Raw genomic sequence first — 72,089 nt, 5'->3', positions numbered from 1 at the left:
GGAACTCAATGTAGTCAAAATACCGTTCAAACTTCTTCTTCTCTGTTAACTTGTGACGTTTCAATTCAAACTAATAAATATCTTTTTATTGCAATTCCATTTTCACTGTTGTTTTATTTAAAGTTTAATCTAACGATATTCTTTAAGTGAAATTAATTGGTGTTTTCATGCAAAAACATTTAGAAACAAATTTGGTATTTTCCCATGCAAACTTTGTTGAACGCTTAAGCAAATTCGGATTTACATTTGGTCATTGCGGTAATTCGAATAATCGGGTTTAGATTCCAAATTTGATTAAGGTTTCCAGTCTTAGACCGAATGGTATAGATTGATTACAGTTCAATTCCTTTAGATTGAATTAATTGATAATTTATTATATCTTTCTAAACAAATCAAAGTTATAAGTTGTGTTTTCGCTTAGTGTAAATAAGCATTGGAATTAACTTTAATCTAAACATAATTTCTATAAATTGTAATCTTAACTATGACCAAAATTAGAATTAGAAACCATTTAAACCATTAACGATTTTCTATGAACCTCGAGAAAACGAATTTAATCAAAACAATAATTTTTAATCAAATTATCAGACGTTCTCTGTGGGACCGATATCTTTTTATTACTACAAGTAAACCCGTACACTTGCAGAATTCGCCCAATATTAAACTTTAATATAAATGTTAATTGCATTTTTTTGGGGCAAATAGAATCTAAAATCAAAATTATTCACTCAAAACGAAGCTCAATGAATAATAAGAAACAATAAGTAGTATATATTGAGGGGAATTTTTTACAGTACTCCGGAGTAATACTCTCAACCAATGAAAATCGTTTTAAATACCACTACATGGACATGATTGGTGGAAAGAAAAAATATTTATACATGTGTTGTGAATGCATTGATCGGGAGTATTACTCCAGGAGTATTCTAAAATTTTCCTATTGACGGAGTTTGGAGTTTGGGGTATCCAGTGTTATATTTTCCGATTTTTCAATCTTTTCTTTTAAAAAATGCAACAATTTTAGGTTTGACCATGTAATTATAAATTTATCTAAGGATGTCACACTATTCTATATAAATATAACTAGACCAAGGGAACAGTACCCTCAAATGTAACCGTTGGAGGAGCCAACGTGGAGTAGTAAAAAAGGTTTAAAAGGTCAAATATTATTCTTACCCACATCTCACGCCAAGATTACTGAAATTACATGTGCCGACCTAGGGCCCAAGGCTGGAGGTGGTCCAAAAAAAAATTAGCCTTATATATATACGATTTTTTTAATATAAATAGTGATAAAATCATATAGGAGGACCTGTTTCTTTTTAAAAGTCCATTGATAAAAAAAATAAATTTAAAGCCCTATTTTGTTATGTATAATTTTTTTTATCATTAAATGGGCCCTTATTGCTTATTTTGCCTAGGGCCCCTAAATTGTCAGGACCGGCCCTGACTGTTACTGACCTCCTAATCAATGACTATCACATGGTCATTTACTGTACATTTAAGGCATATGACCTAGATGTCCTATAAATACAAAATACTTAGTACTCAAAAGGTATTATATTCATTCTACTTGCTCACCTTAGTTTACATACTCCTCAATATCATTTCTCATCACTGACTTAGGCATCAAAGGGGGGTTGCCGATTCTTGACCTCTCTTTGACCACTTTTCTATCTTATATCAGGCACCAAGTGGACCCAACAAGCTCAGCTCAGAATTTCTCACATCAAACTAGTGTGGTGAGCATGGAACTGAACAGATTTATGCCATGATCCAGTTAAATGGGTTCATGATCCAGTTAAATAGCTTCATAATTTTATAAAACCCATACTGATCATGTCGGTGCTAGAAAAGAAAATACAAGCTTGTTTAGACTCCCTGGATATTGAACAACGAAGTTTCATGGATGGAATCACAAAGAAGTTCATCTGCAATATGGACTCGGTTTAAGAGTCAATGAACATCCTCAGGCTGAGCATGAATCACAAATGGAGGTTGTCGGGGAAGAGTTAAAAAAGGCAAAGGAAGCCAACAAACATGCGGATAAACGTGATTCGTTGCTTATTCTACCGAACATCACATCGTCCACACCTTCCTCCAGAAGAGAGACCTGTCTACAGGCTCTCACCATGATGCAAGCCGAAGGCAGTCTAGAGATAAGCACTCTATTTCATACCACTGAAGGAATCATCACACTCGAACATCACCTAGACATCACCATCATTTGAATGAGTTTAGATCTCCCAAGCAGAAGAAGACCATTCGCCAAAGCTCATCTGAATCTCATTTTCAGAACTAGGAGGTGAATTGAATCAACACTTAGGGACCAAGACCTAATGATCGACAACATCCCAAATCAAACTAAAAGGTGGAAGAGGATAAAGCCCCTCTCCTTAAGGAAAAAAAATGTATAATCACATGCAGAAAAACTTCGAAATGCCATGGTGGAAGTAAGGATCAATTTTATGATATCCGAGATAATAAATGTTATCAAACCACTCAGTGCAAAAATTATGGAAAAACCTATGCCTCGAGGATTCAAATATCCAACATTAAAGGATTATAATGGGATGACAGATCCCACCTTACACGTCAAGAACTTCGCGGAGCTCTAGAAATAACCACTACTAGAGACATACGTATATGTAGACTCTTTCCCACAACACTCAATGAGTCCACATTTTATTAGTATGATCAGCTCCTCCCTAAATATATACATACATTCAATCAAATGACAAATGAGTTTTTTGAAGATTTCATCATGTCCATCCATGAAAGCAAGACCATGCACGATCTGAACTACCTAGAATATGAGCCTTATGAAACTCTTTGGGAATGGGTAGAAATATTCCAAAAGACTGCTATTCAAATTGTCAACTAAACATAGACAGGGTCGTAGAAGCCATGGCTTTCAATTATCGGATCAAGGACCTGTCCAAAGACCTTACAACTAAACAACCTAAAACCTTCCCAAATTTAATGCAATAGGCCAGAGACTTTGTAAAATGGGATGGACACAGGGTAAATCACTTACTAAAAGATAGACTGAGGCTCATGAATGCTCCTAAAGAATCTAAAAGTGATAGAAGTAGAGATTGATGAAGACTGCAAGAGCAAGCAGACCGAAGCTTTGCACCCTTGAACGCTTTTGAAAAAAAATCCTCTAGTAGGTCAAAAATAATAGGCACCACATCTAATATCCAACTAAGTTGAAGTCATCCACACGTCACCACAATCGAACATATTGTGAGTTCCACAAAAGCGAGAGTCACGATATAGAGAATATCATACAAGCTTAACAAAATAGCAGAACATTGTAAACTTGATAAGTTCCTAAAAAAATATGAGAAAGAACTAAACCAACTTGACAGACGCTTGACTGAATGTACGTCTAGTTAATGGAGTCATTATATCATTGTTGGCGGTACACAAGAGGATCAATCAGTGAAGTGAAAGAGAAGTTCCAAAGATAGGGAGAGCTTATTCGAATCCATATCGGATTTCACCTTCGGAACCTTGAAAAACCTCACCAAAAATTCTCATGACGATGCTTTGGTAATAGAAATATTGACCAAGGACTTAAAATTTGTCGAGTATTTATTGTTATAGGAAGTTCGATGAACATCATTACCTAGAAAGCCTTTGAAGCCCTCCACATCGACGTCGAACGTTTGGTACCTACATTGTCCCCACTAGTTGGCATCATCGGAGCACCCAGTGCCTCTACTCAGCAACATACAAATAGGGGTCGCAATTGGAGATGGCACCACAAAATCACATACAAAGGCATACTTCCTCGTGGTTGATATTATTCTTCCCTATAATGTTATAGAAGGCAAACCGTTACTGTCAGAATCCGCTAGAGCCATTTCTATTCACCATTTAGTATGGAAAATCCCTACAAAGAGGGGGGGGGGATTGACAAGACCATTTTAGTCTTATTACTTTCTATCTTATTCTATGTAATTTGGAAATATTTAGTGTTCAATTGATATTTTTATCTCATATTTTGTTTTGAGAGAAAGTTTAGATGTTTGGTGAAAAATCTGGAAATTAGTGGCCTTTTGGAGCATTTTGGAGTATTTGCAAATCAGAGATCAGTTTCAGTTAAGGCGTGGGCACGTCCTATCTCAGCTGTAATTGAGAAACAACATCCAACTTCAGTTAAGGCGTGGGCACGTGGCTGGACGAATTTGGAAGAGAAAAGAAGATATTTTCAGATTTGATTTTCGGATATTATCTTATTTGGTTGTATTTTAGTTTAGTTAGGATTTGAATATTTTCTATTATCTCTAATGTGATCATTAATTAGAGATTTAATTTCTTTCTATCTCTTAGGGATATTTTAGTCTTTCTTCTTAGGGTTTTCCCCCTATAAATAGAGGCTTTATATTCCCTAGAGAGGGGAACTAGGTTTTACGGATTTTCATTTGTATTGTTGAATTGTCTTCATTATGAGTAGCTAAGTTTCATTTTCTGATTCAAGCGGGATTTCATCAGGTTGAAAGTTGTGAGGTTTCATGTATTAAATTCTTCAAGTATTAATTCAAGTTCTGATTTTATTCTTCATTTCTTTTTATGATTATTGAACCATATTCGATCTTCTATTGCTAAGTGTTTATTCTTGATCCGTAATTGTCTTGAATGAATTACAACAAGTAGCAAAAATCGATCTTGAGTAATTAAGTTTTTGCTTAAGATTGATTGGGAAGCAAATTCAGTCAATTGCTATTGTTTGTCGACGTTCCTCTCAATAGGAATTGATTTTTTTTTTGGGGTATCAATAGGAATTGATTTGATAAACTTTCTTAATCCTAATGCGATTATTGAGAAATTAGATATGCTTCATTCCCTTTTCTTAATAACTAGGTTGATTTAGATGCTTCATTTAAATTAATAAATTAAGAGAAAGTGAAATAGTGAATTAGCTAATCCTTATACTCTTTAATCAAATATTTGAATTTGAATTTGTTTATTATTTAAACCAAGGATCAACGAACACCCAATGAACCTAATCTCTTGAATCAGGTTTTTCTCATATTGAATTCCAATTTACTTTACTTGTTTAATTTGATTTAATCATCCATCAAAATCAAAACCCCATTTTTTATTTTTATTTGCTCATTTGAATTAAGAGGTTAATTGTTCTCTTGGGATTCGACCTGGTCTTACTATTAGTATAAATCAAATTGTAGTCCAATAGAGAAATCAGTAAAACTTTATATATCTATTTTGTCGGGCTTTGACAAACCCATCAAAATTTGGCGCCGTTGCTGGGGACAATTTAGTTTCTTGATTCATTTTTCTTTGTTTTTTTATACTTTTTATGACCCGCACCTCCCGTGGAAGTGAACGAATATTTATTTCTGAAATAGAAAAAGAAGTACGGAGGTTAAGAAAAGAAAAAAAACAAAGGAGTGTTTGTTCATCGTCTTTAGAAAATTTTGAAGAAATCAGAGAAAATTTTGTTTTTCAAAGTGAGGAAGAGACGATGGATGGAAATAGAACATTAAGGGACTATGCAGCACCCAATTTAAATCGCCAATCATTTTGCATTGAGTTCCCAAATCCAGAGGTACCTTTTGAACTTAAATCTGGATTAATTCACTTACTCCCTTCTTTTAATGGTCTTACAGGTGAAGATCCTCATAAACATTTGAAGGAATTTCATATCATTTGTTCCGGTTTGAAACCCGAACGAGTAACCGAAGAGCAAGTTAAACTACGAGCCTTTCCTTTTTCTTTAAAAGATAAGGCTAAGGATTGATTGTATTATGTTCCATCAGGATCTATCACGACATGGACATAAATGCAAAGGTTATTTCTTGAGAAATTCTTTCCATCTTCACGTGCAGCAAATATTAGAAAGGAGATATGCGGGATTATACAAGCTTTTGGAAACCTTATATGAATATTAGTAATTCTAACATTGAAAATAAGTTTACTGAATTAGTTTCTTTGGTTCGTCAAATTGCTGCAGACAAAGTGCAACCTGAAAAGGTATGTGGAGTATGTTCAAGTGTGGGACATCATACTGATGAGTGCCCATCATTACAAGAAGATTTCCAACAAGCAAATGCTATTGGAGGATTTCCAGGACAACCACAACACAAGTATGACCCTTATTCCAACACTTACAATTCAGGATGGAGGGATCATCCAAATTTTAATTATGGAAATCAAGGAGGATAGCCAAGGTTTCAAAACCAGTCATATAATCGACCACCTCAAGTGCAAGGACCATCTAAACCTTCAACTTCTAACTCAGGTATGCCTTTAGAAGACATTGTTAAAAGCCTTGCTGAAAGTACTTTGAAATTTCAACAGAAAATGGAGGCAGAAATTTAGAATTTGGGAAGTTAAATGACTTAATTAGCTACCTTAGTTCATAAATTGGAGGCACAAAATTCTGGAAAATTAACTTCCCAAACTATGGAGAACCCAAAGGAAAATTCTTCTGCAATCACATTGTGAAGTGGGAAGGAAGTTCAATCAATTCCACCTCCAAACAGAGAAGAAAAACAAGAGGAACCGACAATTGTACCCAAGGATGATCCTAAGGTAAATTCTACTCCTATTCTATTAATTCCATCTAAATTGGCCCCTTTTCCTTCAAGGTTAGCAAAATCAAAAAAGGAAGAATGTGAGAAAGAAGTCTTGGAAACCTTTCGAAGGGTAGAGGTAAACATTCCACTACTTGATGCTATCAAGCAAATTCCAAAGTATGCTAAATTTTTGAAGGAATTATGCACAAATAAGAGAAAATTGAAAATTGATGAAAGAGTAAGGGTGGGGGAAAATGTTTCAGCTGTGATTAAAAAGACTCTACCTAAAGGTAAGGACCCAGACATGTTTACAATGCCTTGTGTTATTGGAAATAAACAAATTGAACATGCCATGCTAGATTTAGGAGCATCAATAAATGTAATGCCTTATTCTATTTATAATGCTCTAAATTTGGGACCTTTGAAAGAAACTAGGGTAGTGAGTCAATTAGCTGGTCGTTCTAACTCTTATCTGGAAGGAGTTGTGGAAGATGTTTTGGTGCAGGTGAATGAATTGATTTTTTCGGTGGATTTCTATATTTTGAAAATGGAGAATGATGCATCTAGAAATTCAGCACCTTTGCTACTTGGAAGGCCATTTATAAAAACAACAAGAACAAAGATTGATGTTCATGAGGGTACTCTCTCCGTAGAATTTGACGGAGAGATTGCAAAATTTAATATTTTTTTATTCCATGAAGCACCCAGAAAATTCAGATACTGTTTATCATGTTGATGTAATTGACTCACTTGTGCATGAGAATTTTCAAGAAAAAAATAGTCTATGTGAGTTGGAAAAAGGTGAACAAGCAAGTGATAATTCATTGAAGGAGATGCAAAAAGGTATAGAAAAATCTGATATTGAAATACCTAATACTTACAAGAAAATGCTACCTTCAATTTTATAGGCTCCAAGGCTTGAATTGAAGGTTTTACCACATCATTTAAAGTATGTCTTTTTGGGAGAAGAGGAGACACTTCCGATGATAATTGCAAAAGGTTTAAGCACGGAGCAAGAAGAAAGTTTGATCAAAGTTCTTCAAGAGAATAAAAAGGAAATTGGGTGGACTTTAGCCGACATTAAAGGCATTAGCCCATCTGTTCGCATGCATCGAATTTTCTTAGAAGAAGATACAAAAGCAGTGAGGGAGCCACAAAGAAAACTCAATTCGATATTGAAAGAGGTAGTGATAAAAAAGGTCATCAAGCTTTTGGATGAATGGATAACCTATGCCATCTCAGATAGGAAATGGGTGAGCCCCGTTCATGTTGGGCCAAAGAAAACGGGAATCAAAGTGGTAAGAAATCAAAATAATGAGTTGGTGCCTACAAGAGTGCAAAACGGATGGAGAATGTGTATTGATTTTCAAAGGCTAAATGCGGCTACTAGAAAGGACCATTTTCCTCTTCATTTTACTGCACAAATGTTGGAAAGGTTGGCTGGAAACTTATTCTTTCGTTTTCTTGATGGTTTTTCAGGTTATTACCAAATCGTTATTGCTAAAGAAGACCAAGAGAAGACGACGTTTACATGCCTATTTGGAACATTTGCCTATCGAAGGATGCCATTTGGACTTTGCAATGCTCCTGGAACATTTCAACATTGTATGATGAGTATATTTTCTTAATATATTAAAAAAATGCATCGAGGTATTCATGGATGATTTTACCGTTTATGGTGATTCTTTTGATAGTTGTTTAAACCATTTGACTAAAATACTGAAACGATGCATTGAATCTAATTTAGTGCTTAATTATGAGAAATGTCATTTTATGGTCAATCAAGGAATTGTTTTGGGGCATGTGATTTCGTCTAAGGGAATTGAAGTTGACAAAGCTAAAATTGATTTAATTGTTAGCTTACCTTTTCCTACAAATGTTAGGGAAGTACGTTCTTTCCTTAGATATACAGGCTTTTATCGAAGGTTTATAAAAGACTTTTCGAAGATAGCTCAACCTTTGTCTAACTTGATGAAGCAAGACGTAAAGTTCGAGTTTGGAGAAGAGTGCAAAGAAGCCTTTGATAAGTTGAAGTCATTGCTAACAATTGCTCCCATCATTCAACCACCAAAGTGGGATGAACCATTCGAAATCATGTGTGATGCAAGCAACTATGCAGTCGGAGCTGTTTTGGGCCAACGAATTGATGAGAAGAACCATGTCATCTATTATTCCTCAAGGACTTTGAACGATGCACAACGAAATTACTCTACAACAGAAAAGGAGCTTCTGGCTATTGTTTTTGCTTTAGATAAATTTAGATCATATGTGTTGGGTTCTAAAGTAATTGTGTTTTCTGATCATGCAGCATTGAAATATCTTTTGGCAAAGAAGGAGTCTAAACCAAGGTTGATAAGATGGATTCTCCTACTTCAGGAGTTCGATTTGGAGATTAAGGATCGAAAGGGATATGAAAATTCAATAGCTGATCATTTGAGTAGAATTATCCAAGAAGAAGAACCTCTCCCTCTCTCCGAGCACTTTCCTAATGAACAATTGTTCGAAGTGCAAGGTTTGCTTCCATGGTATGCTGATATAGTTAATTATTTGGTTATTAGACAGTTTCCAACTGATATGAGTCGTTCTAGGAAAGAAAAAATTAAAAGAGAGGCAAGATATTATGTGTGGGATGAACCATATTTGTGGAAATTTTGTTCGGATCAAGTAATTAGACGTTGTGTACCTGAAAATGAACATGCATCAATTTTAAATTTTTATCATTATCTTGCATGTGGTGGTCATTTTGGACCCAAAAGAATAGCTAGGAAAGTTTTGGATTGTGGTTTGTATTGGGAAACATTGTTTAGAGATGCATACATGTTTTGCAAAAGTTGTGAACGATGCCAAATGATCGGAAATATTTCTAATCGTAATGAAATGCCTCAAACACCTATACTTGTTTGTGATATTTTTGATGTATGGGGCGTCGATTTCATGGGTCCTTTTCCGTCATCTTGTGGGTATGTTTATATACTTTTAGCTGTTGATTATGTATCAAAATGGGTGGAAGCTAAAGCCACCAAAACTGACGATTCTAAAGCTGTTATAGGTTTTATCAAGTCTAACATTTTCATTAGATTTGGAGTTCCGAAAGCCATCATAAGTGATCAAGGGAGTCACTTTTGCAATCGCTCAGTTGAGGTCTTGTTGAAAAAGTACGGGGTAAATCACAGAACATCCACTGCCTATCATCCCCAAACAAATGGGCAAGTTGAAGTATCAAATCGAGAGGTCAAATCTATCTTAGAGAAAACTGTCAATCAGGGACGAAAAGATTGGAGTTTACGCCTTGAAGATGCACTTTGGGCTTACAGGACCGCATACAAAACGCCAATAGGGATGTCTCCCTACAGGTTAGTGTTCGGGAAACCTTGCCATTTACCAGTGGAAATTGAGCACAAAGCATTCTGGGCAATACAGAGATGTAACTTAGATATGGAGCTAGCCGGTTTAAATCGAAAATTGCAAATGCAAGAACTTGAGGAGCTACGTTTGGAAGCTTATGAGAATTCGAGAATTTATAAGGAGAAGACGAAGTTGTTTCATGATAGTATGATCTTGAGAAAACAATTTCAAATTGGACAAAAAGTTCTATTTTATAGTTCTCGATTGAAACTCATGCCCAGTAAGTTACGTTCTCGTTGGATTGGTCCTTTTGTTGTGATTAACATTTTTCCTTATGGTACAATTGAGATCAAGAGCCTCGAGACGAATAAAGTTTTCAAAGTAAATGGACATCGCTTGAAGGTGTTCCATAAAGGGTTCAAAGAGGAACGAGAGTCGGAGATGAGTGTGGGAATCCCACATTATGAGAAAAATTAAAAAAAAGGAGTTCGTCGAGCATAGCGACGTTAAATAATTGCGCTATTGGGAGGCAACCAATTAAATAACCTTTTTTTTAGTAGTGTTAATTTTTAGTTTAAATTTCAGGAGCTAATTTCATTTAAGCCGTGACCACGTGTCAAATTATAACCTTTTGGTCAAAATAGAAGCAGGAACCAATTTTCTTTAAACTGTGCCCACGATTAATGAAAAAATGGTTACTGACTTTATTGTATTTGTACGTTGACAATTGACGTGCCCACGACTTAAGCAAAATTAGTCTCTGTCTTTTTTTTCCACTACCATTTTTTTATATTATTTTGTTTATTTAAGTTACTAGTTTTTTTTATTAGTTTTTTTTAATTTATAATTATAAAAAACGTTGAAAAATAAATAAATAATAAATAAAGAAAAAGGAAAAAAATAAATAAATAAATCGTGATGGTGTGTGCTAGTTTGGATCTTTTGTATCCAAATTATAAAATACCATTATAGTTACCTTTTTACCTTTTTTTTATTACTTGTATATTAATAATAATAAAACAAAAAGACTTGAAGAGATCAGTACCTTACCCAAAATTCAAACTAACCTAAATTGCTTCTCTTTCTTCGACTTCTTGTGCAGCAGCAACATCGACGAACAGCAGCGGCGACTAACAGGTTTTTTTTTGCCGTTCTCGTTTCATCCCCGATCACCAGAGTATAAGGGTTTAGCTGTCGTTTTTTTCTCCTCTCTTCCCCTCTGTACCCTCCTTACAATCATGGGAAGGAAGCGTGCCGCTAGAACAACGAAAGTCGATGTTCCGTTCGTCTCTTCACCATAAAAATCAGCAACGCCGGAGGACCCATCTGAGGACGTGATCGAAGCAGTCCCTTCTTCCAGTCACAAGCAGAAAACCAAAGGAAAGATTCTAAAATTCCTCCTACTAGCAGATCCAAAATGCAAAAAGGTAAGGCTATTCTCCCCCTTCGGAAAAAGCTCTTAAAGGTAACCTTTCTTTCTCAACTCAGGCTAGAAGAAATCGATATGCGCTTTGATTTAACATAAAACTGTACTTCCTTGCAAGTATGTCGATTATGCTACCCTTCAATATTTTAGCTTGGTTGAGTCTTTTGAAGAATTGATTGCTGATAGTTGTTGGAAAATTTACTTATCATTTAATTGTCCTGTTTATATTGAGTTAACAATAGAATTTTACACTACATTTCAGTTTGACAAACCTGCTAATTTTGATTTGGATAGTCCTAGGGTTATTCAATTTAGATTATTGGGACATGAATTTAAATATTCAGTTACTGAATTCAATTTAGCCTTGGATTTCATTGACAAAGCATTTGCTAAAACTGAAATTTATAAGCAGTCAGTTGTTGATTTTGGAAATTTTTCACCTGTTAATGCTTGGAAAGAATTGTCTTCGGATAAGAGTTTCTATAGGGCAAGTACAAACAATGATTCTTACTTTATTGAACCTGTGTGGAGATATGTTCATCGCTTGTTAGCGTTTAATTTTTCAGGTCGTAAAGATAGTTCAAGCTTATGTTCTAAAACTGAACTGTATTTTATTTGGTGTATGGTAAAAGGTATTAAGGTTAATTTGGGATGTTGGCTAGGTAACCAATTTCAGTCGGCTGTAACTAATTCTCGCAATTTAATCCTTGGTTCAATTATCACTCACTTGGCCGTCAATTTAAAGTTGTTGAGTCGTGAGAAAAATGATTTGCATATAGCTTGTGATATGGAAACTCTTGATGTTGCTTGTCTGTATAGGATGGGTTTAGTTTCTTCTGCACAGGAACCTTCTGTTTTCTTCCCATCTGGGAATTATGGGGAACCCAATAAAATTGCCAAGCGGAAGCGAATAGATGAAAGTGACAATGTTTTTGAGGATGGCGAGCCTTCTTCATCTTCGAGTTCGGATATTCAGATATTATTGACTCAAAATCAAGAACTGAAGGATGAACAAGAAACTAACTCACATTGTGGAAGGGCTTTGTAATTTTTTGGGCTTCGCTCCACCTCCTCCACCAACTCTTTGATCTGTTATCGGCATCGGCTCAGTTAAGGGACGTTTTCTATATCTCTATCTTTATCTTTCTGATCCGTTTGCTTGTGCATACATTGGGGACAATGTAGATTTTAAGTGTTGGGAGGGAAATTAGTGACTGTAACCAAACATCTACATCAATTGCCTAAATGTTTCAAAAAAAAAAAGTCAAAACAAGATTTGGAACTCCATTTCTCTTTTATACAACTGTCTTGGATTGAATTTTAACGTGATATGCATTCTTCAAATCTAAGTTTTGATGAATGATGAAGGCAAGTATCAAAGTAGTTTTTCTTCAAAAATTTGGGCATTTTTGCTAATTTTAACATTGGAATTGGATGAAAAAGTGCAAGATTTAACTCTATTTAACATATGTGAGCTTTTGAGCCTTTTGAGCAATTCATCACTTATTGCTCCATATTTCTTGTTGAGTGTTTAATCAAACATAACTTGTTCATTCTAGAATTTGCTCTTTAATGCATTTCAAGTCCATATAGATGATTGTGTGCTTTTAAAATGATTTGGGCATTTAGGTATAGCCAATTTTGAATTCTTAAATAGCCTACCCTACTCTTGTCCATTAGTTAGCCCTTTTGAGCCTCAAGCCTTTTTCTTTCATTAACACACCTCATTTCATCCCTTTCCCTTTCACTTTTATCCTTCTAAATTACCCAATTTTTCAAAAATTAGTAAGTCGAATCCTTTTTCTGCAATTATCAATATTTTCTGTCCTACTAGCCAAACTATTAGCGTAGGTGGGGTGAACTTTTCACCACCCCTTTCTTTTAATGTTATGTAAAAAAAAACAAAAAAAATAAATAAATAAACAAAGTTCATCCTACAAGAACTTGTTTCATTTTACTCTTCCTATATGAAGTGTCAAACATTCAAACGTCATTCCAATGTCCTCATTATGCTTGAACACCTGTTATCAGTAGCTTATTTCTTAAAGCTATCTCCTTATTTTAGTTGTGTCTTGTTATCTTAAAAAAAATAAAGGGATTGAACTATCATTTTCTTCAATTGCAGACTCACATTATTTACTTTGGCTTACTATCCTTATTTTCGCCCAAAATTTCCTTTCTTTTCACACCCTTACCTAAGCCCCATTACAACCTTGAACAAAGACCCGTTGATTGATTGCATGCTTTCATTCTAAGTGGTGGCGATTTGATCTTTGAGCAAACTTATAGTAATGATATGTTTATGTTTTGATTCAAGTGCTTATTGATTACCCTAAACACTTTGAGTGAATAGAGTGAATTCCCCTTATGAAAGAGTTAAATTGTGTGTTTTGATTCCAAGGAAAGTGTTGAAAGAAGTTAAATGCTAGTTTTCTCTATTAAAACTTAATGCTTAGATTACTTGCCTAGGAGTCATTCTTCTTAATGGAAATTCTTGATGCATACTCACTAGTGAGACCGTGTAGATAGTTCTTAATTGAGTTTTAGATGTTTTATATGCTTAAGGGCAAACATAGTTTAAGTGTGGGGAAGTTTGACAAGACCATTTTAGTCTTGGTACTTTCTATCTTATTCTATGTAATTTGGAAATATTTGGTGTTCAATTGATGTTTTTATCTCATATTTTGTTTTGAGAGAAAGTTTAGATGTTTGGTGAAAAATCTGGAAATTAGTGGCCTTTTGAAGCATTTTGGAGCATTTACAAATCAGAGACCAGTTTCAGTTAAGGTGTGGGCACATCATGTCTCAGCTGTAATTGAGAAACAACAGCCAACTTCAGTTAAGGCGTGGGCATGTGGCTGGACGAATTTGGAAGAGGTGGTGGAGGAGGTAGAGCGAAACCCAAAAAATTACAAAGTCCTTCCACAATGTGAGTTAGTTTCCTAACTTCATCTTTCAGTTCTTGATTTTGAGACAATAATTTCTGAATATCCGAACTCGACGATGAAGAAGGCTCACCATCCTCAAAAACATTATCACTTTCATCTATTCGCTTCCGCTTGGCGATTTTCTTGGGTTCCCCATAATCCCCAGATGGGATGAAAACAGAAGGTTCCTGCGCAGAATAAACTAAACCCATCCTATATAGACAAGCAACATCAAGAGGTTCCATATCACAAGCTATATGCAAATCATTTTTCTCAAGACTGAACAACTTTAAATTAACGGCCAAGTGAGTGATAATTGAACCAAGGATGAAATTGCGAGAATTAGTTACAGCCGACTGAAATTGGTTAGCTAGCCAACATCCCAAATTAACCTTAATACCTTTTACCATACACCAAATAAAATACAGTTCAGTTTTAGAACGTAAACTTGAACTATCCTTGCAACCTGAAAAATTAAACGCTAACAAGCGATGAACATATCTCCACACAGGTTCAATAAAGTAAGAATCCTTATTTTTACTTGCCATATACAAACTCTTATCTGAAGACAATTCTTTCCAAACATTAACAGGTGAAAATTTTCCAAAATCAACAACTGACTGCTTATAAATTTCAGTTTTAGCAAACGCTTTATCAATGAAACCCAAGGCTAAATTGAATTCAGTAACTGAATATTTAAATTCTTGTCCCAATAATCTAAATTGGATAACCCTAGGACTATCCAAATCAAAATTATCAGGTTTGTCAAACTGAAATGTAGTGTAAAATTCTCTTGTCAATTCAATATAAGCAGGACAATTAATCGACAAGTAAATTTTCCAACAACTATCAGCAACCAATTCTTCAAAAGACTCAACCAAGCTAAGATATTGAAGGGAAGCATAATCGACATACTTGCAAGGAAGTACAGTTTTATGTTGGATCAAAGCATATCGATTTCTCCTAGCCCGGGTTGAGAAAGAAAGGTTACCTTTAAGAGCTTTTTCCGAAAGGGGGAGAATAGCCTTACCTTTTGCATTTTGGATCTGCTCGTTGGAGGAATTTTAGAATCTTTTGCTTTGGTTTTCTGCTTGAGACTGGAAGAAGATTCTGCTCCGATAAAGACATTGAGGGAGAAAATCGCGACTTTCGATTGGTGTCCAATAGACATTATGGGCATTTCTCCCAACGTCATGGTGAATTCTTCAAATGTTGACCCTGAAGCTACTCCATTCAAGCAAAGGAAACGGAACCACGGGGCTAAGAGGCAAAAGGTAATACAAGCAAAAGTTAAGAAACTGAAAGATTGTAGTCACATCGAGGAAGTTTACTACCCTAAGTGAATGGCCAATGTAGTTTTGGCGAAGAAGGCCAACATGAAGTGGAGATTATAGTGTCGCCTTCTCTCCATTCTAATGACACACTTTTGGCCACTAATCTTCTCTCATTCTGTTCTTTCTGCAGTGATTACAAATTTGATGTCTCCTCTAAACAAGAGTAACTAAATCTACTTGGAGGGGGAAGAATAAACCATCTATTTATCTATACTCACACTTTTTGTGTCCTTTTTTTTTTGTGAACTTCATACATTTCATTAAATTTTCATTACGTTTGGTTTGCATCAATTATCATAATTATTTCATTTGTACCTTTTTCGAGATCCACAAGCGGCAACGATTTATTTTAACTACTTGAGACCAGTGCAACATACGATCTACATGTTTTCAATAGGATCAATTCATATACGTCTTTCAAAAAGGTTTTAAATGATGAAGTTTTGATTGTAATTGTTTTTCCGCAGCTTTGGATATCATGGTTATTTTGTTTTAGATGTTAGGCCCTGTTCTTTATTACTTAATTTCAGTAACAATCAGTTCAGTTCAGTTCAGTTCAGTAGTAATCAGTTCAGTTCAGTTCAGTATTCAGTTTCAGTATTCAATAATTTATCATTATTTATTATAATTATTATATATTATTATTATTTATATATAATTTATTATTATTATCATTATTTATTTATAATTTCAGCAATTTATTATAATTATTATAATTTATTATATATTAATTTATCTATTTTCATTATAATTATATTTATATATAATTTTTTTTTTTTTGGTAGAAATATTTATATATATATATTTATATATAATTTATGCTTTGTCATTATATATATTATCATTATTTATTATAATTATAATTATTTGGTGCAACTTATTTGCAAATTTTGCGAAAAGTAAATAAATATTATATTAATACGTTTACATTACAATGCTCTAAAAAATTAACTGGCTCAACTACCTTAATATCTCAAATAGTGCAATTTTATCCCTAATATTAGAAGCCAATAACAATTTTACCCTTAACATTGATAAATTGAGTCAAGATTTTGTATTCATATGAAAATTCATATTTAGACGTTAGGAGTAAAATAACCCCGGACCCAAAACGTTAAAGGTATTTTTGTACCTTAATACTTAATTGTAATAAAAAGTTAAGAGTGTGTATTCATATAAAAATTTGTATTTAATTTCATAGGCTTTAAATTATATATAAATTTGTGTTTGTATGTAATTTATATTTTTAATTTAAATTAGACTCATTTTTATTTAATGTCATAGGATTTTATCGAGCCTAGATTTTATTTGATATTTAATTTAGTTTAATCTTTAATAATATGTTTATTTATTATTGATATTATTTTTTTTGGTAGAATTATTATTATTATTATTATTATTATTATAAGCTTATTAATGTCCAATATTATCATTAAATTATTTTAAAGTCTAATATCATCATTATTGTTACGTTCGATTAAATTCGGTTAAGTTCGGTATCATTCAGTTAAGTTCAGTAGCATTCAGATAAATTCAGTTCAGTTCAGTATTCAATTCAGTTCAGTTCAGTTCAGTAGCATTCAGTTCAGTTCAGTTCAGTTCTTTTCAGTAATAAAGAACAGAGCCTTATTCTGTATGAACTTTATTTAATTTTTTGATATGCTTTCTTCCGTTTATAGATTTTATATTGGTATTTACTTGAATTTGTGTGAGGTTTTATTTATTGTTACGTTATTGCTCTAATTTTTTTTTTTAATTAAATGGAATAAGTTAAGAACAAACTCAATAAATTAATAGAAATCAATCAATTTTTTTGAAAGACTGGTGATGAATTCAGTCTAAAATTATTATTGTACTTCTTCTGCAAGAGTTAGGATACAGATAATAATTTAAGATTAAAGAAAATTGAAATAATTTATATATATATAAAAAGAGATTTAAGATATATATATATATATATATATATATATATATGCATTTGCAAACAGTTTCTTACATATGGTTTTTGTGATTGGTTAAATATTATAAACACATGAAAAGCTCTGATAATAATGCATGAAATGAACTGAAATTTCAGTTTTAATTATTACAAGTTGCTATATTTTAAATCTAAATTTTCCCAGAGACAACAGTTGTCTTTCAGTCTCAACTATTGCTAGCTATCTTATGAAGCAAACTTATCTAATTAAGTATTTGTTTGGTTTTCTACTAACTTATTATTATTATTTTATTCTAAATAATATATTGAAAAATATCTGTTTACTGAGAAATTCTAGTATAGTCCCGGTCTATTGGTCGATAAATTCTACTATGGTCCCGGTCCATTGGAGCTTACCAATAGAAATATGATAATTGTGCACTTTTTTTTCTTTACACCAATGTAGGTGTAACATATTTCTTTTTCTTTTTTATTTGGTTGGGTCTATTACACCCGGTCTATCGTAGAAGTTCTCATTAGAAATAGCTAACAACAACAGCGGAATTGAATAGATTCTAATTATGGATTTAATTTTTTTTTTGGAAAATTGAATTTGAGTAATTAATTAGAAATATTTTTTTGTCTTTTATCTAAAATTTCTATACATATAAATCATTTAATGAAATTTTTCTGAGAGTAAATTTTTAAATGATAAATTAAATTGGGTACAGGTTTAAAAAATTAGTTGATGATGGTGATGATGCATCCAATGTTACAGGATTATATAATTGAGTATTATATGTATGTATAAATAGCAACTTGTTAGGGAACTTTTTTTCCTTTATTTTCTGTTATCCATTATCCTATGTTTATTCATAATTTATGTCTTAGTCTTTATATTTGCTTCTACAAGTAGGTGATTTTATTTCATGCATATGCATAACTATAATTTTATATACTATCAAATAAAATGTAGGCATCAACTTGTAAACCAATAAATGATATAATTTTCTCTAGCTAAATTAGAAAGATGAGTAATCTCAAATAGATAAAAATTCAAGCTCTTAAAAGAGACTATTAGTTTAGAGCATCTCCAACAACCTCTTAAGTTGACTCTTAAGTTAAAATTTGAGGAGTGAGAATGAAAAATCAGCTCTAACAGTCTCTTAGTGGCTTCTCAAATCACTAAGAGCATCTACATCCTCTTTATTAATAAAGAGCCTCTCTCCAACTCTTAGTGTCTCTTAATTCATTTTTTATTAATAATTTATTATTAAGCAGACTCTCTCCTCTTACTAATGGTAAATATAACAATAATTAATAATTTTAATGATAAAATAATAAATAAAGAGTGAATATAAGGAGTATTGTTGGAGATGATATGTCTTAGTAACTCTTAAATCACTAAAAGTTAATTATTTATATTATTAGATACTCTTAATTTATCAAAAGTTGATTTGATTACAAAGATAAAAAGTATATATACCCCTTTCTAAAAGAAACAAAATTTCTAAAAAGCCTTGTTAGGGCTACAAACAAGCATAGATAACATGGATGGTATGGGAAGGATGAAAAATAAGAGTAGTGGTGTAAATATAAAGAGTGGCATAATGGTAAAAGTAGGGTGGCAAAACAGTAAATAGTTGATAGCAGTTCTTGTCTCCTTTAATTTGAACTTGGTGGAGAAGGCAGCATAAGGAGACTCAAACGTCGTGCCATATGACTCGCACAACGTGCGAGTCCTTTGCTGGATCTTCAAGTCCTTTGTTCTTCATTTGGCACGACGAGCTGTAGAGCACATCGATTGGCACTCCGTGTGGCATCTGGCTCGGCGTGCCACACTGGTTCTTCTCCCTTCATCTTCTTGGTTCATTGGGTGGCACGTCGTGTGGCTTGTGGCTCGACGTGCCACACAGATTCTGCTCCATCCATGGTTTTAGCTCTCGTGGTGGCACGACACGTCACCTCAGTTCTTCCCATATGGCTTGTGAATTTCGCTTTATCCCTCTTTTGGGGTAACCCATTACTCTTTACTACCAATACGGATCTCGTGAAGGTGTCCTCATCACAATTTTTGCACAATATTAAATATATGTATTTTGTTTTATCAATCTATGCAAAATATTAGTATCTCAAACATATATTATTTAAGGAAAAGCATCAATTTGAAAATAAATGGATGTGCCTTTATTTTTTATAAAAAAAACCATGTTTTATACTATTAATAAAATAATTATTAATAAGAGATTTGACGACACCCCATCTAGTAAACATGACACATTATTTAATCAACATGCCACAATATCAAATCAATATGGTACGTCAACAAATACTAGTAAAGTTAACAAGTTAATGTGTCACGTTATCAAAATCAAACGTACCATGTCATTGAATACTAACAATATTACTAAAATTCCTTCATTTTACTAACTAGGTAAACACATGTTCTCTTTTACAAATTGATAGGACTATAAAGTTTCATTTATACTTTTCCTTAATATTTATTTAGGAGAAGGGCCGGTCATGGATAGAGTTATAATATCCATTTGGGTCTGACTCAAGTTTCTATTTTAAGTTTTTAACTACAATTTTTTTTTTATTATTAAGGGCCTTTATCTCTTATTTTAACTAGGGTTTATAAAATGTAAGGACCGGCCCTGTTTAGAAGTAGTTTTAAAGATCTTCTTAGCGAGAAATAATTTTGGATTAAGAGTCAATTTTATCCTTGGAACTCAATTTGCAGAGCTAATTTGTTGCTAAATGAAATTTAGATATCAGTTTATAACTATTTAATTAATTTGACATTTGTAGTCAAATTAGCCTAACATTATATGTGTTAGCCCCTTAAGGGGTTTAATAAAAAAAAAAATTAGCAGCTTAAATCTATATTTGCCAAATGTATTATTATTCATGCGTAACTAATATGAATCAGGTTGAATTATGTAGTAATTAGGTTTTTCATAAAAAAAAATGTAGTAATTAGGTTAGACGTAATTAGGGTCAAATACATGAATATCATAATTAAATATAAAATTACAAGTCATATCACCAAACTTAATTTTTAATATGCCATTATTTTCTATATATTATGATTTTAAACCATAATTTAAAAATTCTAGACTGCAATTCATAAACCCTAGAAAATATATTCTAGATTCCTAATCTATAAATTTTAATCCATAAAATATATTAAAAGTACTAGTTTGAAATAATCTAAAATTATAACTTGATATAATTGTAAATAGTTTTTAAACATGAATTTCTGTGTAAACTTGCCTAATTAGTAACTGTTTCAGACCAAGTCCAAAGGTCCAATTCACTTTTCAAAGCCAGTTCCAATTTAGAAGCCCACTAATAAAGAAAAAGCCCATAGCAAAAACTGCCTCACCACCTATGTCAAAGAGTAAGATAGTATTTTCACACTGGTGTAAACTTATAAATAAGTAATATTTATTTTAGATAGTATCACTTTCTTTACTCCGTTTAAGCACTAACGTTAGTATCAGAGTGTATCAAAAGGTCCATGTTGATATAAGTCAATAAACAACTAGAGAAGTCAAGTCGAAACTTGGAGTTCTAACATTTGGTGTGATGAACGTGTGTTAAGATATCAATTCCTTGCTACATAAAATACATCAAATGGACCATATGGTCGCTACGGTACTCTTGAACTCAAAGATTCATAAAGACATTGAACATGTTAAAGTCGAATGTCAAAGATAGAGTCCTCACTATGAAATATATTCTAAAATCTAATTTATAAATTTCAATCTTTACAATTTATTAAAAGTGTTGATTTTACTAGTTTGATATAATTCAAAATCTTTTAATATAATTTTAGATAGTTTTTTAAGAGTGAATTTACACGTAAATTTCCATTTACTTATCACAAATGAAAATTCATTTTCAAAGCAAATACATAGGAAGCTTCATGGTGATTTAAATATTTATATATATGTATAGACAAATGATACAATTTATCTTGCCCGATATCATGAACAGAATTATCTATATATATAAAATTGAATCATGTGAACAGTGTCAATTTTAATATTTCTCCAATTTCTTCCAATTTTATCTTTCAAAATTGTTCCTTTTCTGCCCTTACTATCCGTTCTCCATTTCACCCATCTACTTAGGAGCAAAACGGCGCCCGTTTGAAACTTCTTTAATTACTCTCTTGCTCTTCTCCCATTCCATGCGTCTTTCTCCCCTGCTGAGAATCCAGCTTTTTCTTAATCTCTTATGTACGGTTTCTGATTAAGGATTTGCATATGTGAAAAGTGAAATAATCCCACATGACTATTAATTGAATTTGGCTGAGTTTTCTTTCTTCTTCTTTTTTGGAATTCCAGAATCTGGAATTTTAATATTTTTCTAGATTTCAAAATTTCTAGAATTTTGATATTTTCTGAAATTCTACTAATTTTTGGAATTTCAAATTTCTGTTATTCCAGTATTTTCTAAAATTCCAAATTTTGAAATTTCAGTATTTCAGTATTTTGGAATTTTAGAATCTGAAATTTCAGTATTATAAAAGTAAAAAACTAATAGAAGATTATATTGAAAAAATGGCACATATAACTAGACCTGTCCATGGGCCGGGCCAGTCGGATTTTTAAGTAAAAATGCTCAGCCCAAGCCCAGTCCAGCCCACAATTAATTTAGACGGGTTCGGGCTCGGGCTGGGCTCGGGCTTAAAAATCAAATCCCGAGCCCAACCCATATAAGCCCACCTAAATATATATATATAATTGTTAATTATAAAAAAATAAATATTATACTTAAAAATAAATATTTAATATATAAATATATATTTATTAATTAATATTAATAAGCGGGCCGGGCTGGGCCGGTCCGTGTTATTTTTATTAATCCTAAGCCCGCCCAAAAAATAGGCGGGCTTTGGCGGGCCTGGACCGGACTGGACCGATGAACAATTTTTATTGTCCAAGCCTGATCCAAGAGACACGGGCCTGGGCGGGCCGGGCGGGTACCCGGGCCCGTGGACAGGTCTACATATAACACATTATTTAATGACAATTTCTGTAACAATATTTTAACACATTCAATCTTCTGCAAATGGTGAATCAGCTAGATGGTTATTGTGAGTTAAATGTATAAATTCAAACTCTTGGATTATCATGGAACCGACTCATTTCTTCTTCTTCGAAATCAACTCAATTCTCTTTTGGGAGTAAAATAATTCTTATTATTCTAGTTAATTATATATATATATATATATATATATATATATATATATAAACTTTAGGGAAAATTACACAGAAATTCATCTTTGAAAAACTATTTACAACTATATCAAATGATAATTTTGGATTATATCAAACTAGTAAAATCAATACTTTTAATATACTTTAATGATTGTAATTTATAAATTAGAAGTCTAGAATATATTCTCTAGGGTTTATGATTTATGAATTGGAGTCTAGAATTTTTAAATTATAGTGTAAAATCATAATATATAGAGAATAATGACATATTAAGAATTAAGTTTGGTGATATGACTTAGTTGTAATTTTGTACTTAATTATGATATTCATGTATTTGACCCTAAACTTTAGATGTTTATATACACTTTAAGCTAAGAAAAATCATGGATGTGGTAGAGAGTAGTATTCATAAGTACAAAAAGGAGATAGTTCTAGAATACAAAAATCATATCAACGGTGAGAAGCTTTATTGTGGATCGGGACTAGTACTAGTCTTTCCATTCAGATGATACCACGTCAACAACAGTTAGAATGATATGACATTATCTGAGCGAACAGAATCAATACTAATTCCCCAACGTAAAATAAATTCATCATGAGTTTAGATATCAATATACAAAACCATTTAGTAAATCAATGTAAAAATATTATCCTAATACCTCTAATCTTTTTAATTTTACTAATTAAATATTTAATATTTCAATTTGAAATATTGAATTACAACAAGACATTATAGTGAAACAAACATCAAATATATTTACAAAATAAAACGCCATGTAATATATTAAACGGATTGTGCTTAATTAACCGAATTTGATCATATAATAGCCATTACAATACTATGTAGATATTGTGTGTTTTTTTTTTAATCTAACATTTTGGATCTAATTGATGTAAAATACATTACATTTATTAGACATTTACCTTACTAATAAGTTTTAATCACGCTTTCTTCATTTAGCGTATGAGACTCGTTTCATTCCTACCTTTCACATCCATGTATTTTCAGCATTAGCTAGATTCTTAATTGAAATACATAAGAAGATTACTCCAAGGCATTTTTGTTTGCTTCCAAGAGAGAGATACAAATAAACAACTTAAGCTCATTCAAGAAACAACAAGATCAAACAAAACCCATCAATTTCAATGACTTCTTCCATTGACATCAAAGCAACCTCATCTTCATCTTCAAGCTTTCAATGGAAACATGATGTTTTCATAAGTTTTAGAGGAGAAGATACCCGCAAAAACTTCACAGACCATCTCTATGCTGCTTTGAAACAGAAAGGTATAATTGCATTCAGGGATGAACAAACTCTTGCTAGAGGAGAATTCATATCTCCACAACTTTTGGAAGCCATTGAAGAATCAAGATTTTCAATTGTTGTTATTTCAAGAAACTATGGTTCTTCATCTTGGTGTTTAGATGAACTTGTTAAGATTCTTGATTGTATGAACACTGTTGGAGTTCATGTTTTTCCTGTGTTCTATCATGTTGATCCTTCTGATTTGAGGAAATTGAAAGGGAATTTTCAGAGTGATTTTGCTAAACATGAGGAAATTTATGGAGTGGATTCAGACAAGGTGAAGAATTGGAAGGTTGCTTTGAAACAAGTTTCCAATTTATCTGGATGGGATTTACAGGATAGGTAATTAATTTGATTTCATCTTTAGTTTCTTCTAATATTCTCTTAAAAAAGTTTGAATCTTGATTCTTATTTGAATGAAAATATTATCTTACTATCAGGATATAGCTCACTAGACCTAGCAATTATCGTGTTCGAGTCATGTTCATATCGTGTCATGTTCGGGTTCGTGTTAAAAAGAGTAAACTCAAACCCAACCCAACCCAAAAACTTTCCTCTCATAATCACGTTAACCCGTTTGGGTTAGTGTCGATTTTGTGTCGTGTTTTCGGATTGCATGTAATTTTGTTATGCATATATTTTAAAAATATAAGAAGATATATTACTATTTTTAAATACTTCATGTCATTTTTAGTTTAGTATGTTAACACTAACTATCGAAAAGTCCGCTAATACCATGATAAGGGTCATATAACGTGTTTATAACGATTTAGGAAGTTTGAATCAATATTTGCAAATAATAATTATAATTTTATTATCTTTATTAATAAAGTGACATATAAAAACATAAGAGAATATAAGAATAAGTTTAAATATTCGTATCATTTGGTGTTGTTTTTGAGTTAGCATATCAACTCTAACCCAATCAAAAAAGATACATGTCAGTTTCATGTCCACCCAAGAATGACACATTCCCTACACTCAAACACTAAAATTACGTGTCCATTTCGTGTCATGTAATCGGGTCATGTGTATTTTTGCCACCTCTATAGCTGACTATGTTTCACAAAAACGGACATGGACACCGAAAACAAATTGTTATCATATAGCTAGGAAATGGTAATGGAAACGGAAAAGTAACAGAAACATAAACGGATATGATATGAACACGGAAAGTTAATGAATAAGAGTTTCCGTGCAACATAGTTAGCTAACTAGAGAAAAAACATTATTCAGCAACTCAATTCTTTTTATTTGCTTTGCAGGCATGAGGCAGAATTGATTCAAGAGATAGTTCAAGAGATATTCATTAGAACAAATAGTACATTCTCAACTTCTGCTAAGAATCTTGTTGGAATAGATTCTCATATAGAGAAACTGAATCAATGCTTAGATCTAAAATCCGATAAGATTCGGATCGTCGGAATCCATGGAATGGGAGGGATAGGGAAGACAACCATAGCTAGAGTCATCTTTCACATGATTTCACATCAATTTGAAAGTAGTTGCTTTCTTGCAAATGTTAGAGAAGTTTCTGAAACAAAAGGTCTAGTTACATTACAAGAACAACTTCTCAATGAAACATTGATTGAAACTAGCATTAAAATATGGGATATCTATAAAGGAATCAACATGATAAGCAACAGACTCCGTCGAAAGAAAGTTCTTATCGTTCTAGATGATGCAGATAAGTCCAATCAGCTAGATTGTCTCGTAGGAGAGCGAAACTGGTTTGGTGTAGGAAGCAGAATCATTGTAACTACAAGAGATGTTCATTTGCTTGTTAGACATGAAGTTGACAATGTATATAAGATGCAAGGACTGAATTTCGTCGATGCTTTTCGCCTTTTTTGCTTGAAAGCATTCAAGAATGTGCATCCGAAAGAGGACTATTTAGAGTTGTCTAAGATGGTTGTGTTGTATGCTAATGGTCTTCCTTTAGCTCTTGAAGTTCTTGGAAGTTTTCTGTTTGGAAGGAGTGTTGAAGAATGGAAAAGCGCGGTAGAAAGACTGAAAGGAGACTCCGAAAAGGAGATTCTAGACCGGCTTGAGATAAGTTATGATGGTTTGAAGCAAACTGAGAAGAAAATATTTCTTGATATTGCTTGTTTTCTTAAAGGAATGAAGAGAGATTATGTGATAAAAGTACTAGATAGTTGTGGTTTTTATCCTACTATTGGAATTAGTGTTCTGATTGAGAAATCTCTTATAACAATAGGGAACAAGAACATTATTTGGATGCATGATTTGTTGCAAGAAATGGCCGAAAACATTGTCCGAAAAGAATCCCTTGATGAACCCGGAAAACGCAGCAGATTGTGGATGGATAAAGATGTTTATCATGTTTTAGCTACTGATATGGTGAGTAGTGGTCTCAAGTTCGATTCCTAGTGTATCTCGAACTATTAATCGAAACTATCTATCGAAAATGTATAGATTTTAACTAGTTTATGTTGTATTTTCAGGGAACAGAAGCAATTGAAGTGATAGCATGCAAGTCTAGGGAACAAAAAGAGGTAACTTTGAGTGCTAAAGCATTCTTAAAGATGAACAAGTTGAGAATGCTTAAGATCTCAAATCTGCAGCTACCGCAAGGCCTCGAATTTCTTTCGAACGAGTTACGTGTCCTCGAATGGCATAAATATCCATTGAAGTCCTTGCCATTAGGCTTCAAACTTGATAATATTGTAGCACTTGACTTGAGTTGGAGTCACCTAAAACAACTATGGAATGACAGCAGAGTAAGATGACATTATTTTCATTTTTCGACATTCAAACAAACCGAAATTTCTGAAAGATGTAATCTTTTTTCTTCTCTGGATTACAGACCTTTGACAGGTTAAGGTTTATCAATCTCAGCCACTCCGAAAACATGACAAGAAGTCCTGATTTTAGGCAAACACCAAACCTTGAGGAACTAACACTTGAAGGTTGTACAAACTTAGTTGAAGTTCATCCATCAATCTGGCATTTCAAAGGGCTAAAAGTCCTGAACTTGAAAGATTGCAAACGCCTTTCGACGTTTCCAAGCATCATCGACATGGAAAATCTTCAGATCCTTAATGTTTCTGGATGTTCAAAACTCAACAAGTTTCCAGAGATCAATGAAACCATGAAAAACTTATCAGAACTATTCTTAGATGGGACTTGTATTGAACAACTTCCATTGTCAATTCGATTCCTTACCCGTCTCACCATTCTGAGCTTGAATTCTTGCAGGAATCTAACAAGTGTTCCTGATTGCATTTGTGGATTCACATCTCTTAACACTCTCAACCTCCATGGTTGTACAAAGCTTGATAAGTTACCAGATAACTTAGGAAATGTAGAAAGATTGGAGATCCTTGATTTGGGGGGAACTTCAGTAACTCATCCGCCGTCTTCCATAGTTCTATTGAAGAATCTGAAAACATTATCTTTTCAAGATTGTGTTGGTTTAGAACAAGAGCAATCATATAAATCTTGGTCTTCATTGTTTAGCTTTAGCTACTTCCTTTTTCCAAGAAAAACTTCAAATTCTCTCTGTTTATCTCTCCCTTCTTTGTCAAGTTTATGTTCCTTAACAAAGCTAAACCTCAGCAACTGTAATCTGCTGGATGGAGCAGTTCCTGCAGACATAGGTTCCTTATCATCTTTGAAGAGATTAGATCTAAGTGGCAATGTATTCATTAGTCTCCCCGAAAGCATAAGCCAGCTTTCGAATCTCGAACACCTTTACTTGATGTGCTGCAAAAGGCTTCAATCTTTACCTCAACTTCCATCAAGCTTGCTATCAGTAGAGGCAGAAGACTGTGTAGAACTCCAAGTTTTCCCCAATCCAGTGACACAATGTGCTTCGAAATGTTCGATATTCACTCTCTTTAACTGCTACAGATTGGTGAAGAATCATGATTGCAACAGATTAGTACTGTCCTGGCTCAAAACATACCTTCAGGGAGTTGGAAAAGCAAGCGAAAAGTTCGATGTTCGAATACCAGGAAACCGGATTCCAAGCTGGTTTATCCATGAAAACAAAGGGAGTTCAATTAGAATAGATGTATCCCCCAATTGGTATGATACCACATTCATGGGATTTGCTGTTTGTGCAGTACTTAATCATCATCCGCGCCCGAACATGATGAAAAGACCAGAAGGTCTTCCATTCATAACTTGCAGTATGAAATGCTCATTTGCAGTAAATGAAGGTCAATTATGCAACTTAGCTAGAAACTCAACTCAAGTAGGATCAGATCATCTATGGATTATGTATATGCCAAGCCATTCTTTCCACAGGACTAATTTTGAGAATGTGCAGAATCATATTACATTTTCATTTAGTACTCATTGGTCATCTAGTTGGAATGTGCAAGTTAAGAAGTGTGCTGCTCGTTTAGTGTATGCACAAGATGTGGAGCATTTGCTTAGTTTTGATGACAAACCAGTAGAGGAAACTGAAACTTCTGCTAAGCGAAATCGCGGTAAGTTCAATGTTGATGAAGAACCTGATGATGAGGAGTCGCAGCCAAAGAGATTCAAATGGATATGAAGAACTCAGAATGGAAGAAAATAAAGGTCCTTGCTTTTTGTAATTTTACATTGATTTTTATCTGTTGGCACAATGGGTTTGGTCCTTCTCAGTTGCATTTTACTTTATGTAATCTGTATACTCAGAAACATTATTTTTCTTGCAATTTAATGGAGATATATGATACAAAAAACTGTCCCTTATTTATTGTTGACTTGCTTAAAAGTTTAAATAAGATATTCTCAAAGTGTAGAGAGAATTTTCCCGAGAATCACATAGGTAGAGATGTCTTCACCCAAAAAAGTATGACTTAATACATTTCAACTTTAAATATATCTCATTAAAGTTTTTAACTTGTTTAAAGTCATCTATTAATCCTTTAAACTTATTTAGAGTTACTTATTGATTTTCTAAATTTACTAACAACAACAAAGCCTTAGTCCCAAAATGATTCAGGTCGGATAACATGAACCGTCATACGAAACTAGTGAAATCAAGTCGTGTTAGCGACATAAATTCTCTCACTCCACTCCGTCTTATCCACTACCATATTTTCCTCAATCCCCAATAAACTCATATCACCCTCAATCACCCTCTTCCAAGTTTGCTTAGACCTTCCTCTACCCCTCACATTTGCATCCCTTTGCCACTCTTCAATCCTTCTAACTGGTGCATCAAGCGCAATTCGTCTAACATGGTCAAACTACCTTAATCGGTTTTCCCTCATTTTATTCCCAATAGATATAATCTCTACTTTTGTCTTAATTATTTCATTACTATCCTTTCTTGTATAACCACACATCCATCGTAACATAGCATCTCCGCTACCGAAATTTTATGAATGTGATAGTGTTTCACTGCCCAACATTATGTACCATATAACAATGCAAATCTAATTGTCTAGAATTTTTCCTTCAATCTATTAGGCATCCTGAGGTCGCGAAAGAAACTCGTAGCAGTCTTCCACTTCGACTAACCAAATTTAATCCTATTAGCAACATCTCCATCTACTTCTCCATCCGTTTGAATAATAAACCCTAAATAACGGAAACAATCTGAGCCCTTGACAACCCTCCCATCCAGGGTGATTGTCTCTATCTCTCTACTTGTATCCCTACTAAACTTATACTCCTAAATTTGATTAAAGTGACATATTTCCTAAATTTGTTTAACCATTTCAACTTATCTTAATTTCCATTTTACACTTGCCATGTAGGACTTATGATCTTAATCTAAGCAAGTTCAACCACTAACAAGACCTCTCTAAAATTTAAGGAAATACATGGACGTTCCAGTGGACATTATGCACTTGTTACACAACAACCCCTTAGAGGAAGGGCCAAGCAAGGGGGACAACGGGTCGGTTTGACTGCTTTACTTGGGGCCCCTTTCCAGCCCCTGAGCGCCTTTTAGCACCTGTTCATGATTTCATGTCCAGAGTGCTTAAGCGTATACCCTTACCTCTTATTACATTACTGAGGATAAACTGAGAAGACTACCCACAAAGAGCAGGAATGAATTTCCCAAATCGCGATGGGGTACAATCAAATTATTTGGTGAAGCAAAGAAGTACTTGTACTAAACTTGAAAGTATGGACAATCAAACTAAGGTAAAAAAAAAAAAAAAAAACTAAAAATGCATATACACATACAAAGAGTAAAGTTCAAGAAAGTGAGCATTCAGGAGGGAATCCTTGGGGGAATCTTTTGGAATCAGTACAATAATTATAGATCATGTAATTCTTCTGAACCCATTTGATTTTGGCTTGGCCAGTGGTGTCCAAAGATTGAGTGAACCATGAATTATTATTGGAAGAAGGGCAAGATGATGAAGCAGAAGTAGAAGACCAAATGCAGGCTTGGGCTTTGTAATTTGTGTATGAAGCAGTGAAAGGGGCTAAGCTCCAATCAGTCTTGACAAGTCCACCCCTTGTAGCCCAATCATCAGCATTCCATAGGCTTGAATATAGCCACATTCCTTGCTTCTTTGGGAATGCTATCCCATTTTGTTCTAGGTTCTTGAACTCTCTTATTGGACTCCCATCCACATAGAAACTGAGGAAACAAAAATATCAAATATATTGAGCAATTTGGGCCTAATTCCATATAAATCACTGGTATAAAATTGAGTTGGATCAATGGTTAAAGCTTATTTAGGGAGAGGAGGGGTAACTCTAACTCTAGTCTAGAGTTAGGGAAAGAAAAGTTTAGGGGGAAGGGTAACTCTAGTCTAGAGTGAAAGCATCAAGCTTGCAAATGGGCTTATAAAAGAATTTACATATGGCTTTATCTATATAGGGACAATAACCGCAGCTGAAATCGAATTCAAGTGAAGGTGTTATAAGAGTCGTTTCCTTACAGTTGAGTCCACATTCATATGTATGATTAAAGTTAATTGATAATATATATGTGATCTTAGGATAAATGAATAAGGTAGCAGGTATCTGCACCGGGTAAAAGTAAATTTTTAAATCAAATTTTCCGCTAAATTTTTTTTTATATAAAAATTGGATAATTCTATTGGGATCAGATAATATTAGATGGTATCTCTAATTTTTTTCTTTTGAAAGGAACTTTTTTTTGTGTGTGTGCTGAGAGTTTCCAAAAAGGACGTCTATTTTAGTACTATTCTCGTCCAAACACATTTAACTTTGGAATTTTGATGAGATACATTGGTCCTGTTTGGTAAAGAGCGTTTTGGGATAAAAATAGCGGTTTTGACCAATTTTAGAGGTTTGACCACTGAAACCGTTAATTGGAGTGTTTGGTGGAGAGAGGTTTGGGAGAGAGTTTTGGGATGAAAACGCTAATTTAGATAAAGCTCTTAAAATGAGCTTTTTCAATTAGCGTTTTGCAATATTAAAATTAATGGACTTCTTTAACCCTAATAGATAGACTCCTTCTTCTCCTGCGCCAAAATTAATGCCCTTATTCGTCTTTTTGCACAAACGCTATTATCAATCAGCTAATTTTTACCAAACAGATCTACACAAACAGTTAATCAAATCAGCTAATGTAATCAGCTAACAGCTAATGTAATCAGCTAACAACTAACAGCTAACAGCTAATTCCCAAACAGGGCCATTGTATTAGTGCGGTATGATTGCACCCCAATTATCTCTAATTTTAATGTGAAATATTTAATAAAATTAGCAAGAAATAGTAGGAGAGAGAATAGATTACATGATGGTTAGAGGATTCCAAAGAATGGAATAGGTGTGGAAGTCTTTGGTAGGATCAAACCAAAGATAAAATTGCTGCTCTTTATCACCTTTGCCTTGAGTATAAATATTAGTATGAACAATATAAGGTTCTCCACTAACATTACCAAGGAATTCGAAGTCTATTTCATCATGCATAGACCCCGTCGAAGATAGCTGCAACAATCAACACATCAACACAAAATAACCAAGTCAGAGTTTCAACTAGTATATTAACCAGCCTCCATTACATTTTACAATGTTCATTACAATGTTCATTACGGCCTACTAAATTAGAGTTTTAAAATTTGAGCTTCTGATTATTTATTTTTCCAAATTAAGCTTTTAAATTTTAATTCTTACACACATTTAACCCGCTCACTAAGAGCTCTGTCAGTTAAACCATAATGAAAAACTTAATATATATGAAAATTAAAAATTATATAATTATTTTAGGATTTTAAGAATTAAGTTTCTAATTTTTAGTTTATAAACTGTTAAATTAATAAAAAAAAATATAAAATATCTACTATATAATTTATGGATTCAATTCAGAGAGTTGTATTTTATCGATATATAAATATTATTTTTTTAAAATAAAAATATCATTAGTTATTAATTTAATTTATATAGAAGATCTCTAGCTAATTACAAAGATCTCTCTGTATCTTACTTTGTTTTTTTTACCATTGGATGAGTTTAGTTTGTCAAAGTTCATCACAATCCAACAAAGTAAGACAAAGTAAGCATACCCAGTATATGAAAATTTTAATTTGGGGTGAATTTTAGTAACCATCATGTGTCCTTGTTTCAAAAAAAAAAAAAAAATAACCATGTGTCCTCCGCCTATGAAGGCAGAGAGGCAACGGTTTTGAGTTGCCGGGGAACCACCCCTGACAGGAGTGCTTTGAGAGAGCTGGGTAGGGTCCCTTAACTTTCTACCCCAACCCAGGCCAAAACAGCACCGTTTTGACCTATGGAAGGGTACAAAAACATTCACCCAGCCCCCTGAAATTGGCAGTGTCAGCCCTTAGAGCTTCCCTCTGCCACTGATTATCTAGTTAAACAAAAGAAATGATTTTATCTCACATAGTAAGTAGTAACAGTTCCAGCAGAATTTCCAGGCACCAATTTGATCTGCATATCTATTTTACCAAACAAGAATTGCTTCTTTGATCTGAAACCAGAACCTGAGGCTTTGTCAAGTGAAAGAGTCAGAATTTGGCCATTGTTGAGGATTTTTGCTCTTCCATCTCCAAATGTTATGTCAAATTCTTGGTTGAAGTCAGCAGCTGAAGAACAAGAACAAGAAAAAGCAAAAATTAATGCAACAGAAACCATAATGATTCTTGTTGGAGAAGTAGCCATGATTCTGTTTCTTGAGAGAACAAAACAGAACTAGCTTTGGAAATTGTGACCACTTTCATCATCTATATATATTTCACAAAAAGAGAAAACACCCTAAATATATGTTTACTTTATTTATTTATTTATTTTTTGCTAGATTGGTCAAAAATATTGAATTTTAACAAATTTAAATATGGTGACAAAAATACCCTAATGTTTATAGTCATGAGTAATTTTATTCCTAATGTTGGCAGTTAAAAGCAATTTTACTTCTAACGTTGTTAAGTTGTGTCAATTTTAGAAATAATTCATCAAACTGTATTTTCGGTCATGAATCTTATCATCTACACTTCACATGTAAGTCATTTTAGCACTCTTTAGTGATAGATTATATACATATTATTAGATATGAAAAAAATTAAAAAAAAACTAAAAAATATATTATCTATTTTACGAGTTGGATAAAAAAAATTCAAAATATTTTGTCAAATTAATAAATATTAACCTCCAATTCTATTATTAAATTACAGAAAATAAACTGATAAGTAATTGGTGCAGAATAGAGAACAAAATATTTGTTTTTTTATAATAATATCTGAAATTAACTCAACTTGACAACGTTAGGGGTAAAATTGCTCTTGCTGCCAACGTTAAATGTAAAATTGCACAATTTTAAACGTTAGGTGGTAAAATTGCTCCAGGCTATAAACTTAAGGGTATTTTTGCACTTTATCCCATGGTGATAATAAGTATACCTTTGACTCTTTGAACTTTGTTAGTACCTCACCAGCTCCCTAAACTTGTCCATAGAAATAGATTAGCTCCCTGAATTTCGCAAGTGTCCCACCAGCTTTCTAAACTTGCTTATTCTCTAACAACTAGATACAAAAACTTATTAAATCCAAATTCTAAAAATATATATTCATCTATTCGAGAGGTAATTTAGTTGTTACGGAATAAGCAAGTTTAGGGAGCTAGTGAGACATTGTAAAATTTAGAGAGCTAATCTATTTTGATGGATAAATTTATGGAGCTAGTGATACGAAATAAACAAGTTTAGGAAGCTGGTGAGACACTTGTAAAGTTTAGGGAGTTAATCTATTTTATGGACAAGTTTGGGGAGCTAATGATATGAAATAAACAAATTTAGAGAGCTAGTTAGACACTAACAAAATTCAAAGAACCAATCTATTTTTATAAATTTCATGTTGTTGGTTGTGCTGGGGTGCCAGCCTAGCTGGGATGTCCGGCCTTCCTTCGCGTCCCAACTTTTATTCAAAAAAAAATCTATTTTTATAAACAAATTCAAAAAGCAATTAACCCTTCTATTAATAAGATGTATTCGGATTAAATGGAAAAATAATTATTAAAGATGTATTTGAAATTTCACCAATATTATTAGATCAGACCAAATGTTACTAATGTAATGCTTCACCTAATACTGTATTAGGTAGATACTATATGTTTTCACTTCAATCCAATATTTGGACCTCACATTTTTAAATTAGATGAGTAACATTTGATTCTCACCTTACTAACAAAAATACATTTATTCTCTCTTCATTTCTGATGTGAATTCTACTCATTCCTACCGCGTATCTTATTTTAGACATTTAAATAATTTCCCGAATTCAACTCAAATTACATCACACTAATAATAAAATTTGGATTTTTTTCGGCATTTAGCTGCAAGATAAACCTCTCTGTTGCTTTATTTTGCGTTTTCTTTATTGAATATTTTTTTTGTTAATTCTAGAAAAAAAAACCTTTGTGGTTACACTGTTATACGAAGGACTATGGTCTGTCTGCCTATATATGTGGTTGTCGTATGTCCCTCTATATGGGTGTTATCATGTATATCTTCATGAAAAAACAAAAAAGTTTTATTTATCATAAATATGGTTCATTGAAAGATCATGAAGTCATTCCTTAAGGAAAAGACTATGAAGTCGATTTTGGATATAGTGTGTTTCTCGTCATTGTGCTAAAAACAGTTTCAAATATTGTCTAGAATTGTTCTATCATGATTTATGATATTGAGGGTGCAAATTTAATATTATAAAATTTACTTCTGGATTGTAATTTTAAGGGTAAATAATTTATTGGTTTCCTATTTTTTACCTAATACACTGTTTGGTCCCACTATTTTGAAAAACATATTTTAATGTCTCTATCTTTTGCCAATATTAACTCTTTGGTCTTTTATCTATTTTTTTAGATTTTTAACCGAACATATCTTAGTTTTTAGGACAGTCACAACACAATATAAAATGACTATGTAACTCTGTTATTTTATATCTGTCTGTTTATGCCAAATATAACAGTTACACGTCTAAAAAAAACTAGACAAAATGACTAAATGGTGTTAATATTGGCAAAAGCTAGGGACCTTATAATGTGTTTTTCAAAATAGAAAGATTAAACAGTGTATTAGGTAAAAAATTAGGGGAACCATTAAATTATTTACCCTAATTTTAATTATGTCAAGATGTATTTTTTTTATAATTAAAACAATTTAAAAATGCCAATGAGGGTTGGTCTGAGTGGTAAGGCGTTGAACCTTTGCTTGAAAGGTTAGAGTTTCGATTCTCCACTCCGTCAAAATTTAGCCCTCATTGGGAGTGGGTAGACCTACCCTTACCTAAACTTTTTCCTACAAAAAAAAAACAGATGTATTATTTATTTAAGTGTTTTTGTTGATTATATCAGCAAATAGGGAATAAGGTATTTTGCGTCTTTTGTTGATGAGGCGACACCCGGATTTGAACTGGGGAAAAAGGATTTGCAGAATACGGTTAACCAACATGTTAATTAATCGATTACGATAAATTGGATCGGATTTTGCAGTTTTCTCTTCTGCAATACCTCGGCCCCAAAAAAGAAAATTTCTGACGGGGAGCGCGCCGAGGAAGTCGCTCAGCGCAGCGCAGCGTTGGAGGTCCCACAGAGTGGTGAAAAGACAGGATATATTTCGACGGAGAAATTTATCAACTGGTATTTAAAAATATATTTAAAATAGAAATCAATATATATATATATATATATATATATATATATATATATATATATATATATATATATATATATATATATCTGCTTTTGGTACTCCTGGCGAGGCTGGAGCGGGAGGAATTTTTCGCAACCATCGAGGATTTCCGAAAGGTTGTTTTGCTTTTTCTACCACGCCCTTTTTTGCTTATATGGCTGAATTGAGAGCCGCTATTTTTGCAATTGAACTTGCTTGGGAGAAAAATTGGCATCAGCTTTGGGTTGAGTCAGATTCAATGTACGTAGTTAATCTGCTTAGACACCGCGCCATGGATGTTCCTTGGAGTATTTGATAAGAGTGGTTACATTGTCTCAGCATTTGCTCTAGAATGAACATTATCTTTTCACACATCTTTCGGGAAGGAAATAGAGTTGCTGATGCATTGGCAAAGTTTGGAGTCTCTTCCTCCTTGATCAATTGGTGGCCTTCAGCTCCTGCTTTTTGTCACAGGTTTATCAATGATGACATTTGTAGTATTTCGCAATTGCGTTTTTCTTAACTTTTCATTTCTTTTCATTTTGTAGTATAAAATGACTATGTAACTCTGTTATTTTATATCTGTCTGTTTATGCCAAATATAACAGTTACACGTCTAAAAAAAACTAGACAAAATGACCAAATGGTGTTAATATTGGCAAAAGCTATGGACCTTATAATGTGTTTTTCAAAATAGAAAGATTAAACAGTGTATTAGGTAAAAAATTAGGGGACCATTAAATTATTTACCCTAATTTTAATTATGTCAAGATGTATTTTTTTTATAATTAAAACAATTTAAAAATGCCAATGAGGGTTGGTCTGAGTGGTAAGGCGTTGAACCTTTGCTTGAAAGGTTAGAGTTTCGATTCTCCACTCCGTCAAAATTTAGCCCTCATTGGGAGTGGGTAGACCTACCCTTACCTAAACTTTTTCCTACCAAAAAAAACAGATGTATTATTTATTTAAGTGTTTTTGTTGATTATATCAGCAAATAGGGAATAAGGTATTTTGCGTCTTTTGTTGATGAGGCGACACCCGGATTTGAACTGGGGAAAAAGGATTTGCAGAATACGGTTAACCAACATGTTAACTAATCGATTACGATAAATTGGATCGGATTTTGCAGTTTTCTCTTCTGCAATACCTCGGCCCCAAAAAAGAAAATTTCTGACGGGGAGCGCGCCGAGGAAGTCGCTCAGCGCAGCGTTGGAGGTCCCACAGAGTGGTGAAAAGACAGGATATATTTCGACGGAGAAATTTATCAACTGGTATTTAAAAATATATTTAAAATAGAAATCAATATATATATATATCTGCTTTTGGTACTCCTGGCGAGGCTGGAGCGGGAGGAATTTTTCGCAACCATCGAGGATTTCCGAAAGGTTGTTTTGCTTTTTCTACCACGCCCTTTTTTGCTTATATGGCTGAATTGAGAGCCGCTATTTTTGCAATTGAACTTGCTTGGGAGAAAAATTGGCATCAGCTTTGGGTTGAGTCAGATTCAATGTACGTAGTTAATCTGCTTAGACACCGCGCCATGGATGTTCCTTGGAGTATTTGATAAGAGTGGTTACATTGTCTCAGCATTTGCTCTAGAATGAACATTATCTTTTCACACATCTTTCGGGAAGGAAATAGAGTTGCTGATGCATTGGCAAAGTTTGGAGTCTCTTCCTCCTTGATCAATTGGTGGCCTTCAGCTCCTGCTTTTTGTCACAGGTTTATCAATGATGACATTTGTAGTATTTCGCAATTGCGTTTTTCTTAACTTTTCATTTCTTTTCTCCTCCTCTTTCTTTTGTTTGTTCTCTTTCCTCTCTCTTGTTCAAATATTCAATTTTTTCTCTTATTTATATATTGAGGGTTTGTCAGTTCTTGGGTCATGGATGTCATCCCGCCCAAGTTCTGTCTCGTCCCAATTACTAAAAAAACAAAAAACAACATATGACGGTATCAAGTTGAAGCGTTACTAAGGCAGGCATATATAAATGTGAACATATATTTTGTTTGGTAGTACTTTGTACCCTTAAATTATTAAATAGGTAGTCATCAAAATTCATTAGTTTGTAACAAAACAAAAACCATTTAGTAGTTGAGAATTGTATTTTTCTATTAAATTATGTGACTTCATTAACAAGTTATAAGCTCAATCGATTAAAGAACAAATATATTTTTTAGCTATTCAGAAATAAATTTTTAGAGATCAATTTGGATTTAATTGAAAGTTTTATACGTTAAAATATTACATGAAAAATGAAATTAAATAGAGTAGGTATAGTAGGTAGGGATTGTGAAAATTCTTAAACCATATGAAATATTTGAAAAAAAAAATCATTTCGTTTAGTGCTGAACTGAATTGTACTTAAGATTGTAACAAGAACAGAGATTCGCCGATAAAAGGTTCGCCACATTTACTTTCCTCATACATTAGTCGGTCTTTATATTTTATGGGAATGGCTCCTTAATAAAAAAAAAAATGTACTTGAAAATTTTCAATATATTCTAATAAAGAATAAAAATTTGGGTCTTTTTTTGGCCTTAAATATCATATTATTTAGGCTCATTTTAAGTCTGAATGTATATTATAATTATAATTGACCTCTTTCAACCTTGGGATATAGACATTCACACTCTCGGACTATGTCTAGTCCTCATAGTTAATTTGCCACTATTGAGTCCTGTTTTTTTATTGCAAAAGGCTGCCGATGATCTCCAGACCAACAGACCGACGGAGGAGGTTGTATGTTCATGAAAAATCTCTTAAAACTGACAATTGTAGTATCTCTTTCCTTTAGAGAGATTTGAATGCTACCTCGGTTGAACTTACTGTCATTTTCTCTTCCGAGGAGAGAGAAAAAATAGTGAGGTAAAGGCTTTAAAGAATGCTTAGAAGGCAACTATGGACTTGTCATCCAAAGTGAAGGAGGTCTAAGATATTGAACAGACTGTGAAGGAAAGAGATGATCTCATTTCGGTCGAACCAGACTCTTCTTAAACAACGGGATGATGCGATAAGTCGACTCCTCCAAAAAGTAGTGCTGGAGAGAAATAATATGGCCTTCCACTATGAGGAAGCAAAGGTTGCCAAGAAGAGTCTGCACGAGCCGGAATGGAAGCGGGGTGAGCTCAAGAAACAAGTGGTGGATCTAAATAAGATCAAAACCGGGGCATGAATCATGAAAAAGATTGTGTTGCATATCAACAAAAGGTGATTGGCTTTGAAAGAGCGTGACGGTTGATGGAAAACCCTAGTCCCGATCAAAAGAAGGAGAAAGCTTTGAAGGAGCTAGAAGATCTTTAGACTTCTCACTTTCTCAAATATCGTGCTTTAAGAATGTTAAAGGACAAATACCCTGATGCAAATTTTAATTTTTGGATTATTGTTTATCCTCCCGATGATAACAAAGTTGTTGATGAGTTTGCTAAGCCTAGAAAATTTCCAGAGCTCGAGCTTTTCCCTGTGGATGAGATTAAAAAGGATCATTTGATCTGGAAGAAAAAAATGTTGTAGATCTTCAAGGAGGAAATATACCGAAGGAAAACATTGCTCACTACCATATAAAAAAAGTATCCTAATAATTAATTTTATTATTTGAAAGAAATTAATTGTAGGGGTAAATATAAAAATAAATTTTGTAATTTGATAAATTTGCTAAAGCAGTCTCTGTGGTTTAAAAATTTACAAACATAGTCTAAACAGTTTATGTGGTTCAAAAATTTACAAATATGATCTATATTTTGTGAATTTTGCAATTAAAAGGCATGTGAGTCAATTTTTTGCCCAGATAATAATTGTGGTTTAGTTAAACTGTGTATTTTGAATAATTTGTAAAATTAGTCTTTTTTAATTGCTCCAAATCACTCTAAATAGTCACGACAACAATTTTTGAAAAAATAACTAAGTTTGCAAACTACAACAAAGCATAGACCCTTATTTACAAATTTTTAAACCACGAACATTATCTTTATAAATCGATAAAAACACAATGTTCATTTTTGTATTTTTTCCTTAATCTTTATCCTAATAATTAAGAAGTATTCTCCATTCACAAGTCACAGGAGGTTGATTAGGACAGGATAAGATCAAGTGTTGGCTTAGATTGCCTTAGATAGTTAGAATGTTAGTCATTTGAAAAGACTACCACTTTTCAGTTTTCACTACTATAATAATTAAATAAGAGTGGCATCCTAAATTAGCAGCCTCCTATAATTTTATTTCCAACTTCAACAAACGTTTATCTACCAGCAACTTGTGTAATCATGGAAATAAATAAATTTTTTTTTTTTTTTTTGTTGATTGAACATCTACTGTTTTTTTATTTATTTGTGGGAGTCATTGCTCTCGCAATTCCGACCCGGGTATGGTTAAGGCCAAAGGTCTCCCAAGTGTGCGTCTCCACGGATCGAACACTCGATCGCGGGGTTCAAACAGCCATCTTTTAGCACTGCGACCAGCACCCATTGGGTGTTTTTTTATTATTATTATTATTTATTTAATACATTAAATCATCAATCAATTTACTTAAACTGTACATCTCAATTAAGATTAAAAAACAGTTATTTACTTTTAACAATTTAAAATGATTATAAAGAAACTATATACACCTTTAAAGGTTAAAGAAATGCAATTTTAAATGAAGTGCATAATACTTTTAACTGAATTTGATATCCAACGCTATTTTTTCTTATGTATAATTAGTAACTTAGTGCATACCATTATAATTGATCAAAACTCAATATATGAAATTGAAAAATTAAAAATTAAAAGCTTAATCTAACAAAAAGTTTTAAGGCAGTGACCACCAGTATTAAAAATTGTAAAATCTAGTGCTCATACCGTTAAGAATTGAAATATGTTAAAATAGATAAAGTTCAGTAGCCATGGATGTAATTTACCCGGATTTTATTGGGAGGACTGTATCCTCCAAAGACCCCATATACAATTGTTGACACGCACATTATCTCACATTTTAGAACGCGTGTCAACAATTTTATAGAGGTCTTTCGGTCCTCCTAATAAAATCCCCGATTTTAGACTACGGAACAGGCAATCAAAAATCATAACTAGGGATGGCAACGGGTACTATACCCGCGGGTACCCGGCACTACCCGACCCTAATGGAACTACCCGTACCCTGTATAAAAGGGTATGGGACGGGTATGGGATCAAAATCATTACCCGTTAGGGTAATGGGACGGGTATGGGAATACCCCCCAGGGTACCCGGTACCCGTCATAAATCATTTATATATGAAAAAATATTATTGTTTCTTGTATGTAAAATGTGAGATTTGAACCCCAACCTTTTGTTGTTCAACCATTGAATGATAGAACTAAGTTACTTTATTCTTATTTATTAAGGTTTAATTTATTCAATCTTTAGATCTATGATTTATTAAATTTGTACTTTGTTAAATTTGCAATATTTTTTGTTTTATTTATTGATTCTTAACGGGTAAGGGTGCCTGCGGGTACCCGTGAATTAAATGGGACGGATATGGGATGCAAAAAGTATACCCGTTAGGGTAATGGGACGGGTACGGGTAATTAAAAAATAAAAGGGTAAGAGTTTGGGATTGACACTACCCGCGGGTACCCTACCCGTTGCCATCCCTAATCATAACCTCCATAAATTGAAGACCAAAATTAATTAATTATAAGTAACAAAGTAGAGTTTCATTAATCTATAACAAAAACATCAACTCAGCCAATAAGCAAAAAAAAGCATCAACTCAATCTACATGATTTTCTTCATTCAAAACCCAATTTCATAGTCATTATCCTTTTTTCTCACACTTGTATGGTCTAATCAGGCCACGTCCCCTCACTTAGTGGACGAAATTGACCTCTAATCCACTTATTAACAATCCCACTAAGTCCATATTCATCTATAGTATCTTCACTTGCAGAATATGTTTCCTGTCTTCTAATTTTTTTTTGTCTGATTTGAGTTGCCAGAAAGATTAAAAAAATAAAACTCTTGTAGACCTGGATAAGTAATCTCAATTGTCATCAATCAGAGGCAAATTAAATTAGCAGCTCTTGATATACCATTGTAGAAAAGCTTCCAAAATTTCCAGTCTATTGCAAAAAACAAGAAAGAAGAATGTCAGTAGTAAAAGTTTGATCACAACAGTATCAGACTCAACCAACAAAATTACACCCAAAATTTCCAAGTGCTTATTGTAAGAGCAAATGCACCATAACTCTTTCTTCCAATGGTGATGATAATCCTTTTAATGTCTTTTTGATTCAGTTGTTACCGTTTATTGTTGTTGGTAGCTATAAACTGAATTTTCTTTCACCAGTTGTTTCTCAATCCTAACCAAACGCTTTATATCTACTGTTTGGAGTAAACAGCTAAAAGAAGCTACAAAAGGAGAATCAAACACACTTAGTATAATAGGACACCCTTTTATATTTAAGGTAATCACTTCAATCTTGTAAGCAGATAACCAAATTTGAGAAGCTTCTCTCAATATATTAACCTTTCGTTGCCATTACGAACTTCAATATTTTAAGCCTTGAGTTTTTCATATTGTTATGCACAGCAGACCCATCGAAGTCTACAGAGTACACTCCTGGGCAAAACAAGAGAACTGACATATTCCTAATTAATGTAGTCTTTCTAAGTCATAGCTTTTATGTTCTAAGTGAATATTATGTTCTAAGCTTTTATGTCAACACCATGTCTAGTGATTATTTGAACTAAAAGGCCGAAGTAGGGAAATAGTCAAATTAAGGATTATACTATACATAGCTAAAAAATCACATGTGTTCACACTTCAACGCCGAATGATTTTTGGCATGGAATCTGAGTGCCTATGCATGTCTATATTTGTTGAACTGTCTGCGCATGTGGTATATGTGACATACGCAGGAAGATAAATTTTAGGCTTAAACTGCCAGGTGAATATTATGGAACCATCTAACTTCTATCTAGGTGACTCTATCTAATTTATAGGAATGCTAAGCCATGCCTAGGGATAACACTTTTTCTAGGGGATATTTGTGAAAAAACTAGTGAACAGGAAAAATGGAAGCACAAGTAGTACAAAAAGAGATGCATAGCTAAGGTATGAAACCTTCTTCGATCTCCCTCTTGCTCCCTAGAAAATACTGGAAACTAATAAGAAAATCCTGCAAAAAGAAATAAATATAAGAAAAAAGAATTGAAGGGTTTGAGTTTGATCCCACCTTATAATACCATACCATTAAACATGTTTCTTGTCACGAAACTGGCGTTGAGGAATTAACAGCAGTATAAGAGTCGGAAAAGATAGGTGCAATATTCCTTACCACTGTCAAGTACAAAACAAAACAGCCATATGAATACCATCCAAGTTATGTGTATTGAATCCTTGAAATTGCACAAAGTTCTGAATTTTCTGAATGTAATACCAATCTAAATTGACTCACTAAACAGCTATACCACATAAACAAAAAAGAACATCAAATGATTTGAATGAAGAAGTTATACACAAGATGATAATATTTCCAGACACCATAACAACATATTGCCTTATCCCATAATACATTTAACAGCTGGCAGTTTTTATTGGAATTTCATATTCTCGGAAATGAGATAAATCAAACCATCTATACTAAAAGCATAAAATAGCAAAACCACCACCTTCTCCAATAAAGTAATTTACCACATTAATTGTAAAACATCAAATTTCAGTTCCTTTTATTCTCTCTCATGAATAAAATGCAAAACTCAATTCTTTGAGAGTTAGTTTGTCCATATCTTGATGCACAAGATTCATAAACCAAAGAATCAAAGACACAGTAAATAACTACGAGTAACAAAATATTATTCCTACAAGCAATGTATTCAGTCAATGTGAGCTTTCTAAAAGCATCAACAGAACTAAAGAAGATTTCAAATCAGGACGGTCTGAATCATATAGCAATGCTTCTCATGATGAACTGCTAACAAGAGTGATCATTAAAACTAATATGAACATTAATGTAAGTATGTAACACAAACAATCAGTAGGATAACCTTCCAAACGTTTATCATCAGTGAAAAAGTCACCTCATATATCCAGCACAAATATAGCAGAACTGATTGGATGGCCTGAAATGATTCCAAAGGTAAAGAAATGGAGTACAAGGAACAAGGATTCATGTCATCAAGCCCAACCTGTTTCAAACTAAAAGTTCAAATAAGTGCACAAATTTATTCTGAACATAATAGAAGAAAATCATATATTAAGTTTTTACACCAGTTTACTCAGAGAATCACCGAAGTGTGTATTAAGCTCGCCGTTTGCTGAGGCGCCAGGAATTGGGCTCATTATATCTATCATGAAGAGGTTCAATTCGTTCTTGACGTTTGCTCTTGCTTATTTTCATTGGATCAACTGCTTTAAAGAACCTCGGTGCCAATTCAACCAGCCACTTAGGGTCTATGACAGTTATATCATGCATATACTCCTTCGTAGTCATTACTACCTCATTGTAGATGACCCAGTCTGGTTGTACATGGTAAAGAGAACTACTTGGATGGACATAAGCAACCTGATTATTAACTAGAGTCCGATACCCCCCTTGTGGATCCTTTCTAGCCGCATGGAAAAAGAACCCTGCCGTAAGTGCTTTCCTTATCTTCACAGAATTATTTCCAGCGCTCTTGACATCCAGCTTATAATTGTGCATTAAGGTCAGAAGCTGTTTCCTGACATCCTGAGATCTCCTCAAAGATCGAAACTGAATAAAATTCTCAAAACACCAAGGCCCTGAAAAACCTTTTGCTTTCCAGGCTTCATAAATGGCAAGTAGAGTCAAATGGTCACCTTCTGGTTGGAAAAAGTTAGCCTTCTTCTGATCTGCTTGTGCTTGTTTTTCCCTAGGACGGTAGAATATGTTACCAGTTTGGATCATGGCAATAATAGTCAAAATCTCATCACTACACCCAAGTTCTACACTTGCCAACAACATTTTAGACAATGGTGGTTCAAGAGGAAACTCTGCCATTAGCCTCCCTGTTTTGGTTAAGAGCCCCTCTTCATCCAAAGACCCTAAACCATAGAGCTGTCCAATAGCAGATGTTAGGGCTTGGGATGATGGTGGATCCATAAAATCATAAGAAAAGAGGTCACTTATTCCCATGGCCATCAAAGTTAGCACAGGATATGCAAGGTTAATCCTTTGAATTTCTGGAGTTGTAGCAGCAGCCATCTCATTGCGAAATGCACTCTCAGTGTATAGACGATAACACTTACCAGGACCAGTTCGTCCAGCACGCCCAGCTCGTTGCTTTGCTGATGCTTGTGAAATAGGGGTTATAAGTAGAGAATCAACCCCCAGCTTCGGATTGTAAACATTTTGTTTCACAAATCCAGGATCAATAACATAAAAAATTCCATCAACTGTCAAAGAGGTCTCAGCAATATTGGTTGCCAAAATCACTTTCCGCTTTCCTGGTGGAGCTGGTTCAAATATCTTTGATTGCATTTCACCAGGAAGTGCACTATAAACTGGCAAGATAATCAACTCTGGAACATTTTTCCCTAGTTCTTTCATCCTCGTATCAAGAAGCTCACATGCACTATCAATTTCTTCCTGGCCTGTTAAAAAGAGGAGAATGTCTCCTTCAGGTTCTGTCAAGTGGATTTGCAAGACTGTTATAAGAGCTGCATCAAGGTAATCACTTTCTGGCTGTTTGGCATATAGTACCTCCACAGGAAAAGATCTTCCCGGAATACTGAAAATCTTGCAGTTAAAGAAATAACCAGAAAACCTTTCCGCATCAAGTGTGGCAGATGTGACAATCAAACGAAGAGTAGGTCTCCTTTTCAAAAGCTGCTTCAGTAGGGCAAAAAGAACATCAGTGTAAATTGATCTCTCATGTGCCTCATCCAGCATTATGACTGAGTACTGAGACAGTTTCATGTCAGTCAAAATTTCCCTAAGAAGTAAACCCTCTGTCATGTACTTGATCACCGTATCAGGTCCGGCACAATCGTCAAAGCGAATAGAATAACCAACTTCCTCTCCTAAACGACAACCAAACTCTTCAGCGACCCTCTTCGCAACAGAAACGGCAGCAACCCTACGGGGCTGAGTGCATGCAATCTTCCCTCTTGCTGTGTAACCAGCCTCCGCAAGATATTGTGTCATTTGGGTAGTCTTCCCTGAACCAGTTTCCCCAATCACTACTAGTGCCTGATTATCAAGCACAGCCTCAAGTAATTCCTTCTTTAAATGATAAATAGGCAAGCTCTGTCTTTGTTCCTGGATGGACTTAGATCTCTGCACAAAAGTAAGTGACTCACAGTAAGCGTCTTTCTTCCATTCTGGAATGCTATATGAAGATACACCAACACCCCTAAGCTCATGCGCCAGGCACCTCTCTCCATTTTCTGGCATTGGGTCTTCCCAAGAACGATTAAGATCCTTGGGTACCCAATCAAGCATCTTCTTCAGCTGCTCTCCCCGCATTTCTTTTCGTTCCTTTATGAGTGCCGATTGAAGTGCAGCTGCACGAATCATTGACCCTTCAGGATTCTTGAAGATCTTCACAGGGGACGCATCAGTAGAAACATTACGTGTGGTTCCTCTCAAAAAGGCTGGTTCATCCTCATTCATCTCTATCTCAATCCCTTCCTCAGTATCAGCATCAGACTCCTCACAACGGTAGATTGGATAATCTCTTGCACTCAAGACACCTGAAGCAATCAACTGATTCACCTCATATTTCTCAAGAGGATTCATTGTCACCCTCTCCACCTTCGGCCCATTTGATGAAAAAGGGTCATTAACTTTAACATCCTCTTCCTCAATCCCCATAATACCATAAGCACCAGCCATATTCCTGGTCATATCTCTTTTGTTCATGCTAATCCTTTGATCATCAGTATTAATCTTCTCCGACGTCTTCAACAATCCCAAATCCTCACCAGTATTCTTGTCAACATCCTTCATGGAAAGCCTCAACCTCTTTCGCCTGGGTGAGTCAGAAACAATCTTAACATAAACCTCCTCCCCACGACTAACATTCTTCTTGTTCCCATCAAAAAAATCCGATGAATGAACCAAACCCTCCTTCCCCTTGAAAGCATCCAACTCAACAAAACAACCCCCATCCATCACTCTGGTCACCGTACCTTTATACACATCACCCTCTGCGTCCCTAACCCTACCAGCACAACCAGTCTTCAAATCCTTACCCAATTTTAGGGGGGAAATGGAGTGAATCACAGTGAGGAAAGATCTAACCAAGTAATCAGGCAATTCAGCACCATTGTCCTTCAATTTAGAATCAAATTGATCGACAGATGCAGAAGAACGACCTAACTCTATGATGAATTCTGCTAATACTTTGTCTGCAAACCCTATATGAGTTTCGAGTTCGCAACAAACTTTGGATACAAGAGACAAGTACTCTAATTTGTTCAAATCAGTAGCCATCACAATTATGTATATGGCAAAAGAAAGAGAATATAAAAACGAGAAAAGATTTACGCAGGCAAACAGAAGAATTGGCTGGAGAAATTTCGTGTATAGAAAATACATGATCCTGCTTTGTGTGTTCTTTTATCTGTTCATTGAAATTTCTCAGCCATGATGGCTGCCAATTGTTGATGAAAGTTAGAATTCAACTCTATATTTTGTAGTCAAATCAAATTATTATTATATACTCCGTGGAGGCTGCCGTACTTCCTTGACGGCAAAGCAATGCTTTTTTTTTTCCAGGGTAAATTACACTCATGGCCACTGAATTTTAATCATTTTGATGGTATGCACATTAAACTTCAAAGCATATATAAAAACTATTTAATTTTACTTTTTGGGTAAATTCCAAAAAACCCATGTGATTTGATGTTCTTTCAAAAAAACCGGTTTGTTATTACAAAAAAAAAAGACTGTGGTTTGCGCGTTAACCAAAAACCGAAAAATGGCTTAACGGTGTTAAAATGCTGACGTGGCACAGGGGTAAGGTTGGAAATTTGAATTTTTTTTTTATTTTTTTATTTTTTTCCTTCTTCTTCTTCTTCTTCTTCTTCTTCTTCTTCTTCTTCTTCTTCTTCTTCTTCTTCTTCTTCTTCTTCTTCTTCTTCTTCTTCTTCTTCTTCCTCCTTCTTTTTTTTCTTTTTTTTTAAGTTTCCAGAAATCTGGAAATTTCCAGATTTCTGGATTTTCCCCAAAATTCTGGAAATTTTCCAGATTTCCGTCTGAAAATTTTCCAGAAATCCGAAAATTTTCCAGATTTCTGAAAAATTTCAGAGTGTCCGAAATTTAAAAAAAAAAGAATAGAGGAAAAAAAAAGAAAAAGGAAGAAGAAAGAAGGAAGAAGAAGGAGGAGGAAGAAGAAGAAGAAGAAGAATGAGGAGAGAGAGGGGAAAAAATAAAAAAATAATAAAAAAAAATCGAATTTCCACCCTTACCCTTGTGCCACGTCAGCATTTTAACATTTTAACATTTTAACACTGTTAAGCTATTTTCCGTTTTTTGGTTAACGGCGCAAACCACAGTCCTTTTTTTTGTAATAACAAACCACAAGGGTTTTTTTGTAAGAACATCAAACCACAGGGTTTTTTTTTTAAATTTACCCTTACTTTTTCTAACATTATTACCACTAAACTTTAACAAATGTCTTAAAGCACATTTTTTATTTGAGATAAGGTGCAAACATACCCATAACATTTACGATCAGGAACAATTTTACTCCTACAGTCTAAAATGTTACAATTTTACCCTTAACTTTGGCAGTCAAGAGCAATTTTACCCATAACGTTGACAAGTTGGGTCAATTTCAGACATTATTATAAAACATAGATATTTTATTTCTTATTCTGCACCAATTGCATATCAACTTGTTTTTAAAAAAAAATCATATTTTCTATAATTTAATAATAGAATTGGTGATTAATATTTATAAATTCGGCGAAATATTTTGAATTTTTCTTATCCAACTCATACAATAATTCATGCAACAAGACAATATATTTCTTATTTATTTTTTAAAAAATTCACGTTTAATCATATGTTTATGATCCGTTTAGTAAGTGATAAAATGACTCACATGTGAAGTGTAGATGATAAGACTAATGACTGAGAAGATAATTTGATGAATTATTTCTCAAATTGATCCAAATTCATAATATTAGGGGTAAAATTGCTCCTGGCTGACACCGTTAAGGGTAAATTGCACAATTTTAGATGTTAATGATAAAATTGCTCCTGACTGTAAACGTTATGGATATTTTTGTACTTTATCCCTTTTTATTTTCTAAAGTTCTCTAAAATTTTATTTTCTCCCTCTTAATCAAACAACACTTAAATGACTTCAAAATAAAAAAATTTAAAGAATTAAAATTAATTAGAATATAATAAATTCTTGAAATTTTTTATTTTAAGACATTGATCACAGTTTAATGGTCATAATGTAAAAAAAAAAAAAAAGTATATTAAGTGACTTTATATTACATTTTGAATTTTATTGGTAATACCTTGACAATTAATAAAATCCAGTAGGGCATGCGTTTAATTTACCTTTTTCCTAGAGCATCTCCGTTAAATTAAATGTATGCATGTCACGGGGCCAGGTCTGAGCTAGGCCAAAACCTCGTGTGGCGTCTCGACATTCCCCAAGTCTCGGCCAGCCAATTCCTAGCGAAGGGTTCCGTCAATGCATTTGTCCTTGTGATTAAACTTCATTCTATAATAAGCACGCACTGTGCGTTCGGTGCGCCGACAATGTCCATAGAGTTTCTCTCTATGGAGACATACATCTCCTTTCACGAAGGACGTATGCCCGACTCTCCTGTCCCTACTAGATGAGGGTGGATCACTTAAACCAGTTCCGACTACTGATCCAAGGGGTAGCGGAGATCCAACGTCAGGATAGTCCATGTCCCCTATAGTGTTTCTTATACAAACTCCGCCTCTTCCATCAGCGTACGTTGATATGTCTCTTTTGCCACTCCATGCCGAAGCCTTCTCAAAGCTTTGCCAATGTTTGGGGTTGAATTTGCCTATGGCCAAACTCCCCCTACACTCTCCTTCACTTAGAGGATCAACGTCCTTGTTAATCGGGCTCGTCTCCTTCTGCGAGAGATTTACTTTCTACTCCAATGTCACTGAGGTTCCGCCAAACTATCGGCATTCTTGTTTCCCAATGATCTCTGCTTGCACTTGAACTCTACTTGAGTTTCCACATTGTTCGCTTGTCATTTTGCTGTTTTCGTCCACGCCTGACCTACATACAAGCATTAAACTCCAAAAATCATCAGTCCAATGGCCAAATTGATCCACCCGTCTTCGGATTTCAATAAAAACTCCTTTTGGTGCAACTTTTGGTGAATCAATTGGCCAAAATAAATAAAGTGAAGTTCAAGTAGATAAAAATGCAAGAAACTCTTGCTTATTTGCTAAATTTAAAGTAAAACTACCCTAAAAACCGTACCAAAAAGATAGTGGTTTTTGACCCCTATCACACGTCTAACAGAAAAAGAGTCTGATGAGGTAAGGAGTTGTACAGGAATGCAGTAGTTTGGAATGGCAACAATCTAGCCCCTTGACAGTAACAGTGCGGATTCGCCACGAGATTCAAGATTGGCAACTAGCACAGGATGTGCAGCAGCGTTTGAATGACAGAAACTCACCTTCCCCATCTCGTTGGATGCGACCTGCCATTGGTTTTTTTATCTTATAATGTGGATGCGGGAATTTTTCAAGATGTACTGTTCAACGAGGTTTATTCTAGGTGGTCGAGAAGGTGCGTATCTTTATGCATATCATGGTGCATTGGATGGCTTATTTGACCCGACTCTGGCAGAAGCATTAGTGCTTAATGAAGCATTCTCTTGGATCAAGACATCAGGTTTATCTAGAGTTGAAGTCTGTACTGACTGCTTATCTGTTATCCAATAACTACAATCTTATGCTCTTTATAATTCTTATTTATCTGATGTAATTTCCTATTGCTCTGAGTTATTGCAAGAGTTAGAACTAGTTTCAATCTCTTTTATAAAACGTTCAGCAAATTCGGCAGCTCATTGCTTGGTACGAGCGGTTGTTTCTGAGTCTATTTGTAAGAAAGGGTATGTCCACCTCCATTCCTTATCGATATTCTTTTGGCCGATTCAGCATTCTAATAAAGTACTATTCTTTAAAAAGACTAATAATCACTTATTTAATTCAAGTACGTTTGATAATGAGTTTTTTCCTTCACTTAAATTAATTAATTAAATTAAAATCAGTTATTTTGATAAATTAAAATATTTAATTTACCATTTTCATTAAAAATTATCAACTAATATTATTTCTTAAAAATTTCATCATTCAATGGTCCTGTTTGGTAAAGAGCATTTTGGGATAAAAAGAGCGGTTTTGACCAACTTTAGAGGTTTGACCACTGAAACCGCTAATTGGAGTGTTTGGTGGAGAGAGGTTTGGGAGAGAGTTTTGGGATGAAAACGTTAATTTAGAAAAAGCTCTTAAAATGAGTTTTTTCAATTAGCGTTTTGCAATATTAAAATTAAGGGAAAAGTACAAAAATAAACCTTGTGGTTACACCTGTTTTCGAACAACACCTATGTGGTTTAAAAGTTTGCAAAATGGTACCATGAGGTTCATTCCGTTAGCAAATACATACCAAATTGACTAACGGTGTTAAAAGTCAAAAATAAAAGAGTTAATTTGGTCCTTATATTTATTTATTTTATAAATTAACGCCCCTTATTATTTAATTATCACAAACAAACCCTAAAATAAAAAATAAAAATCAATTATACCATCTTCTCCCTCTCTTTAATTTCTTATTTTTTTTCTTTTTTCTCTCTTTTTTCTCTTAATCTTTCTCTCTCTAAAATTAATTGAACCACTAAATAAACACCCTATTATTCCACCCTTACACATTAACTGATGGAAAATTGCAAATGACTCCAAAAGCATAATTCTTTAGAACAATCATAAGAACACACAACACAGAACAATGTGATCAATTACCATTATTACAATGTGATCAATTACCATTATTACAATACAATACAATACAATACAATAGTAAAAATATATATAAAAAAAACAAAATGAGCAGTTTCAGTACGTATTATTCATCAATTACCATTATTGAACTGAGAAATAAAATCAAATGAAATTGAAAACTCATCATTCAGCACTTAACATTAACAGGAGGAAGATCCGGATTAACCTCTGACCCGGACCCGATTTCTTAATAACCCGTCTAGCAAAAACCGCAAACCCGACACCGTGGCCACCAACAGCAGCAAGGAAAATGCCGCCGTTGAATGACATGACCGCCAGCATAACCAAGTAAGCTAATCCGGTACGAATTACGTACATCCCGGTCCGAAAAACTCCGGCAGCCACCTTATTTGTTCCGGGCTTGATGATGCTACAGTAATTGAACCACTCAACGACCAACGCTGTAAAAAAAGGAACATCAATGCTAAAGCATACATGGCGGAGCTTGAACCAGGCCATCCCTTGAAAAGAATTTCAGTTTTATGGCCCCAATAGAAGGTCATGTGCGTCAATGAATTCCGGTGAATGTGAAATGGGCTTGGGCTTGTGCCGGTGCCGGTGGCGTTCCACGCTGACACGGTGTTGGCGTGGTCAGCTCCCATTATTTAATTTTTGTTGTTGTTAAGAATGGTGGAGTTGGATTGGTTGATATGATGGAGGGGTTTTAAATTGAGAGGGAAATGGGTGAGACAGTGTCGTTTAAGAAAATAGTCTGAAATATGCATGAACTCTTGAGGAAGCAATCTATGGAAAAAGAGAGAGAGAGAGAGAGGAGTATTTTGTGATTTTGTGGCTCAATAGAGTGGTCCAGTTAACGTGGAAGAATGGAAAAATCGAGGTGTTTGTTTTGGTGGTTCAATTAATTTGTTTTTTTAGAGAGAAAGATTAAGAAAGAAAAAAAAAAAAAAAAACTAAAGAACATGATATAATTGTTTTTTATTTTTTATTTTGAGGTTTGTTTGTGATAATTAAATAATAAATGGGATAATTTATAAAATAAATAAATATAAGGACCAAATTAACTCTTTTCCCTTTGACTTTTAACACCGTTAGTCAATTTGGTATGTGTTTGCTAACGGAATGAATCTCAAGGTACCATTTTGCAAACTTTTAAATCATATGACTGTTTTCGAAAACAGCTGTAACACAAGGTTTATTTTTGTACATTTCCTTAAAATTAATGCCCCTATTCATCTTTTTACACAAACCGCTATTATCAAACGGCTAATGTAATCAGCTCACAGCTAACAGCTAATTCCCAAACAGGCCAATATTAGCTTCAATACTTATAGTGTTTAGTTTTAGCGAAATGAAAATTAATTGAAGTTAAATGTTAAATTAATTTAACTTCCATCTCTTTCCTCACTTTTCCATTCAGATTTGATCATTCCTTCCTTTCTCTCATCTCATCGTTCCGCTGCGTCATCACAGGCGGCCACCGACCACACCAACAATCCAGTTTCCGCAGAAGCTCGGAAATTCACTGAAGCCGATTGCAGCTCTGCTCTGCCACCACCGATCACAACGAGCACCACCAATTCCAATTGCAACAGCGCCACCACCGCCACCAGGTACATTCTTTCCCATTTCTTAAGTTACTCTTTTGTTCAATTCACTTCTTTTCAGCTGCAAGTTTGAATTAGTGTGTTAATAACTATGTTATTGCAATGAATATTGCTAAAATTGGGGAAGCATAGGATTATGTTAAAAAAATCGATTATGCATTACCTAAAATGCCGATAACTTGTTCTTAAATTCTCCATTAAAAAAAAAACAGAATCCTGCAATTGGCCCAATGTACAAATGTTGAGCCTTATTGGAAATGGGATTGCTCGTGTCACAGTAAGAGCCAGACTGCCAGAGACAGCACCAACAAAACCTCTCTGTTCATAGGTGTATATATATATATATATATATTAGACTTACCATTCTCATGGTTTTGAGGCATGCATATGCAAGCATTCTCAACCAGCTACCCATCTGCTATTTGGATATGTTTATTTGATCTTTGTGCAGTATAGTAATAGAGGTTTTTAATATGAATTTCCTTGAAGTGATGAAGCCCTTATATTGTTTAATATTCTGTGGATTGATTTAGGATGTCGATGGCATGTATCTATAGCCTATATCATAAACATTCCCTTTGATGAATCCCTTAACTTGTGTTTGATATTGGAAGTCCTCAATGGAGTTCACTTCCTCATTTTTTTGTTGCTTTGAGTATGGATATATTAATCATGCTTTACTATTAATACTCAATGTGCATAGTTTTGTAGATAACTGGGGTGAATATAGTCTTGGTTTCATTCAGGTTTGGCAAGTTTAGCTACAAGTAGAATGTTTTCTTTTTTTAAGGGATTTTTTCTAAAATTGTGATACTAGTTACATATGTTTTAAATCTTAGATATTAGAATTGCTCTAAATTATTTTGATGCCATCTACCTGCTATAATTTGAGTTGACTCGAGACTATTTGTATTGGTAAAAGCAGATAAAGGATCAATTTTGCCCCTTAGTTGGCTTGCATGATCAGTTTGGTCCAAAATCAAGTCTAGGTACCAAATTGGCCCTTCAACTTGGTATTTGAGATCAAATCTTCCCGAACTAGTGTTAGCATATGATTTTTGCTGTTTTTTTTACACATGCTACTTCCTCATGTTGACATGTGTCATTTTGGACTAATTTGACCCCAAATGCCAAGTTAAAGGGTCAATTTGATACCTAAACTTGATTTTGGCCCAAATTGATCCTACCAACCAACTTTAGGGACCAAATTGATTCTCTGTCCTGGTATGAACATATGATAGGGGAGATTTGTCTGCAAAGTAAAGAGGTGGGTGAGAAAATGAAGATGAAGCTAAATACTTCTATCTTAAGGAGCACAAGGGGTTTCCTCATGTGATCTAAATTGCAAAAAAATGGACCAGATCTGTTTTTATTCTCAGTATGGGGTATAATGGAAACCTAGAACTAGTTTCAAATGAATATATGTGAAAGCGAAATCAAATAAAAGTGAGACAAATTAGGAAGAGATCAGGGAGATTGAAATCTTTGATTTTTGTGTCTTACTAATTCGATGAGAGTTTGGATTTTAAATATGGAATGTTTCATTCTTCAAGTTTATATTTTTCACTTTTGATGCTTTTGCATGTGCTCTGGGATGGAGAAGCAGAACTCCATTTGTTTAATATCTGTGTTGTGATATTCATGCATGAAGTTCACAGGGGTGCTATTCTGTTAGAACTAGTATATTCTGGTACTTCTATAAGTTGAACTAAATTTACTCTCTTGATGTTTGAAATTTTAGGTCTTCCTCGTTTCTCTCATCTCCAGGGAGGGAAGGTTTGCCTACCAGGCTACCATCAATGAAATGTGATTTGTAGCATGCTTATGGGTAAGTTGATTGCTAATCAAATGAAAGTCCTCTTTTGTCATTTTTCTGATTCCATTTACTACTGGATTATCTTCCAGATTATTGGTTGATGCATTTTGGTCTGTTCCTGCGAATATAAAATACTATATGGTGAAACTAGGGCATATTCTTTGATTCATTACCATCATCATTAAGGGACATGGTTTTGCTATCATTGTTAAGTAGAGAACAAGGTTCCAATTTTCTTTGTGGTTGCCGGAAAGGATATAATTACCAGCAGAAGTTCAGTCTGGTGAATGTTAAATTGAAATGGGTGAAAGATAGGGCATTGGATGCTGTTGTGGCTGGGCAAGGAGAACTTAGGGCAACATGCAATCTTATTTCCATCATTTCTTCAGCTCCTCACAGTTGCCTTCCTATTTATTGCCTCACTCCACATCGTGGACAGCTTGGTCTGCCTCTTGATCTTAAGCTCTCTACATTTATTAGGAGATATCCTACTATTTTCCATGAGTCTCATATCCTTGATAGTGGAGGAACACGTGTACCCTGCTTCCATTTGACTACAGAAGTCCTGAATATTCACCAAGAAGAACGTTGTATCATTGAACAGACTCAAACAGATCTCGTTGAAAGGGTCTGCAAACTGCTGATGCTCACAAGGGATAGGGTTCTTCCATTACAAACAATTGACCAGCTAAAATGGGACTTTGGTTTACCATATGATTATTCTGAATTGGTTGCTCATAACCCGGATTTATTTTCTTCAGTTTGCCTTCCTGATGGTCGTACTGGCTTAAGACTCCGAGTTTGGAATGACTGCCTTGCTGTCTCCCAGTTGCAAAAAACATCTGGGCTTCAACAAATAGACGTGAAAAATAACTGCTTAGCCTTTCCAATTCGATTCACAAGGGGATTTGGGTTGAAGCGGAAGTGCATGAGATGGTTAGAGGAGTGGCAGAAGCTCCCTTATACTTCACCATACTGTAATGCATCTCATTTAGATCCACGTACAGATGTATCTGAGAAGAGGATTGTAGGAGTATTTCATGAACTTCTTCACCTTACAATACAGAAAAAAACGGAGCGTAAGAATGTGAGCAATCTCCGAACACCTTTGTCGCTACCTCAGAAATTCACTAAAGCGTTTGAGCGCCATCCGGGAATTTTTTACATCTCTATGAAGTGTGACACTCAGACTGTGGTCCTCAGAGAAGCATATGATGGCCAGCAACTCTTGCAAAAACACCCTCTTGTTGAAATCAGGGAAAAATACGCAAGCTTGATGGAAAGAGGGTTTCTGGATAGAAGTAAAGGCTTATACAAGGAAAACACAGCAGTTAGTCCAGAGGAATTATCAGATGGTGCTCATGGCAATGAATCCAATGGTTGTGGGTCTAGTCCGAAGGAAGAGCTGGATCCTGAGGTGCAGTTTCAACTGCATATGAATGACCAAATTTGTGATCCTTGCTGAGTTATATATCAATAAGTTGTTTTCTGAAAATCGAGAAAAGTAAACACCTTTTCGAAGAGTAAAGACACTCAACAAGTAGCCAATCTTTTGTTCACATTTACTTCATAAGGTTGTCAGCAATCTTATTGCTCACTCTTTCTTTCCCAGTTCTTATCAACTACTCTCGCTCCCAGTTGAGCATTATGTTCCCTCAACAGTGTGACACTGCAAAATCAAACACCGCCCTCTCTTTCTTGTGTAAAAAGGGTAGCCCAAGTTTCCATAACATGCTCAACTGAGGGGATGTCTCTTGCCAAGACATGTTCCTGGTCCTTTAACTCACCAGGCATAAACCTGAGCCCTGCTTGTTTTAAGCCCTTAGTGCTAATCTGGTGGAGAAAGTAGGATTCAATTGCTGCTTCACCAACGGTACGTGTTTCAGTTTGTTTTTGTGTCATGCTTGATTTTGTTTATTTGATGAAATTGAAGATAAGGGTTTGTGCTTCTAGGAATAATAGGATATGTACTATTCTTGTTTTAATGATTGTCTTACTTTAAGATTAGTGTACGGAAAGTTATAGTTACGGATGCTTGCAGTTTTTATCAGTTGTCTGGCTGTAACAGTTCTTGGTCAGAGTGGGATTTCATGACTTGCTACAATTGTGTGCTTAGATGATATAGCTCTAATTTGGTTGAAGTGACCAAGGTTTGTTCCTATGATTATTACATTTAACCCTCAAGAATATTAGCCTAGTCTTTAATTTGTATAATTTTGGGGATGTCACTTAAATTGCTCGATCATAAATTAGTGTAGTTTCTGAACGCCTATACGATTTACTGGATATGATTTGGACATGCATTTCGTAAGGTCATCTTCTGTGAAGTTTACGAGAGAAACTATGTATAAATGCTATATTATTTGCTGGTACATTCTTGGAGATCAGGTTCATAACAGTTAATTTATATATGCATACATGTCTTAGCGCTAGCTTCAACCCCCCAAATCCAAAAATGGTATTTGATATCAAGATTTAAAACCCATTTTGTGCAATACTGGATTTTACAATTTCGCAGTGTAAAAGCGTATAAATATCTGCAAGAAGAATTGACAGTCCTATTGAGAAAGTTGCAGACAACTGTTAGTTTGCATTTGCATTCGCAACACGATATAAACGATAGAGTTTGTGATTTTTGCTGATTTATGTTGGTGCAGCTGTTTTTTGGGCTAGATCCTGCATTTCCAAGTCCAAGGTGCTTGACAGACCTGTTTCGGATCGTGAAAATTAAGCAGAAGCATTGACCTGAAAGCATTGAGACACATTCCTTGGAAATTTCAAGATCATAAAACATTTTGTTTTTCTTTTTGTAGTTTCTTTTTACTCCAACAAATAGTTATGAAGTGTTAAAGATTATAGCATCTATTATTAACTAGTTTTTGTTAATTCTCGTATTATAAATAAAATTATAAGATTTCTTGCTTGATTGTTTAGTTTGCTTGGTTTTCTATATTGATGTCAAAATCTTTTCAAAACTAACAAGATTGATTAATGTCTCCAAAGTTACATCTTTTATTCGATATCTTCTCAAGATTAACTCCTGTTTCTATTAAAAAAAATATCCATGTAAGTTTTTTTCTTGATAATGATAAATAGCGTTTTTAATTGAACATCTATAAAATACAAGTGATCAACAGTTTCTTAAAGTAAAATCATGAAAATAGATTTACAGCAATCCAAGAAAAAGAAAATACAATACAAAAATGGCTCTTTCAGTTCCTATTACAGCCTATGAATTTCCATAAATCTAACCAAAACTTTCTGAACTTCACTAGGACCTAGAAATCATAATCCTTCAAAAAAACAAAAATTACCCACAATAAAAAGGGGATTCTGCAGTGGTGTGTTTGACTTGAGGCACTTAAACAAAATTTGATATGTTACAACAATAAGAAAGAATCCATTTCAGGAAGATCTTCCCTTTTTGTGTTTGTGATTATTGTCACTGTCTTTTCCTTTTCCACTACCTGTCTGAGCTTTCTTTGGTGCCTGAGACCCAATTAAAAACATATAAAATTTAGCAAATATCAACCTCTATTAACTAACATAATATGAAATTTGAATTTTTGAATCTCTACAATACCCCAATTGAGAAAGACTTAAGAGGGTCTCTATTTCTCTTAGATTTCCTCTTATTAGAACTCTGATTCCGGCGACTGGTGTTATTATTTCCCATTGCAGCCCTAGCAATCTTGATCATTTTGCTTGCTTCTTTTGTTGTTGAATCCATTAGGTAATCCGGCACGTCTCGGAGATGCGGAGCTGGAGGTTTCTTGCTCAAACTCTTGTCATGTTTCAATAGATCTGTTGCAATGAAAGCTCAAAGCTCAATAATTTTGACCATACTTAACAGGAAATGGTTAATAATAGTCATATGAAACAAATCACATCACCTAAGTCCTTTGGATTTGCTTGGAAATGAGCTTTCAACCTTCAAAAACAGAAGCAAGTCAGCACGAAATACAATTGAGTAATGTCAAATTAATTAAAAAGAAATACCTATAATAATTCAATATTTTAATTAGATACAAATAGGTATAATTTTTTTAATTAGTGTTAAAATTAGACTTATTAAATATAAAAGTTCATATTAATATTTAGAATATATATATATATATATATATATATATATATATATATATATAACTTTAATAGTAATTTCGGGTTCCCCATGGAGTTGGGGGTGGAGATCCACGCAGGGCAGGGAAGGCATTCCCCATCCCCGTCCCAATTTTGGGGATAAATTTCCTATATATCCCCACCCCGTTGGTTAACTTTTTTGGGGACGTCAGGGCAGATCCCTAGCAGGTACGGGAATACCTTCCCTGTTAACAACCGTACTAGCATGCTTGAGCACAGCTTGAAAAAAAGATCAAGCATGTCAGAATAAACAAAGATTATGTGTTAATAAGAAAATAAAGATAAAATTTAATATCACCCTATTGTAAATTGCAGGAAAGATCCAAACAAGCGGATAAATACTCACTTCTCAGAGTTAATAATCTCGTTCCTCAAATCTTGGGCTCGTGCTTCTCTGACAGCAAGTTTAGTCACACTCTTCGCAGTATCCTGCAAATGATTTTTGGTTATTCCATAAAAAAAAAAAATTAAAAAGACCTTCAATTTACTTGCTATACAAGAAATATTATTCTGAAACTCAGATTACAAAAATTGACAAAATTGGATAAAGAAAAAGCTTTATCATCTTTTTTCCCATTTATCTCATATCCTTCTACCTTCATGAATTTTGGCCAATTTAGTAATAGTAACTAATAAGCCAAAAGTTTAAACCCCATTTAATCACAACAATGTCAAAAGAATGATTTGTTTTGTTCAATTGTATTAAAATAAAAATAAAAAACAATCCATCACTAGATGGATTGAGTGGGGATTTCAAGGGATCCTGGGTTCAGAACCCAACCTCTCCCACAATTTCATCAAAAAAAAAAAAAAAAAATCAGTACAAATTTTTGTTCTTTATCTTTTAATTGCACCAAGTATAAAAATATTAATTTATTCAAATAAATAATAATTGATCAAAAACATATATTCAGAAAGGATAAAAATTCTGAACAAAATATTATTAGTCATTCATATTAGTATCTGAAATAGGTAGAAATCGTATAATGTTTTTTTGCTTATTAGGCCATCTTCTAAGTTCTACACATTTTCAATTATCTCACTAGATAAACCAAAATGGTTATAAAAAAATTAAGAGTAGAAGAGAAAATAAAAGAATGGGCAATTAAATTTCAGGACTTTTATAACATTTTATAAAACAAAAATAAAATTTAATTGAGACTGAAGACCAAATCAACTATGGACAGCAAAAGTTGTTGAACCCAACTTTTCCTTGACTCGAATGCTCAAAATGGAAAATAAGGTCACATATATTGACAAGTTTTCCAGCGAAGGAAAAGCACAAGAAGTTGTCTACAAGAATAAGCTAGTACAAGTAAAACCTCTATATAAGCTAGTACAAGAATAAGCTATTTGTATAACAATTGAGAGGTTATTACTAAATAGAGTTTGGTAATAGAGGTTATTACCAAGTTGGGACCGAGTTTTTTTATAACAAAATAGAGGTTATTCCTATATAGAGTATTCCTATATAGAGGTTTTACTGTAACTTGAACTTGTAAGTACACCTAGGCACCAGAACAACAAAAAGAACAATCCCATAATGATCTTTCATGACCTTAGCAAATGTTTTTTCATTTACTTTTCAGCCACATGGAAAAAGTAACATAATGTATGCAATTAAATAAAAGAATCAAAATATACCTCGGCTCTGTATCGTAAAGACTCCACAGCATTCTTGGTAAGTAAAGGGAAAGGAGAAATAAGATTTGAATCCTTGTTCTCCTCATCCCCTAAAAGCTCTTTTACATCTTCAAAAATTTCCATGTCATTTGGAGAAACCTACCAAATAATCAAGAATTAGAATGGAAAACTTTGAAAAACAATGCAAAACAAATTCAAAATAAGAAAACAAAATTTGAATGTACATTCTCATCCATATGAGGAGTCTCCAAAGTAAGAAAAAAAACATACACACCAAAAAAAAGCATATTACATATTATCCTTTGAAATAATGAAATCTAATATAACTATCCACCAGATACCTTGGGATCCCTTTGATCTCAACCAAATTAATAGAGGAGAACGGCAGGGATCTCATCGAGAAGATTACAACTCAAATTTCCGCATAGACTCGTAAATTTCTTTGTACTGAAGGAAGTGCAGCTCACCTAAAAGGGGAATGGCAGCCAGTATGGCTGTTCACGTGTAAGTTTGGATTTAACTTTTTTTTCTCTCTAGTGCTAAATAAACAACAAATTGCTAGGTACTGGCTGACTTTTCTTGAGGAGTTCGACATGATACACAGATGTATTGTGTAAAACAAGTCTAACAATTCCTCAATGTTTTACAAGTCTAAGTTCTATAATGACAAGTGAGAAATGATACTATCAGCTTTTAACATAAGCAAACTAAGACAGCTTCTGGGTAATGTTGTTGTCGTCTCTTTTCCGGAACCCAAGACTTTTCCAGAGGAAGCTTTTGAGCTGAATCTAACAAGTTTTTGGTTCTGCGGAAAGCAGATATATATAATAAAGGGAAGAACCCATGGAACTGTACAAGGAAAGTAGATGAAGTTAGATTACCGCTCGCTCAGTGTAGTTGAACCTTCGAGTTTTTGCTTTACAATTTAGCATTGTCTATAATATTGATTTTCTCCTAAAATTTCCATTTATTGACTTAAAAAAAAAGGCAGTGAAACAGAGAGGAACATGTGACCTGACAATCATTAAATGATATGACCACAGGTGTGTGGACATGTATATGTGCACATGTCATGGACAGATAAGTCAATTCAGCTAAGATTTTATTTAACATGCAATACATCTTAATCTCCAAGATCAACTCACAAGAGAGATTGAAGTGCCAGTATTGTATGCTCTTCCAGTACGCCCAATTCTATGTACATATCCTTCAGCATTTAGAGGCATATCGAAATTTACAACCTACAAAAACGGAGAAGAATTAACAATGATAATGGAAACAAGACAAGAAATGCATTCCGCTATTCATGTGGAAAAAAGAGAGAAAATTACCAACTTAAGACAACATATGCAAGCCAACTAGTAAATCTACTGTAAAACGATTCAAAATCCACTAACATAATCAGAAATGTAAAGACTAAAAATTCCTTGTCACTAAAATTAAAATCAAGAAAATGATGTATTGTCCCCACAGGGACATTCATGTGGATAAAAGAGAGGAAATTACCAACTTAAGACAACATATGCAAGCCAACTAGTAAATCTATTGTAAAACGATTCAAAATCCACTAACATAATCAAAAATGTAAAGACTAAAAATTCCTTGTCACTAAAATTAAAATCAAGAAAATGATGTTTTGTCCCCACAGGGACAGCCCACACACTGGTCTAACAGACAAACACCCTGCAACTCCAAAACATAACTATTTGTATTATAATGCTTCAAAGGTGACTCAAACACAATTAGTTGTGAACCTTGGCATGACTAACAAACTGTTACTGGTATGAGACTGGTATCATGTTATGGGACCTTATACCCTTAAATCTTTAGGAATATTATCTTTGGATGTCTTCCTGCCTTGTTTTCCTATTTGAATAGCTAGGGTTAGTTATGTAGAGCCCTGGGATCTCTAGAATTATATTCTGAATATTATTTCTTGTTTAGTTATCTATCCCTTAAATAGGACTACAAGCTGAAAATAGACACAATCAAACTCTAACTAAAACAGAATTCTAACCTAATCAAATAAGCTAACGAAACAGCATTGTAGTTTATCAAATAAGCTAGGAAAAACAAATCTACTTATGGGCAGATTTACTCCAGCGTGAATACTCATGGAGCGGGCCCTAGATTGGGCCTAATCATCAAACACAAACTAATGTCACAATGTAACTTTAAGAAGTTGGCCATGGCAAGTAACAGACAGAAGTGGCACTTTAGGCATTAGAAGGTGATAGTTTATTATATTTCTTTGTTTGTTAGCTTCATGTAATCTTTCTCCCTTTATTTGAAGTGATTTAATTATAAAAAGTGTATACTTTTCACAATCTAAATAAACTAAGGAAACCTCTGAATATATGTATATACAATTATTAGTGGTTAAGGAGGAAGAGGAACCTTCATTAATTTCAATCATCAACACCAAGACTGAAACATTGCGGGTCTTCCTGCTAACTTCTAAGTGCTACTTTAATGCTAGAACATTACTAAGCTGAAAAATACGTCCACTGATAATCTCGTAATCAATATAACAAGTTCATTACCCAAGATGCAGAAAATCATATATGAACCTAAGGAAAAATACTGCTATGATTAAACCATAGAAACTTCTAATTATAATTCAACTCACAGTACAGTCCTCGTCAAAAAGCAAAGAATGCGGATTAGTAGCTTACCGTGTATACATTTTTGAAATCAATGCCCCTCACCACTCCAAATTCAGAGTCCAACATTTTCTTAACACGTTTTTTAGGGTTTTTGGACTCAACATCTTCTGCTGGTAACTTCTCTTTTGTGTCCTTATCATCTGTTGCTATCAAATAATCAAAAAGGCCAGCATTGAATTCCTGAAGAAACAGATAAGACAGAAGTAAGCACAAAATCCCTTCCCATCATTATAATAACAATGATAATATTTATTTATTTTAAAAGATAAAAAGACCCAATATAGATACTGAATTAAGTTAAAACAGTTATTTGAAATGTACCTCAAGCATATGAAGACGAGAATTCTGTGGCAACTCAGCATTTAGAACAGCAGACTTGATTCCAAACTGCAAAATGTTAAATAGCAATATTAAAACACAGAGACGGAGGAAGGAAAAAATTCATAACTATGAGGGATTCTCACGATTTCATTTACTTAACAGTTCGCATTAACAGATTAACTTCAATGGAAATAGCAGAGACACTAATATGCCAAAATTAGGATCTCTACAACGCACATGGACGCATAGATGCAGCTAGAATAAAAAACTGAATCAAGTGAAGCATGCAGTTTAGGAATCAGTTTCCAGATTATCCAATAAAATAATCAATGTGACAATTTCAAAAATAAAACAAAAAACAACAGATAAAGTACCCAGTCATTGAACACCTGAAGCACATTCAGATCTAATAGGAAAAAGATGCAGCTTTTCACGGATCAAGCGAGAAACATGGAAGAATCATAATATTAGCGATTTGTCCTTACAATGCCAAACATATCATATCCTGATTCAGCTATTTGTCTAGATAATGTTCATCTTGCTAGAAAACATCATCCAAAAGAACAGCAAAGGCTAAGCAGAAAATGCTGATGACATTTTAGATATACAATGGAGGGTTTGTGAAGTTGTCAAAATACCTTTTCCAGAAACAGTTTCAGCCTGAAACTCATGTCAATGGTATTTGTAAAAATTAGAACTTTTTTCTGAACCAGCTCGAGCTTCAAAAGAGCAAGAATGTGGAGTAACTTGTCACGGTCATTGCATGATATCTGAAACATAATATGAAATAGAAATAATTAGGATCGAAATCATGCACAATATCAATAGAACAACCCAAAACACGCACTTCCACAAAACTATGAAACTCCGCTGTCATCTTTAAATAGAACAACAAAAATTGTTTAATGCAAAATTTAGCTAGACAGATTCTCAAGAAAAAACATTCGAGAAGAAAAGCTTAACAGTCTCTCGACAAGTATAAAATTCAAAAAAAAAAAATCATTTAAAAGAGGCATATATTGAAGAGAACTACCGCATTTGCTTTGTACAGTGCCAGAAAGTCTAAATTAAATTTGGAATCTTACGCATTATAAATCATGGAGTTGCGCAAATCACTTAGGATTCAAATATGGCAGAAGAATAATTAATAAATTTGGTTTCAAATTTTTTATAACACTGGAAGAGATTAAAGATTATGGTTTCTGCAACAAATAGATGCGAGGGAGGGGAAATGACAGAAAAGAAATAATTGAAGGGAGAAAATAAAAAAACATTGTACTTTTCCTTTCATTGAGAAACCATTAATTCTACTTCTCTTCCTTTAAGAACTAAAAGTTCAGATGGAATAAACTAAAGTAAGGTTGGTGTGGAGGGAACACATGGGGCAGCAAAATTTCTACCCAAACTAGGAAGAATATGTGGTGAATTATTGATTTACTGCAATAAAAAGCTTTCTAAAGGGAAAAAGTTAGAATTCAAAATCAAAATGCATATTACGCTTTTTTTTTTTTTTAAGAATAAATCTCTCATCCTCAAATCTCCCTTTTTACGAAAAAGAAATTCCCCATTCCCTTGATATATGGACGCCTATTTTCGTTTCCTATTCTCCGCTTTTCACTTTGCTAGCAATGCTGTGGAATTTGTTTAGGGTTTAAATATTAGGTGATACACCACAGATAATGTGAGCTTCAGTTTTATTCGTTAACAATGTCAAGAGGCACATGACAATGAGGAATTTGGCTACAAAGCTAATCCTAGTGATTGTAGCAGCAGAATACGAAAAAAGAACGCAGAAAGGAAAGCTTAACTAAAATTTTGCAACATGTTCCGTGAAAAACATTTCACATTAAAATGGTCAAACAGTAATTGCAATTTATCAAGTCAGCTTCTAGGATTTTTTTTTATTATGTTTAAGATTCGTCAAACTAAATGAAAAAGGCAAACTAATAAAAAAACAAAAAAAAATCTCACAAATCTGCAATAAGATTGGGGGGATATTTTACCGAAAATTGCTGAACATTTTTGGGGATAGCTTCATCTTTATCACCTTCCACTTCTGGCAAAGTCAAAATGTGTGGATTGTGCAGAATTAGCTTCTTCAGTTTATCAACATCGGCACTGCCAAACATCAGATTCGATATATAATCAGAAATATTATACATGAAAATTCTCAATTTCATGGATAGACAATATATGATGATGTCCATAGTGAAAATACCCCATTATCTTTTTTCACATCCCATGAGAAACATGTCAATTATGTTGAGGATTAGCGGAAAGAGTCAAAATTACAGGGAACCTTATATCATGATGCTAGTTAAAAACCCATGAAGACATAATCCACAAGCGTGATGGCCATTTTGAATTTGAAATTACACTAAGACATCGATGGGAAAGAGTCTCGTAGACAACATACCTTGATGTAGCAGACATAAGAAGGCACTGACAACGTCTAGGAAGAAGAGCTGACAGAGCTCTTATATCATCTTCATAGCCAAAAGACAATAGAAGATCTGCCTGAAAATAAACAAAAATTAATAACCTAACTAAGATTGAATCAGGTCCATGAATATAAGAAATAGTCTAAAAGGATAATTCCATGGAGGATCCCCCATAATCTTAAGAGTGGCAACAATATAGTCCTAAGATCAATAATTGCTAAAAAGGTCCAATAATACATTAAAGAAAAAACCCATGGCATATGTGATATTTGACTAAATCCATATAGACAAACCACAGTAATTTTCACTACACTATGCAAACGCAACCAGCTAACATAACAAGATTCAATTATCCAGAGCAGAAAGGTTCTCACCTCATCAAGAACAAGAATGTCAAGTGAATCATTTATGGATGCTGATTCAAGTATCCCAGAGGACAAGCACTTAACTACACAAGCAGGAGTAGATACAACAATATCAGGAGGTCCAGCCAATGCAGTCCGCTGCAAATCAGAAATCAGCCTAAAGTCAGCAACTAAATTCAATAACAAATCACTCTCCCAGAAAAATGAAGGAGACAATACCAACCAAATCAGAGATAGGCATTTTGCTTGTTAACTGTACAGCTTTTAACTGCACTTTACACCATTCAATGTGTGATATAACCTCCGTATGGACCTACAAGTACACATTAATGATTAGTCGATAAAAAGAGAAAATAACAATAAATCATGGTTAAATTTGTACCTGCTGACATAATTCCCTAGTTGGGACAAGAATGAATGCAGATGGGGCAAGCTTCTTCTTAGAACCAGAATCTGAAAACAGCTTTTGAAGCAAGGGAAGAAGGTATGCTAAGGTCTTCCCCGACCCTGTCTTTGCTCTAGCAACCACATCCTTCCCTTCCTATAAACATGAAAAATCACAGATGAAGAACAATTAACCAAAATGAAGAAATAGCAACATATAAAAGGAAGTAGGAACTGCTGATTGGTTCCATAATTCAAAGAAAATCAGAAACATAAACTTACAAGTATAAGAGGAATAGCGACTTGCTGAATTGGAGTTGGCTGGGTAATACTGATTTCCCTCTTGCTTAAAGCCCGAATTAGACGAGGATCCAACCCGAGTTCTTCGAATGTATTCTTTTGTTCTTCATCCTCCGAATCCCCTTCTCTCATTTCTTCTTTTTGTTCAGTATTCTCTGGTATCTCTTCGGTTCTAGCCATCAGAAGAAAGTTACAGAGTAGTTACAGATCCAATATAGAGCTCAAAATTAAACACAATGCAAAATCAAAAACTTGCACTAAAGCACCACAAGGCATGTTGAATTTAAACAGAAATAAAGTTTCAGCCATATGAGCTAGCTTCATTTTGCATCATTCTGTTTTCCATAAACTATGAAACTCTCACATATCATGGACAAGGGAAATAATACCTCGGATTCATATCTACTTGTGTTCTGTCCTTCACGTAGAAAACCAGCACTTTGACACAGTCAGTCCCTATCCAAATTTATAACCAATTAACAATTAGGAAGAATATTGCATTAAAGCCCAAAATCGCACCCCCATTTACAGAGAAAAACTCAAACCATAGAACCCTGGAAATTTAACTGAAATTAATTGGAAAGATTAAATCAACTCAGTTATCGACACCTCTACCATTAATTTGAACCACAAGAAGCCATTAAGTTCATCAATTTGAATCAAATTTCAAAGATAAACATTGCAAAAACGGAGTACAGAGACACGCAAAACACCCAAATAATTTCAGAAATTAAAGATATTAGGGATGAAATGTGTACCACAGTCAAGACTCAACCATTCAATTAACAATTCAATAAACCATATCGAGCACTTTAAAACTCAGATATCACAGTCAAGACTCAACAGATATTTTGTTATCAACATTTTGCAGGGATTGAAATAAACTCACCTAAAAGTGGAAGCTTCTGGGGCTCGCAGTTGAGAAGAGTCGCCGGAAGAAATTGGCAGGAAGTAGAGAAGGAAAGAGAGAGCCGAGCCGAGCGTCGCCGTAGGGAACAGTCCGTCCAGGAGAGAGGCGAGATAGCAAGCGCCGTCTGCTTCTTTTTAGAGTTCAAGTCCAAGAGTTTTTACTTTTTACTTTAGGTTTTTAGGTTTTTTTTTATTTGAATTGAATTGAAAGCTAAAGTAGTCTGTATATATTATTTTATTTTTTTTAATATGCGATAACAATACAAATGTCTTTTTTTTTCTTTTTTTTTAAGAGTAAGGCGCTATTCCTTCTAAAAAAAATTAATGAAGATTAATACATAATTAATATAGAATTAGTGATAATTAATGTAGGTGAATATGTAATAAAAAAAAAAAAAAAAGAGAGTCTCTTACCAAAATTATGTAAGAAGATACGTCCGATGAGAGCGGGTAAAAGAGACTCGTAATTGTTCTCAAGGAAAACATACATACGTCTCAACGGTTCTAAAAAAAATATCAAAAGACGTCTTTATAACCATTCATAAATTGGAACAAATACAATTAAATAGCAATAAATACAATTAAGTGACAATTAATAAAGATTTGACTATTCGAATACACTATAATTAGGGGATGTTTGATTGCTCTTTTTCATGCTCATATTTGCCTTTTCACTTTAAAATGGAGAATTTTAGGTTTGGTTAGTTATTTCATGTTTGCCTTTTACATCTAAAAAAACAACATTAGGTGTTGGTTAATGATCTCATGTTTGTCTTTTACACCCGAAAAACAGCCTTTTACAAAAGCAGAGAATCTCTGTTTTTTAGAAAAACAGCTTTTCCCAACAGCAAACAGTAGGTAAAACAAACAGACCCTTAATGTCAAAGGTTAAAAAAAACTTATATAAATACCCTCACTCATATTCCAAAATTCAAATCTAACGTAAAAATTGACTAGTGAAATTGAATGAATGATAAATTTAGTGAGTTACTAAACCTAGCCACTAATTTATACTTATAGCCCCGTGAATTATCCGAACTACCCTTTGCACTAAATTTGAAAAAACCCAAAACCTCTCAAGAACCCTATACGATTTTTGCTCAAATCCGAACAAATTAGTGAACCGAATCATGGATGGTGACAGAAACCGTAAAGGAAAAGCTAAAGTGGTAAGATTTACCGCTTTATTTCGTTGATTTTTAGAACAAAATGAATCTGTGGGGGGGGGTTATAAATTCGTCAGAATCGCAGTCGGACGTATGAGAATCACGCCCGATCTGTGGTTCAGGCGTATAAGTATCACGCCCGACCAGTGGCGCGGGCGTGATAGCCACATGCCCGCACCAATGGTAGGGCGTGATACGCATACGCCCGAACCACTGATAGGGCGTGATGTTCATACGCCCGTACCACTGATAGGGCGTGATGTTCATACGCCCGACCAGTGGTTCGGGTGTGATTCCCTTACGCCCACGTTGTTTTTTAATAAAAATTTATATTATTTAAAATTTTAGTAATTTAGTGTAATTTTATAATTTTAGTTTAATTTTAGTATAGTATTAGCATGATTTTTACAATTTTATTAATTTAGGGTAATTTTATAAATTTAGTATAATTTAGTATAAATTGATTATAACTTTAGTATAATTTATTATAATTTTATAATTATAGTATAATTACAATTATTTACAATTGTATTAATTTAGTAGTATTTTAGTATAATTTTATAAATTTAGTATAATTTACATTATTTACAATTTTATTAATTTAGTGTAATTTTTTTTGCCGACGGAGCGGCCTACTAGGGGTGGGAAATCCATCCCGTCATCAGCTCGTCGTCTAGATATGGACGGCGAGGATGATACACCATGGCATACGAAATTGCGTGGTATTGATTTTTCCGATCGTAGGCGGAGAGGGGCTGCGACGGACCAGTTGAGGAGGGGATCGATTGTGGAGCAGCCCGATATTGATGGATCGGAGGGGGCGACCGATTATGATGACAGAGAGCCTAATAGCGATTCTTTTCAGGACTACCTGGATGTGGCAGCCCGGGCAGTGCGACAGTCTGCAGTTGCACATGATCGCGAGGTTGAGGAGAGCGATGAGCAGCCGACCCCGGGGAGACAACCGACCCAGCGTGTAGGAGGTCGTTTTGCGAGTACAGGTATTTTTTATAATTTTAGTACAATTTTAGTATATTAGTATATTTTAGTATATTAGTATTATTTTAGTATATTTATAATTTTAGTATAACTTTAGTATAATTTAGTATAATTTTAGTATATTTTAGTATAATTTAGTATATTTTAGGATATTTTTAGTATAATTTATTATAATTTTATAATTATAGTATAATTTAGTATAATTTTAGTATAACTTTAGTATAATTTAGGTATAATTTAGTATAATTTTAGTATATTTTAGTATAATTTAGTATATTTTAGTATAATTTAGTATATTTTAGTATAATTTTATAATTATAGTATAATTTAGTATAATTATAGTATATTTTAGTATATTTATAATTTTAGTATAACTTTAGTATAATTTAGTATAATTTTAGTATAATTTAGTATATTTTAGTATAATTTAGTATATTTTAGGATATTTTAGTATAATTTATTATAATTTTATAATTATAGTATAATTTAGTATAATTATAGTATATTTTAGTATATTTATAATTTTAGTATAACTTTAGTATAATTTAGGTATAATTTAGTATAATTTAGTATATTTTAGTATAATTTAGTATATTTTAGGATATTTTAGTATAATTTAGTATATTTTAGGATATTTTAGTATAATTTTATAATTTTCAGGGACAAGCAAACGTCCCAAAGCTAGTGAGGACGAGAGCTGGGTAGTTACTGCATCGGTTGATGGTGGTCTCGTTGATGGTTCCGTGATTCCTAGTTTTCTAGGACATGTTGCCTCACGGATGTTGGGAGGAGAGATTCGGTCGTTTCTGACATGCTACAACAGATCATCAGCATGCCGAGATTTGTGTCAGTGGTTTTCTGGTGTGTCACCCGAGGTAAGAATAATATAGTGTGTCAACATTTATTGTAATTTGTATTTTTAACTATAAACATAAAAAACATTCAGTAATTGTATAAATTGTATATGTGTCATTTTACAGCTGAGGGAGATGATCGAGAGGACTGGTTTGTCTCACCTTCCATAGGCCATGTTTAAGAACCTCGACACTCCGCTATTGACTGCGTTCGTGGAGCGGTGGCAGCCCGATACGAACTCCTTCCACATGCCGTTCGGGGAGATGACTATCCAGCTGTATGATATGTGGCAGATTCTTCGGATCCCGATCGACGGTCCGGTGGTGTCCGAGTCTCCCCTACTGACGGGCTTCATGCCATGTGCATGATGATGTTTGGGGTGAGTCAGGCTGAGCTTCTGTTGC

The 72,089-nt window shown here is 33.9% G+C and overlaps 5 protein-coding genes across 15 annotated transcripts; 2 read left to right on the top strand and 3 right to left on the bottom strand.

Annotated features, from left to right (window-relative positions):
• The first annotated feature begins 23,859 nt into the window (after window positions 1-23,859).
• On the top strand, window positions 23,860-28,711 carry LOC136224052 (TMV resistance protein N-like). The gene is made up of 4 exons (XM_066012273.1): window positions 23,860-24,378; window positions 25,302-26,397; window positions 26,502-26,777; window positions 26,864-28,711. Exons 1-4 carry the CDS (start codon window positions 23,876-23,878, stop codon window positions 28,559-28,561), a joined length of 3,573 nt encoding a protein of 1,190 aa, XP_065868345.1. The 5' UTR covers window positions 23,860-23,875; the 3' UTR covers window positions 28,562-28,711.
• A 1,435-nt stretch (window positions 28,712-30,146) lies between these two features.
• Window positions 30,147-33,159, bottom strand: LOC136224844 (xyloglucan endotransglucosylase/hydrolase protein 24-like). Its single transcript, XM_066013271.1, has 3 exons — window positions 32,830-33,159; window positions 31,724-31,917; window positions 30,147-30,595 (listed from the first exon to the last, which is right to left on the bottom strand). The coding sequence occupies exons 1-3, from the start codon at window positions 33,106-33,108 to the stop codon at window positions 30,205-30,207; spliced, it is 864 nt and encodes a 287-aa protein (XP_065869343.1). The 5' UTR covers window positions 33,109-33,159; the 3' UTR covers window positions 30,147-30,204.
• Window positions 33,160-41,735: 8,576 nt separating this feature from the next.
• On the bottom strand, window positions 41,736-47,731 carry LOC136221911 (probable pre-mRNA-splicing factor ATP-dependent RNA helicase DEAH5). 8 transcript variants are annotated; one of them, XM_066009397.1, is made up of 4 exons: window positions 44,157-47,731; window positions 43,328-43,416; window positions 43,201-43,255; window positions 41,736-42,196 (listed from the first exon to the last, which is right to left on the bottom strand). In XM_066009397.1, exon 1 carries the CDS (start codon window positions 47,636-47,638, stop codon window positions 44,378-44,380), a length of 3,261 nt encoding a protein of 1,086 aa, XP_065865469.1. In that variant the 5' UTR covers window positions 47,639-47,731; the 3' UTR covers window positions 41,736-42,196; window positions 43,201-43,255; window positions 43,328-43,416; window positions 44,157-44,377. The 8 variants fall into 8 exon arrangements, with proteins under 8 accessions (XP_065865469.1, XP_065865466.1, XP_065865470.1 ...); XM_066009394.1 differs by having other exon boundaries at window positions 43,201-43,416; XM_066009398.1 differs by lacking the exon at window positions 43,201-43,255 and having other exon boundaries at window positions 43,313-43,416.
• A 5,713-nt stretch (window positions 47,732-53,444) lies between these two features.
• Window positions 53,445-58,419, top strand: LOC136223284 (protein WHAT'S THIS FACTOR 9, mitochondrial). 3 transcript variants are annotated; one of them, XR_010685894.1, is made up of 4 exons: window positions 53,445-53,685; window positions 55,421-55,507; window positions 55,585-57,368; window positions 58,153-58,419. XR_010685894.1 is itself a non-coding variant. In XM_066011212.1 (3 exons), the coding sequence occupies exon 3, from the start codon at window positions 55,686-55,688 to the stop codon at window positions 56,958-56,960; it is 1,275 nt and encodes a 424-aa protein (XP_065867284.1). In that variant the 5' UTR covers window positions 53,445-53,685; window positions 55,421-55,507; window positions 55,585-55,685; the 3' UTR covers window positions 56,961-57,523. The 3 variants fall into 3 exon arrangements, 1 of the variants encoding a protein (XP_065867284.1); XR_010685895.1 differs by having other exon boundaries at window positions 55,421-57,368; XM_066011212.1 differs by lacking the exon at window positions 58,153-58,419 and having other exon boundaries at window positions 55,585-57,523.
• A 223-nt stretch (window positions 58,420-58,642) lies between these two features.
• Window positions 58,643-68,849, bottom strand: LOC136223400 (DEAD-box ATP-dependent RNA helicase 16). 2 transcript variants are annotated; one of them, XM_066011362.1, is made up of 17 exons: window positions 68,646-68,849; window positions 68,146-68,212; window positions 67,739-67,928; window positions 67,455-67,613; window positions 67,296-67,385; window positions 67,082-67,210; window positions 66,683-66,783; window positions 66,270-66,384; window positions 64,905-65,036; window positions 64,267-64,332; window positions 63,955-64,125; window positions 62,425-62,520; window positions 61,280-61,417; window positions 59,982-60,064; window positions 59,389-59,426; window positions 59,079-59,299; window positions 58,643-58,984 (listed from the first exon to the last, which is right to left on the bottom strand). In XM_066011362.1, exons 2-17 carry the CDS (start codon window positions 68,154-68,156, stop codon window positions 58,901-58,903), a joined length of 1,824 nt encoding a protein of 607 aa, XP_065867434.1. In that variant the 5' UTR covers window positions 68,157-68,212; window positions 68,646-68,849; the 3' UTR covers window positions 58,643-58,900. The 2 variants fall into 2 exon arrangements, with proteins under 2 accessions (XP_065867434.1, XP_065867435.1); XM_066011363.1 differs by lacking the exon at window positions 68,146-68,212.
• Between the last annotated feature and the right edge of the window lie 3,240 nt (window positions 68,850-72,089).

Source organism: Euphorbia lathyris, chromosome 3 (genome assembly GCF_963576675.1).
Source record: "Euphorbia lathyris chromosome 3, ddEupLath1.1, whole genome shotgun sequence".
Classification (NCBI taxonomy): domain Eukaryota; kingdom Viridiplantae; phylum Streptophyta; class Magnoliopsida; order Malpighiales; family Euphorbiaceae; genus Euphorbia; species Euphorbia lathyris.
The sequence above is the reverse complement of the archived record's forward strand: the minus strand, read 5'-3'. Positions and strand labels throughout refer to the sequence as shown.

Bases quoted from the DNA above. Each gene is read 5' to 3' on its own strand.
- LOC136224052 (XM_066012273.1), top strand. From the start codon at position 23,876: ATGACTTCTTCCATTGACATCAAAGCAACCTCATCTTCATCTTCAAGC. The intron at 24,379-25,301 runs GTAATTAATTTG...TTTGCTTTGCAG, and splicing joins GGATGGGATTTACAGGATAG to GCATGAGGCAGAATTGATTC. The intron at 26,398-26,501 runs GTGAGTAGTGGT...TTGTATTTTCAG, and splicing joins ATGTTTTAGCTACTGATATG to GGAACAGAAGCAATTGAAGT.
- LOC136223400 (XM_066011362.1), bottom strand. The intron at 64,333-64,904 runs GTATTTTGACAA...AACATTTTGCAG, and splicing joins TGAAACTGTTTCTGGAAAAG to TTTGGAATCAAGTCTGCTGT. The intron at 62,521-63,954 runs GTAAGCTACTAA...CCGTTTTTGTAG, and splicing joins ATTTCAAAAATGTATACACG to GTTGTAAATTTCGATATGCC.
- LOC136221911 (XM_066009391.1), bottom strand. From the start codon at position 47,638: ATGTATTTTCTATACACGAAATTTCTCCAGCCAATTCTTCTGTTTGCC.
- LOC136223284 (XM_066011212.1), top strand. From the start codon at position 55,686: ATGGTTTTGCTATCATTGTTAAGTAGAGAACAAGGTTCCAATTTTCTT.
- LOC136224844 (XM_066013271.1), bottom strand. From the start codon at position 33,108: ATGGCTACTTCTCCAACAAGAATCATTATGGTTTCTGTTGCATTAATT. The intron at 31,918-32,829 runs GTGAGATAAAAT...TGATTGTTGCAG, and splicing joins GAACTGTTACTACTTACTAT to CTATCTTCGACGGGGTCTAT. The intron at 30,596-31,723 runs GTAATCTATTCT...TTGTTTCCTCAG, and splicing joins TGGAATCCTCTAACCATCAT to TTTCTATGTGGATGGGAGTC.